This window comes from Acomys russatus, chromosome 5 (genome assembly GCF_903995435.1).
Source record: "Acomys russatus chromosome 5, mAcoRus1.1, whole genome shotgun sequence".
NCBI lineage: Eukaryota > Metazoa > Chordata > Mammalia > Rodentia > Muridae > Acomys > Acomys russatus.
In genome coordinates, this window is record NC_067141.1 from 6,892,279 (window position 1) to 6,962,490 (window position 70,212).

General features: G+C 48.6%; 3 protein-coding genes across 3 annotated transcripts; all 3 read right to left on the minus strand.

Moving 5' to 3' along the window:
- Positions 1-31,996: 31,996 nt before the first annotated feature.
- On the minus strand, positions 31,997-37,312 carry Lat (linker for activation of T cells). The gene is made up of 11 exons (XM_051145209.1): positions 37,062-37,312; positions 36,853-36,880; positions 36,711-36,745; positions 36,395-36,482; positions 36,200-36,264; positions 36,087-36,116; positions 35,941-36,004; positions 35,768-35,862; positions 32,466-32,528; positions 32,306-32,368; positions 31,997-32,219 (listed from the first exon to the last, which is right to left on the minus strand). The coding sequence occupies exons 1-11, from the start codon at positions 37,162-37,164 to the stop codon at positions 32,134-32,136; spliced, it is 720 nt and encodes a 239-aa protein (XP_051001166.1). The 5' UTR covers positions 37,165-37,312; the 3' UTR covers positions 31,997-32,133.
- A 623-nt stretch (positions 37,313-37,935) lies between these two features.
- Spns1 (SPNS lysolipid transporter 1, lysophospholipid) lies at positions 37,936-45,967 on the minus strand. Its single transcript, XM_051145210.1, has 12 exons — positions 45,366-45,967; positions 45,178-45,243; positions 43,342-43,478; positions 42,176-42,327; positions 42,028-42,094; positions 40,751-40,896; positions 40,368-40,523; positions 39,873-40,062; positions 39,467-39,532; positions 39,085-39,183; positions 38,639-38,810; positions 37,936-38,304 (listed from the first exon to the last, which is right to left on the minus strand). The coding sequence occupies exons 1-12, from the start codon at positions 45,604-45,606 to the stop codon at positions 38,210-38,212; spliced, it is 1,587 nt and encodes a 528-aa protein (XP_051001167.1). The 5' UTR covers positions 45,607-45,967; the 3' UTR covers positions 37,936-38,209.
- Positions 45,968-53,875: 7,908 nt separating this feature from the next.
- Positions 53,876-65,510, minus strand: Nfatc2ip (nuclear factor of activated T cells 2 interacting protein). The gene is made up of 8 exons (XM_051145211.1): positions 65,097-65,510; positions 64,414-64,486; positions 61,108-61,228; positions 60,526-60,606; positions 60,244-60,430; positions 58,119-58,263; positions 57,869-57,978; positions 53,876-54,291 (listed from the first exon to the last, which is right to left on the minus strand). Exons 1-8 carry the CDS (start codon positions 65,469-65,471, stop codon positions 54,133-54,135), a joined length of 1,251 nt encoding a protein of 416 aa, XP_051001168.1. The 5' UTR covers positions 65,472-65,510; the 3' UTR covers positions 53,876-54,132.
- Positions 65,511-70,212: the final 4,702 nt, after the last annotated feature.

The window sequence follows — 70,212 nt, forward strand, 5'->3', positions numbered from 1 at the left end:
CCCTCAACCATCTTTCCAGTTCCTAAGAGCTTTATTTTGATTTATGTTTTATTATTGAGGTTTTAAAAGCATGGCCAGAAAGTACAGTGGCACTTCCGGACCCGCCAGCAGTACAAATAACAACACAGAGGCTTTTTCATATTTTCAAGCTTAGGCGTTTTAGCTCGCAGGTTCCCAGCCAGCTTTCCATCTTACCCAGACTGAACCTGACAGTTTGTCCCACCACATGGCCAGCTCTCCCTCTCTTCTCCTCTTGAGGTCTGTCCATTCACCTCTGGTCCCACTAGTGAATCTCCTGCCTTTGCTTTGTCTTCCTAGAGTCTTGGTTTTTTGGTTTTTTTCAACACAGGCTTTCTCTGTGTAGCCTTGGCTGTCCTGGACTAGCTTTGTAGACCAGGCTGCCTCGAACTCACAGAGTGCTGGGATTAAAGATGTGCATCATCCTTAATTTTATCTCTCCCAGAAGTTCCATCCTCCACATTCTGCCCAGATATTGGTTGTCAGATCTTTAGAGATCCAATAGGCAAGCGAGGAAGAATGAATACTTACAAAATAGCAACATGGTGATGGGCCATAGAAATAACAACGCCAAGATCTGGCACGTAGGCCAGAACTTAGCCCTGTGCTGGTCGGCAATCAGCAATCCAATGCACAGAGACACAACTTCACACACTGTACCCCAGCACGAGAGTGTTATTGTCAAAGTGTGCAATCTTTTTTCTGATATTTTGTTTCTTTGTGTGCATGTATAGTTTTTCTGTTTTTGTTTATTTTTAAAGAATTGAATCCCTTAAGGTTTTAATATCATTATTAGATTGCCAAAAGATATTCACTGGGAGCTGGGCAGTGCTGGCGCATGCCTTTAATCCCAGCACTTGGGAGGCAGAGGCAGGCGGTTCCCTGTGAGTTCAAAGCTAGCCTGATCTACAAAGAAAGTCAAGGATAGCCAAGGTTACACAGAGAAAGCCTGTCTTGAAAAACCAGAAAAAAAAAAAAACAAAAAACGATCTTTATTGCTCCAAATAGCGATGCACAAGTTGTAGAAATGGCATCGCTAACCAATTTGTGTACCTTGTCATGTAAAAGCCTTTCCCATAGCCATGGTGTCCTTTTCCACAGCACTGTGGGTACGGGCTGTAACAGTATCCAACTTCAGAAATGCCTAGGTTAAGAGAGTCTACCCTGGGGCTGGAAAGATGGCTCAGTGGTTAAGAGCACGGGCTGCTCTTCCAGAGGTTCTGAGTTCAATTCCCAGTAACCACGTGGTGGCTCACAACCATCTATACTGGGATCTGATGCCCTCTTCTGGCATGCAGGTATACATGCAGATAGTGCCCTCATATATATAAAGTAAATAAATAAATCTTTTTTGTTGGTTTGTTTGTTTTTGGTTTTTCGAGACAGAGTTTCTCTGTAGCTTTGGCTGTCCTGGACTAGCTCTGTTGACCAGGCCTGCCTCTGCCTCCCATGTGCTGGGATTAAAGGCGTGTGCCACCATGCGGCCAAATAAATGAATCTTTAAAAAAAAAAAAAAAGAGCATCTATTTCTTAAATTAATGTAGGGGCCATGATGAGCGTATGTTTAAGTCTGGTTCTTTGGTGGTGATGTGATTTTGCCACACTGGGCCTTCAGGGGAAGACATTTGTATACATAAGGAAGGTCAGTGAATAGTATGGTGCTCAGAATGTGCAGACTCTTTACTCTTCTTACACTGAAGAACAAATCATGCCCCTGCCTTCGTCTATGAAATGACATATTTTCAGAGCAGCTCCATCATGTGGAGGTGCCTTTGCTTCTGTATAATGTGGTTCCAGTACCACCCAGTTCAGATCTGCTCCACCACGTGAGAGTCAGATGGCAGTGTGCACAGAATGTGTCGCTGGGTGAGACTGTATCCAGGCTGAAAGCATCCAAAACTCCATGGTCACCAATTGTCAGGAGCCATAGGACCTTGCCTGACCTGCCCCAGTGGCTGAGAGGCCCTGCTGGCTGAAAGCCACAGCTGTCTGCATACTTGAGATAATTATTCTGCCTGGCAACCACAAAGATCCAGCCTGACCTTGAGAAAGAGAACATTCGGTGTATCGAGATTTCTGTATAATCGCCCCACTCCACACCTGCTGTCCTTGGGCCTGGCCCAGAAGATTTTGTAACTTTCCACTGCATTCCTTCGCACCCCCCGCCCTCTCAGAAGCTTACTATAAATTTGGATACCCCCTTACAATAAACGGCCCTCGATAAGCAAAGTTTTCCTGGGCTCGTGCCTTTCTTTCGTCCATTCTTTATTCACAGGTCGTGACCCTCCTCGCCACTCCACGAATAACTGAACCCGTGGGTCAGGGACAACCAATTCCAGTTGAGTGCAGATAACTAGGGCCATAAGTGGAAACACCGAACCTTGAATTATGATCAAACAGCCAAAATCTTTTGCTAATAAAATAAAGGTATTTGTTAAATTTGTCACATAATCATGAGGTGGAAGAAAAAATCTCAAAGAAGGAAAATGGGAAACAAATAGGGACAATGTGGCAGGTACATGGAACCCATTGAAGATGACAGAATAACGGTTTCAGCATGTTTAGGGAACAGAGGGAAGTGACAGTACTATCCAAAGAGGCCACCAAGTCTGTAGCCTGGTCCTCTCTTGCCATATTCCATTACTTCGCCTCCTGGACCAATCAACAAAATTAAGCGATATCTCTCCCTCTGACCTCTTCGCTAACTGCTCCCTCCTAACGTCTCACAGCTGTGGCGCAGGGACGGGGCAAGCCTTGAATCCTTCCCCACAATTTGCTTATTTTATTTTACGTGTCCGAGCAACTTACTTACATCTCTGTGTGTGTACCATGTGTGTGCATGACGCCACAGAAGACAGAAGAGGCCATGGTTCCTTGGAAGTAGAGTTACAGACAGTTGTGAGGTACCAAATGGCTGCTGACCAACAAATTCAGTTCTTCCAGAAAAGTCGTGCGTGCTCTTAGCTGCTGGGTCTTCTCCCCAGCCCCTTTGAACTTTAACTCACTAATTCATTAAACACCAGCTGGAATCTCTCATTATTTCTGAAGCATTCTTAAATTTTCTCTTTTTATGGGACAGGTGTTTTTTTCCCATCTCCACTTACAGATACACTAATTATCTCCTGTATACTAGGTCCTTTGAGGAGGATGCAGATATGAAGAGCAGATTCCCTCTGAGTGTATGGTACACGCAGAAAACCGATCTTTCCTTTGCTTTCTCTCTCTGGATTCACTCTTTCTTCACAATAAGGTAAAAAGCTGACTGCGTCCATTCATTCAACAAACACACGTTCAGCGTCTTCCATTTTTCAGGCATCAAGACGTAAAATATTAAGGTGATCCACACGAGAATTTCTGGTTTGCCACCTAAGGACTGACTTCAGGGACCTAATGACTAAAAATGCTGCATAGAAATCACTCGGTGTTTACTAGACCGTGGCAACTGCCCAGTTAGAGCACGTGTAGGGTGCTTTAAGAACATTTGGAAGGAAAAGAGTAGCTCCAATTGAGAGGTGTCAGGTGTTCGGAAAGAGTGTCCAGACTAAGACCAGAATAAAAGCAGCGATTGCTTAGCAGAAAGAATAGCAAGTGCAAACATCTGGATGCAGGTATGGATGAGGACAGCGTGACTCATGGACACAGTAGGGAAATGGTGGAAAGGACTGAGCGCAGCTTCAGCAGTGTTCTCTCTCCTCACCATCAGGGTTGCAGTGATCCAACGTAGGCCATCAGGCTTTGCAGCAAGTGCCTTTGCCTAATGAGGCATCTTCGGTGTCCTACAGAAATGTGGGTGATTCCAAGCCACTACATCACCAAAACCCTGGATGGATGCTCATAAAAGCTACATTTCTGGAATTTTCCGTGAGACTTTTAAGCAGCTGTGCTCTACCCAACTGCTGTTCAGTTGGTCAATAGTCTTATCTTCCCAATAATTGTTTGCTGAACTCATAATCTTGGGAAGGGGCTTTGTAAATCTTGTTAGTTTCAGGAACTTCCTGAGACTTGTCTTATTTGCTTTCTGAGTCTCCTGGAGGGAATGTTTTAAGTCATAGAAAATTGCTACACAACAATTTACTCACAAATTTCACTCCCTTAGAAATTTCTTGAGGAGTGCTTTCAGTATTTCCAATTAGAAGAAGACATAAACCTGTAGACTATTAAGAAAAACAATTCTGAATCCTCCTAGGATAAGTTGCTAAGACATGCGCCCTTGCTTTATCTAGGAGTTGCTCAGGAAAGCCCTCTGAGTGAGACTCCAACAGCATAGAAACCTGATGGTTCAAGAGACCCATGTACTGTGTCTTTGATGGACTCTGCTTACATTGCTGTGTCCAGGGCTGTGTTCTCATAGTTATGACACCGTTTGCTAACTGCCCTTCTACTTTTCTCATCTTGATTTCTTCTTAGCCTTGCCAATTTACTGCAGAGAACTTTACAAATAAGGTCATTTGAAATCTTTAAAGTAAAAATCTTTAAAGTAAAAATCTTAGTTCTTCTCCTATGGCAGCATAAGAAATTAGCTAGCTCACAGCAACAATCACAAGTCTGCTTCTCAATAGGTCCGGGCTGGGTTGGCTCTCCTACCTGTGTCTCCTAAGACACACATGAAATGCTGCCCTTCTGTGACAGGAATCAGAGTCATGTCCACAGACAAAGCTGTGACAACGGGAGCCTTTCTACCTGTTGCTAGTGCAAGTGTTAGAGTTTGAGGGGAAAGGTTTTCCCAGTGCAAGTGTTAACAGTGCTGAGGGAAAAGGTATCCAGGCAGTAGAGAGCCCAGGTCTACCCCAAAGTCACACTGCATAACACAACTCACATGAGAGATATATTGGGGAAAACACAGGAGGTGACTATCTCTGCTTGGGATAGGAGCAGCAAAGAACTGAGCGAGAGGCAAGTTTTATATAGGGTTTCTTTCGGACAGAGTTTCATAGGGTGGCAATTTCTAGAGTAGGGATTGGTGAGATTTCAAGTCCTGAGCTTGGGACAAGCCCATAGACTGGAGGAACAGCAAAACAGCTCTAGAACTCACGGAATGCGGCCCACCGGTTAGCACACCCATGACGGACATGTCTCTGCGAGGCATAGACCCGAGAACTCTGTGTCCTGAGGACTTCGTGCTGTTATGGAGCACAGCTCTGCGTGTCACCCTTGTGGTTCTCATAATCCCCCTCCTATGTGAGGTCCTACTATGTGTGTGAGCACTATAAAGGGGGCTCCTGGCCCCTCACTGGGCAACATCATTGGCATACGCAGTAACTATGCTTGATCGCTTTCAGGCATTGCTGCTGGAGCAGATTAATGACTCAACCACCACCCTTGAAAAGCACCTAGGGATACAGATTGCTAGCAGCAACCATCGCCCTTAGAAAGAATTTGAAAAAATAGATTGTTCGACAAGGTTAGGTAGAGATGTTTTTGTTAGGGGCTCTGATGCAGAAAATCTTAGGGAATACTTTGCAGTTAAGGAAAAGTACACTCTTAACAGTAAAGCTAGGGACTTTTTGAGGTTGATGAGCAAAGACAATTCCCCAATTAGCACTAACTGATGTGACTCTCTCATTGAAGCTGGACTTCAAAGTGACCAATTTCTTACACTTATTTTTGCCCTCAGCTTTGTGATATGATTTAATAAAAATTACTGAGCCTGGTATCGTGGTGCACGCCTTTAATCGCAGCACTCAAGAGGCAGAGGCAGGTAGATCACCGTTGAGTTCAAGTCCAGCCTGGTCTACAAAGTGAGTCTAGGACAGCCAAGGCTACACAGAGAAACCCTGTCTCAAAAAAAAAAAAAAAAAAAAAAAAAGCAAAAGGAGAGAGAGAGAGAGAAAGAGACACAGAGAGAAAGTATTAATGAGCAGATGTTTGTTTTCGTTTTTTGAGACAAGGTTTCTCTGCATAGCCTTGGATGTCCTGGACACACTTTGTAGACCAGGCTGGCCTCGAACTCACAGTGATCCACCAGCCTCTGCCTCCCAAGTGCTGGGATGAAAGGCATGCGCCACTACCACACAGCTGGGATTTAAAGTAGAAATGGCTGATTGTTTTTTATGTAGAAGTTTACATTTGTGCTTCTTTTAAGATTTTTATAAGATTACTTTTAAAGATAATTGTTTCTTTGTAACCACAAATTGCAGCCTGCCAGTAAAGAAAAGCTGGCTGAGAAATTCCCTTGCTTGATTATTTTCTGTTAGTTACAAATGTATCTCAGTTCTTGAAAATAACTTGTTTTTCATATTTGTTTTTCACCCATAATATGTAAACCATTTGATTGTATGAGGGCATTGAGGAACATGTTTTTCTTATGTATACTCATTGTAAAGAAAAATAGAATTGGGAGGCTGAGGCAGGCCATCACTGTGAGTTCGAAGCCAGCCTGGTCTACAAAGTGAGGCCAAGCCAGCCAGGGATACACGAGAAACCTTGTCTCAGAAAGAAAGAAAGAAAGAAAGAAAGAAAGAAAGAAAGAAAGAAAGAAAGAAAGAGAAAAAAAGTAGAATGTAACCACATTGAAAGATTTGTGCTGCTTGAAAGACTTTGCTTGGATATATATATACTGTGGAAGAAATAAAAGTTGTTGGAATTCATTCTTTGTAGTTTGTTCCAAGATGTGTATATGTGTATGTATGTGTTATGCCAGCTCTTAGAGGCAGCCTACAAGTCTCCTCCAAAGAAGATGAGTCCACCAGGATTGTAGTAATCCTAACCAATGGGAGAAACTACCCCGTGCCTCACCCGCCTCCAGGACTCCACCAAGACGGTGGACAAGCAGGACGCTAGAAAACAGACCATTTCTCTTTACCTCTCAAAGTAGGCTAGTCTCTCAAGTTCCTCCCCTGTGGCAAAGTCTCTCAGCTCTTCTGGGTCTGGGAACTGAAGGCTGATGCTGCCCTGTGTGGCCGTCAAAGAGTTAATGCTGTCTTGTCTACAGAGTGGCTCTGCAGCAAGTCTGTTTCAGCTATGGAAAAACATCCCACACCCCACAGAAACTTCCACATCCTCTGGCTCTAGTAAAACACTGGCTACTACTGTTCCAGTCACCAGAGCAAAGTTTGAATTTCCCTTGGGTTGTTTTCTTATTTGTTGTTTTTGTTTTTTAAGACAGGGTCTCTTTGTGTTAGCCTTGGCTGTCCTGGAGTCACTTTGTATACCAGGCTGGCCTCGAACTCACAGCCATCCACCTGCCTCTGCCTCCCGAGCGCCACGATTAAAGGCATGTACCACCACACTCGGCCTTATTTTCATATTTTTAATTATTAAACTGTGTGTGCTTGAGCTACTGAGCAAGCCAGAAAAGCTGCCGCTCTGCCCACTGGTGGTCAGAAGTGCTTATACCAAGATGCCACCAGTAATTCCACTGGATGGTCAAGGCTTCTTCTGCCCGGTGACTGACTGATGCAGGTGAGGGTGAGGCCTGCAGGATGCACAAAGCAACTCCCTCCAGTCCCTGAGGCCTTAGGACCGGAGGCTTGGCACAGTTTGCCCTCTGTTCACCTTTCAATTATTTTGTTAATATAGTCACAAGTTTGACATCTAGAGCTGATAACAAATACTGGAAATAAGTGAATTAATAAAGTGGCCCAATGTAAAATGTCACCTTAGAATGATCATGCAAGCCCCATGCATTGGTGCCTGGACCCTAAAGCGCAGCGCCCCGCCGTGCCCAGTGCACCAGCCACGGGTTTTGGGTTTCGAGTGAGCAGCCCCACCTTTGTGCAGATGTAGATTTTCAAGTCAACAATGTTGAGCCTTCCAGGGAACTTGGCGGCAACGCTGGGTTTCAGTTTGTTAGGGTAAGCCACCAGATCCCCAGGGTTTGTTTTAACAGAGTGCTCTGCTGTCTGTGCAGGAGGCCTCCAGACAGCTTCCCCTAGTGTTGCCCAACACCCTCCCCCCCGTGGGGGCGGGGTCTAGATATGAAGTGCATTCTTCAGGCATGCTGCCAGCAAGGAAGATGGAGCCAGGTAGGTCCAGTAGTGCTTTTCATCAAAGGTGTTGACGACCTGAATTCCTTTTCTCTTTGTCTTTTTTTTTTTTTTTTTTTTCGAGATAGGGTTTCTCTGTGTAGCCTTGACTATCCTGGACTCGCTTTGTAGACCAGGCTGGCCTTGAACTCACAGAGATCCACCTGCCTCTGCCTCCCGAGTGCTGGGATTAAAGGTGTGCGCCCCCACCGCCCAGCGACAACCTGAATTTCTTTAGCTGACCACTTCAAATAATCCCTGGAGAAAAGGGGAAACCAATCCCATTAGAATGATCAGCTACCTCCAGGCATGGTGGCACATGCTGCTAATCCCAGCACTCAGAAGGGCAGAGGCAGGCGGATCTCTGTGAGTTTGAGCCCAGCCTGCTCTACAAAGTGAGTCCAGGACAACCAAGGCTACACAGAGAAACCTTGTCTCGAAAAACAAAAAAGAAAGATCAGACATATGTGGAACACAACACAGGTGTGTGCTTTGCCTCCCCCACTGCCCCTTAAGCTTCGTGAGCCTCTCTGGTATTTTCTCCTGAGATTCTTATCTAGAGTTTAAAGCCAAAACCTTGTTTCCCCTCCCTCGGCATCTTGCCCCATATCTTAACAACTAGGTGTAGGGCTGGAGAGATGGCTCAGACGTTAAGAACACTGGCTGTTCTTCCAAAGGTCCTGAGTTTGATTCCCAGCAACCACATGGTGGCTCACAACCATCTATGGTGAGATCTGGTACCCTCTTCTGGCCTGCAGGCACACATATGGGCAGAACACTATATAAATAACAATAAATAAATAAATCTTTTTAAAAAAAAAAAACCCAGCGAGGTGTAGAATTGAACCACGCTGACCCTTCCCTGTGTGCTGCTCCTTCCCAGGCTATAGAAAAGGTCACAGTGAAAAGGGTGGTTGCCATGATGCAAACCAGACCACACACCTTCAAACACCAAGCTTAGAACAATCACTAAGACTTGCAGGTTCAAGATGACTCAGTCACCTCCAGACAGCTATCAAAGTCTCACCGCCCATGCACCTGAATTGCTTGTTTTTCAAGACTGATAAACTACTCTGGTGTTCAGCTGTCTGGGGCTAAGATCACAAAAGATGCCAGGGCTAGCTGAAGAGCCGACAGCTCAGCCACTCAGATCATACATTGTTCTTGCAGGGAACCCAAGTTTGATTCCCAGATGCCCTGGAGAAAACAGGAATAAAAGAAATTGTCCTGAATGTAATAAGTGCTATATATAATAAGCCTATGCTCACCATCAACTTAAATGGGAGAAAATAGCATCCTCTGAGACCAGGACCGAGACAACCACGTCCATTCCCTATGCTCTTGTTCAACACAATCCAATGTCTGGGAGGAGGAGTGGTGGTGGTGAGACAAAAACGGAAAGGGGAAAGGTTAAATTATCCCTATTTCTAGATGGTAGGGTCTTATATCTAAAAGACTCTAAGTTTTCTGTCCAAATGCTCTTAGACTGATGTTAAACAATTTTAGCAAAGTAACAGGACACATAATTGGAAACGAAATCAGTGCTTTGGGCTGGCGATGTGGCTCGGTTGGCAGCGTGCTCACCTAGCACCAAGCAGTTTGATCCCTGGGTCTGCACAAGCCGTATGGTGGTCATGCCAGTCAGTAGTCTCCATATCCAGAAGGTGGAGGGAGGAGGATCAGAAACTCAAAGCCATCCTCAACTACATTGGGAGACTGAAACCTGTCTCAAGAATAATTAAATTGGTAGCTTTTCTAAAAGAAAGAAACCAAAAAGAAGCTTTGCCAAGATGGAAAGCTGGGACAAATCTTGCTCATGATAAGCTTAAAAGAAACCCCTTGAGGTTGGAGCGATGGCTCAGTGGTTAGGGCTGGAGCGATGGCTCAGCGGTTAGGGCTGGAGCCATGGCTCAGCGGTTGGTTAGGGCTGGAGTGATGGCTCAGCAGTTAAGAGGCATGCTGTTCTTGCAGAGGACCCAGGTTCTGCTCCCAGCACCCACATCAGACAGCTCACAACTGCCTGGAACTCCAGTTCCAGGGGATCAGATCCCTCTTTTGGCCTCCCAGGGTACTGCTCACAGGATGTACCTAAACTTATGGGGGTGCACATGCATGTGCACACACACACACACACACACACACACACACACACCAATCACACACATGAATAAAATTAATACTTTTTTTTAATGTCTTTTGGTTTTTCAAGACAGGGTTTTCTCTGTGTAGCCCTGGCTGTCCTGGAACTTGCTCTGGAGTCCACATGGTGGAAGAAGAAAATCAACTCCTCCAAGTTGTCTTTTGACCTCCGCATACATGCCGTGGCCTGGGTACACATGAGTGCACACGTGTGAGAGCATGGAGAAAGCCCTGGCTGAGAAAAGTCCTGGCTGACGTGTGTGTCAACATGAGCAGACCATGTCAAAGACCTCAGAGCCTCAGACTCATGAGAGATGGCGAAGCCTCTTAGGTAATAGGCAAAGCCTTCCATGGGGGACCAAGTTTGAGTGCTGACAGTGTATGCGGCAAATGTTCACCACAGCTTACCTCCCGGCCCGGGCCTGAATATTAACAGCCTGAAGCCGGCTCCCCTGCAGAGAGTGTTCCTACTAAGATTACCTAAACTTGCTTCCTTGTTTCAGTTGTATTCCTCCTTTCTCCATTCAGCTGTATGCAGTAACCCTGCCACTGTTCAGCTCTCTACAATAGATGCACTGAGCTTCTGGGGTGCTGCGGTGTCTCCAGTGCAGAGTCCAGACATCCAGACCCAGCTTTCTGTCTGTGTATCTGTCTGTGTTTGTCTTTTCCTTACTACCTTGCTATCACAGTCAGGCCCATCCCTGGAACCATGCTGGACGGGGCACACACACACAAAATAACAAATGTAAAAGATGATGGATCGTGCTTTTGAGGACTCACAAGGCACAAATAACTATGAATTCAAGGCTAACCCTGTCTACATAGTGATTTCCTGGACAGCCAGGAATACATGGTGAGACCTTGTCCTATAAATAAAATAGAAGAAAACAACCAGAAGATGGAACAATCTCATAAGCTACTTCCTCTGAATTGAGATACTCTCTCCCATGAGATTCATCGCGAGACTCAGGAAGCTCATGAAACTTACAGGGCTCAGAAAGAAGAGCGTTGCATGGCTCATACAGTGTCCTGGTTAGGGTTCTATTGCTATGGTGAAACACCATGACCGAAATGCAGCTTACAGAGGAAAGAGTTTATTTGGTTTACTCTTACACATCACAGCCCATCATCAAAGGAAGCTCAAGGCAGGAATCTAGAGCCAGGAACGGAAGCAGAGGCCTTGGAGGACCCTGCTTACTAGCCCATTCCTTGTGGCTTGCTCAGCCTTCTTCCTGGTGCCAGACAGGACCACCAGCTCAGGAAGTGGCACCACTCACAGTGTCCTGAGTCTTCTCATATCAGTCACTAGTCAAGAAAATGCTCCACAGGCTTGCCTACCGGCCAGTCCAGTAAAAACATTTTTCTTAATGGAGGTTCCTCCTTCCCAAATGACCCTAACTTTTGTCAAGTTAGCAACAACAACAATTAGCCAGCACACAGGTTCCCAAAGCATAAACGCATGCACACATGCACGCACACACGTACTAGAAGAGGAAACTCTCCATCCTGTCAAGTGACCTGAAACACATGCCTGAAACTCTGGCGATGGGATGGTCATGAGCCAACACCCACGTTAGGTGGGCTTTTCAGTCCTGCAGCTGTCGTTAAATAACCCAAGAACCTGAAAGCAGCCCCTAGCTATGATCCTCTACTGGTTCTGTTAAATTTCGGAGGCAGCATAAAGAGACAGAAGTCAGAAAGATGGGGCTGGGGAGATGGCTTAGCGGTTAAGAGCACTGGCTGTTCTTCGAAAGGACCCGGGTTCAGTTCTCAGCACCCACATGGCAGCTAACAACTGTCTGTAACTCCACTTCCAGGGACTCTGACACTGTCATACAGACATGCATACATGCAAGCAGAACACCAATGTAATAAAATAAAGATAAATAATTTTTTTGTTTTGTTTTGTTTTTCGAGACAGGGTTTCTCTGTGTAGCCTTGGCTGTCCTGGACTCACTTTGTAGACCAGGCTGGCCTTGAACTCACAAGGATCCACCTGCCTCTGCCTCCGGGGTGCTGGGATTAAAGGCATGTGCCACCACGCCCGGCTCAATTGAATATTTTTTAAAAAGAAGTCAGAAAGAAACCCAAGTTGGACATTCAGCAGATGGGACCGTGATTATTATCACACACAGGAAAGGGCACATGCTCTCCTGCAGAAAATTGTAGGGTCAGCCAGGGCGAAAACCTGTCTGCAATCCTTTATATGCTCAAGGTGAGGGCCTTCAGAGCGAGGAAACTGTTGCTGCAGCTATAGGAGATTACCTGTCTCCCCTTCCAGAAATTGTTTGCCCAACGTGAGACAGACTATTCTGGGAGACAGGCTGTTCCAACAGAGATTCCTTTCTGGGATGACTGATGCTAATAACCGAGCAAGGTCATCTGTAATCTCACAAAGCCCTGTTTGACAACCGAGGCACTCTATCAGGGTCACTTAAGTAGACTTGAGTCTGCCATCGGTACCCTCCTCAGGTGAACAGACACTGGTTCATGTTTCAGAAAAGCCACACAACAATCTCTAGGTTCATGGATTGATAGAATCAACACTGAAAAAAAAAAAAAAAGACTATTACTGAAAGTGATTCATAAAGTCACAGTTATATCCTTCACAAAGATTTTGTTTAAAAAGCCCTAGAATGAATAAGGAAGGGGCTAGAAATATGGCACAGAGGGTGAGAGAGCTTGCTGTCCATGAATGAGAGTTCAAATCACCAGAGCCCAGGCAAAAAGCTGGGTGCACTCTTGCTCACACCTATAATCTCAGCATTGTGAAAGGAAAATTCAGAAAGATCACTGAGGCCTGCTGGCCTGGATCCAGAACAGCGAACAGCTTGTCTCAAGGGAATAAGGCAGAAAATGACAGAGGCTACCTGACACCCTCCTCTACAAATTAATGCGTGCAAGCACACGCGCGCGCGCGCACACACACACACACACACACACAACACACAGAAACACATTACAAACACCGTATACATACACAAGATAAAATTCATATGAAAGCATAAAAGACCTTAACTTGCCAAAGCAGTCCTAGGTGGAAAGAGCATGCTGGGGGCATCACTTGATGTCAGCCAGATCCGTGATAACAAAAGCGAGGAACAGTGGAATAGAACCGAGGACCCAGAAACAAATCCTCACAGCTAGAGCCGCCACCTAATTTTTGACAAAGGTGTCAAAAATATACTGGAAAAGAGAGACGCTCTTAACAAACAGGGCTGGGAAAACTGAATCTATCACAATAGGAAGGTATGAAACGAGATCTGTATGTCTCACCTTACACACACACACACACACACACACACACACACACAATCATCTCAAAGAAAACAAAGAGTAATGTAAAAACTGAACTGTGAAAAATCGATAGAGGAGAAAACGTAAAACATCTTAAGATCGGGCAAAGGCACGGCCTTTCCAAAGAGTATGCCATCAGCACAGGAAATGTCCCAAGCGGTTACCTAGGCTTTAAATTTTCTCTGGGGCAGCAGAGAAGGCTCAGCAGGTGGCGGCACTTGCCACCAAGCGGAGGACCTGAGTGCAACCACCGAGATGCACATGGTGTCGGGAAGCCACTGCCGAAGGTTGCTCTTTGATCTGCATGCCTGTGCTCCGGCTTCAACATGGTGTCTGTCTGTCTGTCTGTCTGTCTGTCTGTCTGTCTGTCTGTCTGTCTCTCTCTCTCTCTCTCTCACACACACACACACACACACACACACACACAATGAATCAATCAGTAAATAAGAATAATTTTTTAAATACATAAATAAATGAAAGCTTCTCACGCAAAAGGCACTGGGGGTGGAGAAGGGAGAAGCTGTTCAGGCAAGGAAGCAATCCGCAGCGTAAGGAGATAGCCTGCAGAGGGGAGGGCTAGCATCACGAATGCATGAAGAGCTACACATCCTAAACACCAAAATAATCATCTTGTCAACAAACGGGCAAGTGAACTGATAGCTTTCAAAAGAAGTACAAATGCCCAATGGGAAGATTTAGGGGGTGGGAGTTGCCCTCCTTTAACCCCAGTACTGAGAAGGCAGTGGCAAGTGAGTTCAAGGACAGCCAGGGCTAAAGAGAGATCTTGTCTCAAAAAAATAAAATAAAATAAAAATCTATGAGGCAGAAAACAATTTGAAAAAAATGGCTGAAAACTTCCTTCATTTGGTGGGAGCATTATGTGCACTCAAGCATCCTAGTGAACTGTTACAAAATTTAACAAAATGTAGCTGCCTTTCCTTTCCTGGGAATATTGATTTTCCCCATTGGTAATATTCTCTTAATATTATTATTACTAAAAATCTATTTTTTCAGCCTGGCGTGGTGGTGCACGCCTTTAATCCCAGCACTGGGGAGGCAGAGGCAGGTGGATCGCTGTGAGTTCGAGGCCAGCCTGGTCTACAAAGTGATTCCAGGACAGCCAAGGCTACACAGAGAAACCCTGTCTTGAAAAACCAAAAAAAAAAAAAGAGCTATCTGGGAAGCTTTTGATTATAATATGACAACTAAAAAACAACCTGGAGAGTGTATCAGTGCAGCGGTCAGTCCTGAGGTATTTTTAGTTAATGCTTTATTCTTTTAGAATAGTAATGTACTTACTTTTAATTCAACTTTAAACCCTCTGCCAGTTCCTTAACTCACTTCTTGCCAGTTCAGCTAGATAAGGTGGTTTGCAAATTTCATCTCCAGAAACTTCTCTGCTGAATCTGCCCTCCCGGAGGTGAGCCACCAGCCCCCACACCTGTGGCTTCTCGGCATCTTTCTCCGAATCTTCCTCCCTCGGCAGCCTCTTCTCTTTCCTGTTTTGGAGCTCCAGCCCCTAGGAGGAACTGCCTGCCTCTTACTTTTGTCTTGCATTTGTAGATTGCATTTTTCCTGTATTTTCCCAGTATATAAGTTATCTTACAGTTTCCAAAAAAAACTTCCATCAGCTACTGCCACATCCATTTCCAAAATGTCTGCTGTGACTTTAGCTTCTTGTCTGTCTGCCCTTACATCTGTACTCTTTTTCTTTCTCTCTTTTTTTGAGACAGGGTTTCTCTCTGTAGCCTTGGCTGGCCTGGACTGGCTTTGTAGACTGGATTGGCTCAAGTCCACAGAGATCACCTGTCCCTGCCTGCTCCCGGGTGCTGGGATGACAGGCGTGTGCCACCACACCCGGCTACATCTGTGCTCTTATCACATTTTTTTTCAAATGGAGGTGGCTGTTGTTTGTATGTTTTGCTGTATTTTTTTTTTTTTTTTTTTTGAAACAGACAAAAGAGTCAGAGACGCACCTGTTCCCACTGTTAGGGATCCCACAAAAACGTCAAGCTAACGACCAAAATGTATATACAAAGGGCTTGGTGCAGACCCCTGCAGGCTCCATGTTTGCCTTAAGCCAAAAAAAATCGATATATATCTCAGCCTAGCCTTAACCCTCAGTCCTTCTGCCCCCACCTCCCTATTGCTAATATTACATGCATGTGCTGCCAGGCCCAGGCTATATGCAAACGTTTCCCAGCATTCCCGCCAGCCTCTCCATGTGGCCCTTCGCCCATTGGCGTCCTACCTGACAGGGACTATACATTGTACACATCCCACTGGTGCTTTGTTCTGCATCTTCCTGGCCACTAGTGATGCTGCAAATCTGCCGTGTGTTTATTTGCTGTTTGGATTGACGTCTTTGTAAACTGCTCTCTCATGTTCTTTTCCTTCTCCTCAACTGTTTTTTTGGTTCTCGCTTGCCTGTTCTAGCCGCAAATATAGCTTGGCCTTCAACTTTGCTTAAGGTCACTTCTCATAATTTTCCCTCTAATAGTTTTATATTAAGCCAGGCATTATGGTGGCACATGTCCCAGTACTTGGGAGGCAGAGGCAGGTGGATCTCTGTGAGGTTGAGGCCAGCCCAGTCTACAAAAAAAAAAAAAAAAAAAAGTCAAAGGCTTTAAATTTCCCATAGATGTGTCCTGCTTGTTCCTACCCACCTCCAGCAGGGAGGAACTGCACATCGTTGAATGGGCCAGAGGTAGGAAGCACCCTAAAATCCTAAAATCCTAAAAAAAAAAAAAAAGTAGGTAAGTGCTCATTGGTAAACTAGCTGGGTTGCAGATGAGGTGCAATTAGCCTGATAGTGTAGATGGGGAAACTGAGGTATGAGAAGGACAAATTGCTCACCAAAGATCACACAGCTACAAAGTGTTGATCTTCCTGACCCGGGGTCTTTCTACCATGGGCCGTGTCCCTTATGAATCTAGGCAACTCAGCAGCCTACCCGCAGCCATCTATACTACTGGCGTCTGCATTCCCTGACACCTGTCACATTGCCCTGACATGACTCAGCACCTCCCTCAGGGAGGCCTCCTCACAAGGCCTGTCAGTTCTCATCTTCTTCCAGGAAGCTTTGCTTGGTTCCCAGCCTCGCACAGCTGGGCTGCGGGAGCAGCCTCTCACACCTGCTGTGGACTTAGGACTGAGTGCAGAGAGAGTGACTGCAGGCTCACCCAGGAGGCCAGAGGCCTGGCCCTAAAGTGGCAGCAAGCGAGCAGTGGGTACATTGTCCTGCAACATGCTAGCTCCCTTCATCCAGAGAGAGAGCACACAGCTCCTAAGTGCCTATCCACTGAGAACCAGCCTGGGCTTCATGGAGAGATCCTGATAATAATAATAATAATAATAATAATAATAATAATAATAATAATAATAATAATAATAATAATAACAACAGTGAATACCTGGTGGTGGTGGCACACGCCTTTAATCCCAGTACTCTGGAGGCAGAGACAGGTGGATCTCTGTGAGTTCAAAGCCAGCCAGGTATGCAGAGCTATTTCTAGGACAGCCAGTGCTACATACATACACACACACACACACACACACACACACACACACACACACACACACGAGAGAGAGAGAGAGAGAGAGAGAGAGAGAGAGAGAGAGAGAGAGAGAGAGAGAGAGAGAGAGAGAGAGAAACTGTCTGGGGAGGAAAAACAAACAAGAAACCAAACAAACAAACAAACAAAAAAGTGAGCAAATTCTTAGTGATCTACAAGATTTGCCTCATCTGCAGGCCACATCACAAGACTGCCAACGGCGACTTGAAACCTCATATCCTCCCAAGTCCTACAGAACCGAAGTGCACCACAGTCTGTGTGGAAACTGATCCAGCTAGTAAGTGATTCAAAGAAACCTTTGTTGTCCTTGGTCGGACAAAGAGACCGTGCATGTAGAGGAATGTTAATTCAGAGCATGGCTGTTTCTGTCAAAAGATCACATCCAAAGATCTTCTAGGTCTGACTGGAATACAAACACACCTTTAATCCAGGAGACAGCAGCAAACAGATCTGAGTTCCAAAAGAAAAAGCATAATTCCAGGCCTGGTAGTACATGCCTTTAATCTCAAACGAAGGTAAAGTTAGTCTGTAAAAGGAAGCACCCGTGTTTGAAAGTGATGTCTAACTGAGTGGCAGAAGAGGTGATGAATCAGAGATTCGACAGACTAGGATACACCACACTCTTGCAAGAAGAGAAAGAAAAGGGAGCCTACTTAAGGGGCAATACAGAGAGGCAGGGGGCGGGGGGGGGGGAGAAGAGGCAGTTTTACTGGGACAGTAATAGAGAGATGGGTTGCAGAGAGAAAACACAGCTAAGACAGAACAAGAGAGAGAGAGAGAGAGAGAGAGAGAAGCCAGAAGCCAGAAGATTAGAGCAGATTGCTGAGTTAGTTTGAGGTGAAGCAGAGCAATTCCAGGCCAAGGGAAATGCCAGATTAAATAAATCAGCCGGGAGAGGAGTTTGAGCCAGAACAGCTGAGTGGAACCAGCCAGCCCAGAGCTCAGAAAGAACAAAAAAGGGTGAGCTTAAAAAAAAAAAAAAAAAAAAAAGGATGAGCTTATTAAGCACTAAATCCCAGAGGCTGGAAACATTCGAGGCCTAGGTTAGATTGTACAGAGGCTAGAAGCTTCCAGCACAAGGCCTAGGTTAGCAGAAGGAGGCAGTTAGCCTCTGAGACAGCAACTGAGACAGGAGGATAACAGTTCCTTTTACACGTGCATGTTGTAGTGCAGGGCAGAATCATCACACTATTCAGAATGGCATCAATTTAAAACTTATGAATTGTTTGTTTCTGGAATTTACCCAGCTTACCACAGGTGACTTGAAACGGCAGACTAGATAAGGCAGTGAGTATAAAGTGAAAATGTCAGATAAAAACGGTGCAGAACTATACTATTGTGTAAAAGAGATGAGGAATAAGTGTACATGTGTTTTTGCTTCTATAGTAATGGAAAATAATCTTTTTATTTTGTCTTTTAGTCTTGTTGTATAAAACAGAACTTAAATATTCCAGGCTGGCCTCGAACTAGTAATTCTCCTGCCTCAGCATGCTGAATATTGAGATTACAGGCAGGAGGCAATGTGCCTGGCTTATTGTAAATCATTTTTAAATGTGAATTATTGTAAGTAATGTTATTTATTTATGTACTTATTTATTGAAAGGAAGTGTGTGTTTACACATGTCACAGCAAGGATGTGGGTATCAAAGGTCAGTTTGCGTGAGCTGAGTCTCTCCTTCCATATGGGACTTGGAGCATCCAACTTGGGTCATCAAACATGGCAGCAAGCACGTTTGCCCTTGGAGCCACATCACGAACACTTATTTTATGGTTAATAACATTGCCTGTGCCCTGGGACAGGGACTTGGTTGTTGGGATGGAATGGGAGGGAAATTCTTTTCCATGGACATCTGTCCTTCAGAATTAGACCTGGGAGGCTGATCCCAGGACCCCGGAAGATACCAAAGTCCTTGGGCCAAAGTGGCCTGGTGTTTGCATGTAGCCTATGATGTCCTGCTATGTGCCTTAAATCAACCCCGGAATATCCACAGCACCTCCTTGCTATGGTGAATCTCCGCAGCCAGCCTGGTGGGACATAGAGTCTCTATGGAAACAGGCACACTCCAGCTCTGTCTGAGGTGTAGGTTTAAGAGTGCAGGGAAGGGAAGACAGGTCCTGAGTGTGGTGGCAGCATCCTTTGAGCTGGGGTCTCACACAGAGTAAAAGGGGAAGGTGAGCACACAGCCTTCATCCCGCTTGGCTTTCCGGCTGTGGGCACCGCCTGAGCAGCCGCCTCACCCTCCCACCACGACTTCCCGAGTATGAAAGACTTGCCCTCACCCTGTATGCGAAGTAAGCCCTTCCTTCCTTCCTGACGCTGCTTTCGCCAGGTATTTTTGTCACCCCCAAGGAGAGAAAGTAACAAACGCGTTCCTACAGTGAAAATGCGGTGAAGTCGATGCCCCACCGTATTGTTTCAATAGTGGTGAGAAAGACTGCACATGCTCAGTACAGAAACAGCTGCTTCCGCAGATAGCTTCTTCTCTTTATGTGTGTGTCCCTAGCTGGACTGGACTTCGTGTAGACCAGGGTGGCCTTGAACTCACAGGCATGTGCCTGCTGCCTCTGCCTCCAAAGCGGCGGGATTAAAGGTGCACCTCATCAGACATTTTTCATCGGAGGCTGGCTGCACCCACGGATGCACCGCTCATGTATGGTTGAGCACCCTCTGACCCCTTTGGAACTCTGCGTCCCAGCAACTCACTGCCCAGTTTATAAAAATATTAAAATTTAATTAAGAGTTGAAAATAAAATAAAGAAGAGCGCACATACACACAAGGGCGCAGGCCATTGTGGGGGAAGAGGGTCCGCATCTGTGTGAGGCAGAAGCTACCTGCACTCCAAATGGCAGCCCCAGCAGGCAGCCTGTGGTTGCCTCTCTTTGGCCTGAGTGCTTCCTCCTTAGTTACAGAATTCTGTTTGTATTCGGGGTTGCTATGGGACGAGAGTCAAAAATACAATTCCAAGTATCTCTGCAAGATAGCGGTGCTGGCCTGAGCCATGGCCTTCCTGAGTGGAGCCTCTTCCTGTCTCTCCAAGACGCATCAAGCTGATGGGAAGGCTGCCTGCTTGGCTCCCTCAGCCTTTTCCTTCTCACAAGGACACAGACTCAGACATTGGCCGTCACCATGTCTGAGGAGGGGCTAAGGACTAGGGTGACGAAGCAGAAAAGCAAAAAGATTCTGGGCCCTAGACTGTCCTCCCAGAAGCGGGGAGGTCTATGCCAAAAGTCCATCACCCACACAGGGGACACTGCAGATTTACAGGTGGATCGTGATAACTTTCTGGAATACAGTAAGGAAGCATTCCACTTAACAAAAATCAGTGTAATAGTTCCAACACAGAGAACAGAAAACAAAATAAGTTTGCTTTTTTGTTTTGTTTTGTTTTTTTTCAAAGACCCAGTGTGTTTTAATTTGGCCAAGAAATGTAATCTGTTATTTTGTTTATGTTACTGCAGTAACATTGCCTACATTAAAATTTAAATTTTAAGGTTGGCCTGTGGCCTAGTGGAAGAGCAAACGCGTCACAAACAAAGGGCCTGGCTTCTATACAAGCACAAGACAATGTGCTGTAGCCAGGCACAGTGCTGACAACACTTTCACAACCCCAGCACCTCGGAGGCTGAGGCAGGAGGATCACAAGTTTGAGGCTAGCCTAGACTACATAGAGACTCTGTCTCAGAAAACAACAAAAACAACGTGAGCTATTTTTATGCTCATTTATGCATGCCATAAATACATGCTTATGATTTGAAAAATCATACTAATTTTCAAATCTTTAAATCATACAGACATTGCTTTTATAAATTAAAAAGAAACTGGAGCAATGGCTCAGCAGTTGAGAGCACCTGCCGCCCTCACAGAGAACAGGAGGGGAGTTCCGAGCAGCCACACCAGGTGTCTCACAACCGCCTAGAACCCCAGCTCCAGCACCTTCCGGCTTCTGTAGGCATGCACACATGTGCACACACACACACACACACACACACACACACATATACCACAAGCATTTTAAAAATCCATCATAAAATATAATAATCCGGGTCCTCTGCAGAGCAGGAGTAAAGAGTTGTGAAATCCTATACTTGATATGTAATTAATGTCTACAAAATGTATATAGCTCTTGTAACTCAACAATAACCAAAAAAGTGACCCAGTTTTGAAAGTAGGTAAAAGATTTATAGATAGACCTAAAAAATAAAAATAAAAAACAAAATAAGTAAAAGATGCTTTAATGTTGCTATCTCTCAGGAAATGAAAATCCAAACCAAAGATTCCACCTCAAATCTATTGGGACAGTCGCCATGACAACAACAGCAAAAGGCCAGAAAGATGGCTCAGCAGGCGAAAGCACTTCTTCCCAAGTCTGACAACCAGAGTTTGACTCCAGCAAAGTCAAGAGGCTGAGGCAGAAGATCAAGAGGTCTAGGCCAGTTTGAACCAGTTCTAAACCAGGGTTACACAATGTAAAAATGAAAGAGAGGAAGGGGGCGGGAAAATGGGGTGGGGGTGGGGGAAACAAGCACCAGCAAGATGCTGAGAAACTGGGAGCTCTGCACGTTGCTGCTGAGAACGCAGGGCAGTGAGGGCACTGTGGAAAACCGTGTGGCCGCGCCTGAAAAAAATGCAACACATGACTTGCGTATGATCCATCACTTCTGTTTCTGGGACTATGTGCAAAAGAATTAAAAGCAAGGCTTCAAAAAGATGAGTACACTGTCATGGTGACAGCACTGTCACTCACACAGGAGCACCGCCACCTCTGACACTCTGCAGAAACAAAACGCCGGCTATCCATGAAGTACGCTGTTATTCAGCCTCGGGAAAGAAAAGTTGACCAAGGTGGCTCAGGGCTCAGGAGGCAGAGGAAGAGCTTGAGCCCTCAGTTCAAGACCAGCATGGGCTATGTACATCTCAAAAAAAAAAACAAAAACAAAAACAAAAACCTTCATCCTAAGTGAATGAATCCAGTCACAAAACAGACCGGAAGTGGAAATCGAAAGCTGGTTGCTGGCAGGAGTGGAGTGGGGAATGGGAAGGTTGTTTAAAGGGTACAGAGTTTTCTTTTTGCAAGATGAAAGTATCCTGGAAATCCTGAACATGCCCAATGCTGCTGAATTTACATAAGGCTGAGGTGGTAATTTTATGTTTTATGGGAGTTTTGTTGTTGTTTGTTTTGTTTTGTTTTGTTTTCCAAGACAGGGTTTCTCTGTGTCGCTTTGGCTGTCCTGGACTCACTTTGTAGACCAGGCTGGCCTTGAACTTGCAAAGATCCGCCTGCCTCTGCCTCCTGAGTACTGGGGTTAAAAACATGCACCACTATGCCCGGCACTCTGCCAGTTTTTAAAGCACTTTGTTTGCTTATTTGCTTTGGCAGTGTTGGAGTTTGAACACAGAGTTCTGGTATGCCAAGAAGTGCCACTCACGCTACATTTGAAGAAAAGCAGCCTAAGCTCCTTTGAGCCCATTTATCCAACACTAGAGGCTGAGCACCTACTCTGGGCCAAGCTCAATGTGGACCCCTGGAGAGGAGCTGGAGAGCAAGCAGTGCACAATCCAGAGCAAGACAGACTGGAGGCACCAGCTACCTCACAGCGTTAGGGCTGAGGAGTGGAGCTCAGGCACAAAGGCTCCTCCTCCCCCCGTCTGTGTAAGGCCCCTGAGCACATCACTGACAACCGGGGCAAGTAAATTGATTAATATTACGAAGCCAATCTCGTGGTGTAACAGGATACAGGGGGCACACGAGAGGGAAAGGATTGCATAAGGGAGAATCTTCAGGCCAGATCCAAGCGAGGGAAGATGGCCAAATGTCAGACTGGAAGGAGCAGCAAGTGCAAAGGCCCAGAAGGAGAAAGGTGTGTCTGAGCTGGCAGAAAGTAGGAGGAGCAAGAGTGATTTGGGGAACCAGTGGGGTGGGGACAGATGGTGGAAGCACTGTCAGCAGCCCCATGCACAGGAGTCAGATAAAAAGCCATCCATTAGCTACCACGAAGAAGTCAAGGCAGGAGTAGGAGCTCCACGCCCACATGCCGAGATTCTGGATTTGGGGGACAGGGTCACAGCAGGTTGGGAGGGCTAAGATAGGATGAAGTCCAAATATACTACTATGACAAGAAAATTAATTATAGCAACCAACTCTTTTGTCCTGGAGAGATGCTGGGCCAGTCACTGAAAGCCTCACGAAGTTCCACATTTGTCTTAACCATCACTGCATGCATGAGTTAAAAGATGCTTGCTGGCCCACTCTGCCTTCACCCTGTCTGTGCAGTGGGTGCAATAAAGCCCAGAGATGGGGGTGGAGAGCAACGCTGGGACAAAACAAAGTCTAAAGGGTGGGGTGGGGACCTGGGGAAATGGCACCCCAGAGCTGATGGTCTTTGCTTATGTGGGAGAAGCCTGGGCCCCACTCACCTTATGGGACACTCAGAGTTAGTCTCCCTGACTGGGAGGGCATCTAGTCTGACTCACAGGAATAGCGCAGGCGGTCAGAGGGAGACAGGAGTCCCACCATGCCAAACAAGGCCTCTCAAGTCCCCGCTGACTCAAGGTCACCTAAACCCTAGTCTTTCTGAGCTAGTACGGTGGCTCAGAGGGTAAAGGCCCTTGCCCCCAAAACTGGCAAACTGATTTCAATCCCCACAACCCACATAATCGAAAAACTCCTTCCCACAGGTTGCCCTCTGCCCTCCACACACATCCCGTGTGCGTGGGAACACAGTCTTTTAACATTTCAATGCTGTCCGGATTGGTAGAGCATGCATAAGCCTGCATGGGTCTTGCATCCCATTCGAAGGCTTAAATCAGCCCGTCAAACCCAGCACTCCTGCATCTAGTCACAAACTACCACCCCTGCCTGTACTTAATGCTCATGTAATTTGTTGTTAAAGCAATATCCTTTGGGGGCTGGAGAGACGGCTCACAGTCAACAGCATGGCTGCTCTTGCAGAGGGCCAGGTTTGATTCCTAGCATCAATATGACAGCTCACAGATGTCTGTAATTCCATTCTAGGGATTCAATGCCCTCTTCTGGCTGAGTTGGAACTCTCTATGTAGACCAAGCTAGCCTTGAACTCACAGAGATCTCCTTGCCTCTGTCTCCCAAGAGCTGGGATTAAAGGCCTGTGCCATCACGCTCAGCAATAAAAATCTTTTTTTTTTTTTTAACTTTTTTATTAAAAAAGAAAGCAAAAGTTGTCTTTGTGTCATGGCCATGACTTTGTGGTTTTTTGTTTTTGTTTTTGTTTTTTCTGAGACAGGGTTTCTCTGTGTAGCCTTAGTTGTCATGGACTTGCTTTGTAGACCAGGCTGGCCTTGAACTCACAAAGATCCACCTGCCTCTACCTCCCGAGTGCTGGGATTAAAGGCATGTGCCACCACGCCCGGCAGTGCCCACACCTTTAATCCCAGCACTCCAGAGGCAGAGGCAAGGAGATCTCTGTGAGCTCAAGGCCAGCCTGGTCTACAAAATGAGTCCAGGATAGGCAAGGCTACACAGAGTAACCCTGTCTTGAAAAAAACAAAATCAAAACCAAAAAACCCCCAAAACTTATAGCTTTTTCCTGTCTACATAAATACACAAACGAAACAGAATGGACAGGCTTATAGCCAGCCCAGACTTTGGCAAAGACTAGTTCAATCGGTCCAGAGTCCTGTCAGGAGGCACCCTGGTTGTGTGACCTTAAGAGGTCACTCAAATTCTCTTTGCCTCAATTTCCACACTTTCAAAATAGAGCTAATAAGAGTACCTACCTCACAGAGTTGTAAGATGAAAACAGTGGGACATGTCACAAAGTGCCACCAAATAAGGTCACCAGAGTGAGAGTGGGAAGACTGGGGTTGGGGGTAAGGGGCCGGATGGGCTCCTCACCTCTCTCCAGCTCCGGGAGCCCCTCCTCTGAGCCCTGAGAGTCCCAGCTGATCCCCCCAACACACACAAACTCACCCCCACCCCGCAGTGTCTGATCACCCACCACAGCTGTCTTCCACTACCCTCAACTGTTCCAGTTTGGCCCCTGACTTAATTCTCACGTTGAGGGAGGTGGTTCAGTGGGCCCCATCCACAGAGGAAAGAGCAAAGAGCAAAGATCTGCAGAGGAGGCTGGTGGCAAGACCCTTCTGTCTGCCTTTGCATGGAGGCTAAAAGATGCTGGGCCCCCGCCCCTCCCCCCAAGCACCCTCAAGCCTTTATCTCCAGGAGGCAGCAGCTGAGCCTCCCAGTATCTCTCTGATCCCCCAGATTTCCGGTTCCCCAAAGACAACTCAGGATGTGGGGAAGGAGGGGCAGGGAGAGGAGAAGACAGACAGAGACATGGGGCTGGGGGGGCTGGGGGGAGGAGACAGAAAGAGAGACACTGGGGGGGGAGGGAGAGACAGAGACAAAGACAAAGAGACAGAGAGAGAGACATGGGGGTTGGGAGAGAGACAGAGAGAGACATGGAGGAGGGAGAGACAGAGACAGAGAGACAGAGAGAGACACGGGGGGAGCAGAGGGAGACAGAGAGAGACACGGGGGGAGCAGAGGGAGACAGAGAGAGACACGGAGGGGGGAGAGACAGAGAGACATGGGGGTGGGGAGGGAGAGAGAGAGAGAAAAGGAAGATGAAATGACCACTACCAAGGGGGCAGTGACAGACACACAAGAGAGAAAATGCTCCCAAGACAGAAGCAGACAGACAGAAAGAAACAGAGGCAAGCATACAAGAAAGAAGAGATGGTGCACGCCTTTAATCCCAGCACTCGGGAGGCAGAGGCAGGTGGATCGCTGTGAGTTCGAGGCCAGCCTGGTCTACAAAATGGGTCCAGGACAGTCAAGGCTACACAGAGAAACCCTGTCTCGAAAAACAAAAAAAAAAAAAAAAAAGAGAAAGAAAGAAAGAAGAGACAACAGGTGTGGTAAATACACCCCCCCCCCCCCCCGCAATTCCAGTACTGGGATGGGGAAAGCAGGAGGACCAAAAGTTCAAGGTTGCCAGTTATGGTGGTTGACTTTACCCACAGCCCTAGGGACAGGAACAGGCAGAGCTCTATGAGTTCAAGTCCAGCCTGGTCTCCAGAGATAGTTTCAAGCCAGTCAAGGCTACCTAGTGAAACCCTGTCTCAATAAGACGAAGTAAAGGACTAGCCTGGGCTACATTAGACAGAGAGAGAGAAAGAGGGGGAAAGAGAAAGAGAGAGAGAGAGAGAGAGAGAGAGAGAGAGAGAGAGAGAGAGAGAGGTGTGACACACATACAAAGGGAGACAGAGGCAGAGGCGGGGATATTGCGAGCGAGACAAAACCGAAAGCAGTCTGTGGGAGAGGGAGAAACGAGGGTTTGGGGTGCGGGGTGTTGCAGGGACCCAGAAACAGAGAGAAAATTAGTAAGCTTGTGAGCCTGGTGGGAGAGAGTGAGAAATGCTTAGCACCTAGCAGGCATGCAAGGAGGAGGGGTGGCCCAGAGGCTCAGCTTGAGGGCAGAGGGACAACTATGCCACCTTATTTCTCAAGGCACCAGGGGCCCACGAGCCCCCCAGGGTAACTGATGCTGTAGGGGACCCACCCCAGTGAGCTCACACAGCTGTGTGCTAAAGAACCCTGTAACACTAGTGAGAAGTCCTGTGGGGGAAGGTCCTTGGACAAAACAGAGGAAGAGGACCCCAGAGGCCACTCCAAAGGTGGGCAAGAAAGAAGAGAGTCAAAGCAAGACTGGCCCCGAACTATCCCTGGAGGGAGAGCCCCAATCCTGCCTAAGCCGGCCTGAGCCTGACCACCTGTCCTCTCTGAGCCTCAGTTTCCCTCACTTGCCAAACAGTCGCATAGAGCAGCCATGCAAGGATGACCTCCTGAAAGGGCATATGTAACGTGTGGGGCCCTGCACATGGCACATGGCAGGTGCCTGAAGCCGGGCCCCTCGCTGCAGCTGATGCTCCCACAGCATCCTGTCTTTGTGAGTCAGGATTCTTTCATTTACAAAAACAGCAGACACACACTGAAGCCCACCCAGACCAAAGGATGCTGGAAAGCCACGTCCTGTAGCGGGCCGTTCTTGGGTGGACCTGACCTCTTCCCAGGGTGGCTCCAGGCCTGGGTGGAGTTCACAGAAACCTGCCTCCCTCACCTCCTCCATACTGCCTGATCCCTGCTGCCTATCCCTTTTGGGTGATCCCGAGATGTTCCAGGCCTGTGTACTGTTGAGAGTCTTGGAGAGAAAGAGTATCTTCCAATGCGGAGGGAGCTGACTAGTTCCTTTGCCGTGTTTTCTCTTTTGCCAACATCTAACAATGTACACAGCTCCCCTTCCTCTACCTCACAGTAAGCTGTGGAACTAACTGTGTGACCTTAAGAAAATCATTTAACCTCCTGAGCCTGTTTCTTTGTGTGCAGAATGGGCTTCCTGTATGTGCATCGGGAGTGGCTCACACACAACTCAGCAGCAGAGCGCCTGGTTTCCCTTGGAAACCTTCTCATTTCCAGTCCCTTAGAGGCCAGCGTAGAATACATAACATGGGCAAGCCTAGAGTGGTCAGCACATGGGTTCTATCGGCCAGTGATTGGCTTGGGGAGTCACGTGTCCCAAGATAGCCCAACCAGAATAATTTTAGTGCTTTTGATGAAGAGGCAGGTCCTTAGAGCAGCCCATCACATGACCAAGCACACAGGGAAAAGCTGTGTAAAGATAGATCAATAAAAAAGAGAGCTGAAGAGCCTGATGTTGTGGCTCCCAGCACTTGGGAGGCAGAGGCAGGTGGATCTCTGTGAGTTCGAGGCCAGCCTGGTCTACAAAGCAAGTCCAGGACAGCCAGGGCTACACAGAGAATCCCTGTCTCAAAAAGAAGGAGGAGGAGGAGAAGAAGAAAAAGAAAAAGAAGAAAAGAGAGCTGAAAGTCAAGGAGATGGTTAAGTAGGTAAACTGTTTGCTGTAAACATGAGAGCCTGAGTTCAGATCCCAGCACATATGTAAACAACCAAGTGTGGAGACAAACTGGTGACTTTTGTAAGGGAAGTTATACACACCCTCCCCAGGGTGTGCTCTACACACCCTCCCAAGGCCCTCACTCTTCTGTCCCATCTGCCGAGCTCAAGACTGGAGGCCCAACTCCTACTGGAGCCAAGAAACATGAAATGAAAAACACTTGGTGACTCAAGAACATCCCTCAACTCCCTCAACCACCAAGGCAACGATCCCCAGGCACTCCTTGTGCCTCTCAGCCACAGCCAACCAGTCACCGTGGTACCTGGAGTGTGTGGCCATTGCTCTGCTGGCCCACAGCCTCTGCTCTCCCACCTCTAAGGCATCTGCCCCTGCCAGCCAACCTCCACAACAACTAATGCAGGGATACTTGCTAGAGTGCAAACTTGGCCATGTCATCCTGGGCTCCATAGCATCCAGGGACAGCCCATGGTCTCAGAGTGAAGAGCTTAACCCATCTGTCCACCCTTGGGTCTATGCCTTCTCCAGTATCATATCATTTCCTCAGTTCTCCAAGCTCAACTCAGGACTTTAGTATCCAATGCCCCTAAAGCCTGGAGCATCTCAGGCTAGTCATCCAATTGTCACACACCAACCAGTGACACTCCCATGGCTGCTTATGCTATATCCTCCACGCCCACCCATTCCTACCTGGGCCTTGATCTTATTTTTGTTTTGTGTTTGATTTTTTGGTTTGCTTGTTTTTCACACAAGGTCTTATCATATAGCTTGGGACTGGCTACATAGACTAGGCTGGCCTTGAACTCACAGAGCTCTGCCTGCCTCTGTCTCTCGAGTGCTGGGGTTAAAGACAGGCACCACCATGCTCCGGCCATTGATCTGTATTATTATGAAATCACTCGATCTAAAAACACTTTAAGTATATTCATTAAACACTTGTGGGATTTCCCCCGCTCCATTACAATGTTTTGGGGGAGGCAGTGCTGGGGTCTGAACTCAGGACTCCCACATGCACAAGTGCTCCACCGCTGACTACCCCAGGCCAAAACTGCACCATCCACTGAAGCCTTTGTTGCACTCCAATCTCGATTCTCTCCCTCCACCCAAGGTAACACTGTCCTGAACTTAGTGTTCTTCTCTTCACTGCTCTACCTGCCTTGCTAGCCGACATATGTGTGTCCCTGAGCAACGCATACAGACAGCATCTCTAATCCAAACACCCGAAACCAAACACTCCAGATACTCCAAAATACAAGTGGAAAATCCACTTCTGGCTTCATGAAGTGGGTTTCAATCAAATGCAGGTGCATTCAAAATAATGTATAAAGCTACCACTGGGCCAGGCATGGACTTTAATCCCAGCACTTGGGTGGCAGAGGCAGGTGGATCTCTGTGAGTTCAAGACTAGCCTGGTCTACAAAGTGAGTCCAGGACAGCCAAGGCTACACAGAGAAACCTTGTCTCAAAAAACAAAAACAAACAAACAAAAAAAGCTGCCACTGGGCTTTGTGTCTAAGGTGCATATGAAACACAAGAATTCTGTATTTACATTTGGATCTCATTCTCAAAATAGCCAAACATTTCAAATTAAAAAAAAAAAAAAAAAAAATCCAAGCAGAGGCAGGAGAGCTCTATGAGTTCAAGACCAGCCTGATCTGCATATTGAGTTCCAAGGCAGCCACAGCTAAACAGTGAGACCTTGTCTAAACAAACAAATCCAAGTGAGTGTGGAACTTCTGGCAAGGAACCCACAAACCCACTCCACATCTTTAACTGCCTACAAATGGCTCGCACTGCTGCCTTGATGCATGCATGTGCTGTCAGCGATGCCTCTCCTGCGGATGGGCCTGACCATCCTGAGGCTGACTGGTGGTCCCTCTGTTGTTTCCTGCTGTGCCCACTGAGATACTGCCTTGCACAGCAGCCTGTGCCTGTCCACCCCACAGGGTAGGCCAAGGTCCTACTTAGCAAACCCAGTAAGCAAAGGGCCTGCCTGACTTTCAATCTTGTTGCTAGATTGTACGACAGGCTGTTCTGCCATTTTGCCTTCACTAGTGCAGTGCTGTTGCTTCCTCTGCCTACTCCTCCTGCCCCAACAACCCAAATAAAAAGATTTAAGCCCATCACCTTATGCCAGACTTCCCAGATGCTCCCTCTTCAATTTGGTTGCAGCTGAGTTTGTGGAGGACCCCGCCCCCTCCCCCCTCCCATTGTTGACATTTTGCAAAACAAACAGAACAAAGAGGCTGCCCAGAAGCATGGTGGTGTCTTTGGAGGACAGGATCTGATCACAGACTGACCTTTCTGGCTGTGCATCATTGAGCAAGTTATCTCACTTCTCTGAGCCTGTTCCCATACCTACAAAACTAGCCATAACTGTCAGCAGGGAAGCCACGGTGATTAAATGACAGCCTGGGAGACAGTGGGTACTCTCTTGTGCATCCACCAGGGCAGCACTGGTCACACAACAGACACTCCAAGGCAAGTGAGTCGCTGACATGCTGTGACTTACTGGCCCCCATGACCCAGAAATTGTGAAGGTCGTCTCACTCATAAGTGATTAGATTCTGGAAAATATTCATGTCTAAGCCACCTTTCTCTTTACCTATGGCTTCATTTACAGGCGGGCCCTGCAGATAGGGTCTCTAGAACTCCACCCTCCAGCCCAGTCAGAGCTGGGATGAAAAGTAGTCTCCTGCAAAAACCCCAGGCTGACCCCACTGCCCAATGGGTCACAGTGAAATGTAGCTACAAAATCTGCAACCTGAACCATCGTGCGATGCAGGAAAGACCAGCTCACATCCCAGGACAGAGGGCTGGGCCTCTAAACCCACACAGAACTGGGACAAAGGTGGGCCCTGAAGGAGACCAAGAGAAAACTCCCAGAACCCAAGGCAAAGGAGCCAGGCCAGAGAAACAACCACACACCATGCCATAACCCACAAACAAACCTAGTAAGCTGACACGCAGAGAGGCCTGCAGATGTGTCACTCCCGAGCCGCTGAAGCTTTGCTGGCTGCACCTGAGCTGAGGTTGCCTTAGCTGCTTTGGTGAGGGGTAAGATAGATTCTCACTGTGTGTGCTGGGATGGCTTTGAACTCCTGAACTCCAGGAATCCTCCCACCTCAACTCCTGGAACAGCATAGACCACCTTGTCTGACTTGTTCAGCCCACTTCAGTTATTTCACTGAGAACCATAAAAGAGGCAAGAGACAAGAGACTTGCTGAGGTCATCAAGGCCAGCCCTTTGTTTGGCAAATCTAGGGAAAGAGAGTCAGTCATCTGGGTGGAGTCTCGCTGCTGACACACGCTCCCCACCCAGAGGTGTCCTGTACCCTGCTCTGCTACTGTCGCGATGAGCAGATGCACACTCACGAACTACCTTTGGGGAGATACATTCTGAGGCCCAGAACAGCCAGGCTGGGTGGGTCACAGGCCTCAGAACGTGGCTGTGTCCAGGTCACTGGCTATTGTAACAGTATTTAACCAAGACCCCTTAGAGGAGGGAGACCCACAAACACACAGAGAGGCAGAGCTGTGCAGACCTGCATGTACACGTACACACACATGTGCGCATGTGTGTCATGCATGCAAACATCCCACAAAGAAAAAGCTAGCCCTCAACCCAACACTGTCTTCACCCAGCCTTCCAGGACCCCCAAACCAGCAGGGCTGCTGGAAACTATGCATTAGGGCGCACACCTGTAATCCCAGCATGCAGGAGTGAGAGGCAGAATGATCGCCCACAGGTTCAAGGCCAGCCTGATGCCTGATCAGCATAGCAAGAGCCTGTCCCAATTAAACAACAACAACAACAAAAAGAAAGACTTTGGGCCATATGATCTTTATTCCATGACAGCGTCACACTGGAACTAGATTCATTTTCAGACTTCATCAGAAGATGCAGAATACTGGGGACACAGACCGGACCCCAAAGTGACAATAAGTTATGGGAGATTCTCAGGCGGTTGGCAAGGCGGAAGTCAAACAGGACTCCCTTAGAGACACCCTTCCCAGCAAGTCCAGTTCCAGGATTCCAGGACAGACCAGCGGCAGCTAAAACACAGCAGGGCGGAGGAGACAGGGAGGACAGAGTCATGAACTCATGAAACCAGTGGGGCATCCAGAGCCACAAAGTATGTGCCTAACCGTTTGGGGGTGACCAGGAAGAGGGTCCTGGGGAGAGGGTCCAAGGCAGGGGTGGGGACAGAGGCCACTCACCAGGCTCTCAGTTAACTTCCTGCAGATTCTCATAATCTGGAGCCTCCTCTCCATCCACTCCTCCATCTTCCACCTCCTGGGAGTTCACAGTGGCTAGAGGGAAAGGCGGAAAGACACTGGTGTTTAGCCCGCTCCAGGCAGCTGGCCAGCTTCTGCCCCCCTCACAGCTCAGTACACACCCGGCTCAGCCCTGGTCACTGGTGGCAGCTCCTGGGACACATTTACATACTCCCGGCTCCCATCTGTGGGGACAGATCAGGAGGAACAGTCAGTCATGTGCAGGGCAGGCCATGGGGAGAGGCTGTGGAGCGAGCGTCCAGGGAACACAGAGTCACGTACCCAGAGACGCTTCGGCACTCTCCTCACTCTCAGGGACGTTCACGTAATCTTCACCCGACTCTACTGTAGGACAGGCATTGCACTGCAGTTACTAGAAGACCCTCGGCCAGGCACTGGTTCCCAGAAGCCACCCCACCCCACCCCCCCCCCCCGCTAACTCAGGCAACCAGGACTCCAAACACAACCTTCCCCCCACAATATAGAGAGAATGTTCAGGAAAAGCAAGGGGAGCAGCCTGGGTAAGGGCCATGGAGGTGGATGGAGATCCACTGGACAGTGCCACTGGGGAGATAGGGCAGCGGCAGCACAGGACGCTGGGATCATGGGAGCTCAGAATGCAGAGAGCTCAGAGACATGAGGAGGAGGTGGCACACTTGGTCCAGATGCATCCCCTGTCATCAGACCTGTCTGGCTTCTGTCATCAGACCTGTCTGGCTTCTCAATATCACCAGCCATTGTCCACACCACACCTTCCCAGGCCCACGAACACCACTCACAGTATTACATGGCTTTTGGCTTTCTGGTTTCTGTATTAACATGTGGATGTGCTGGGCTTTGTAGCCAAATATCCAGGTTCAAATCCCAGCTCTAGCACTAAGCAGCTATATGTAACCTCAGATATGTTACCTAAACACTCTGTGCCTCAGTTTCTTGCCTGTACAATGAAGTTCATAACAGGACCTGCCTTGTAGGCCTATAGTGAGGATTAAAAGAGTAAATAAAAAAATAGAGCCTGCTAGATACTATGTGCTACCAAATATCTATTTATAAACCTTGAGCCAGGGTGTGGTCCCCAAAGCCTGAGGCAGGAGGTAACTTAAGTTCAGGGGTTACAGGCTAGACCGGGCATCACAACAGCAAGACTATGAGTCAATCAATCAATCAATACAAATGAATAAATAAACCCTAGCATGGTACAGAGACAGAAGTGGGGGGCAGGCAGGGAAAGGGTATACTCAGCAGAGCACCCAGGAACTGTAGGCTTTAATAAGTTGCATATATACCACAAGAGCATAAGGTAGGTCCTTAGTCAACAGTGGTTCCCTTAGTATCTTTATGTGTATGTTATATAGATGCACACAACTATAAACATGTGGCTTATCCACTCCACCTTAGACCCTTGAGACAGGGTCTCTCCCTGAATTTAAAATTAGTCTTTTATCACCCGGGCATGGTGGCGCATGCCTGTAATCCCAGCACTTGGGAGGCAGAGGATCTCTGTGAGTTCAAGGCGCCAGCCTGGTCTACAAAGTCAAGGGCTGTTACATACAGAGAAACCCTGTCTCAAAAAAACAAAAAAATAAAAAGATAAAAATTTTTAAAATTAGTCTTTTATCATTACAAGTTTGCTGAATTGGCTCACTAAATCCCTGAACAACCCAGCAGGCATACCCAGGAAATGATGAGGGAGACAGTAGGTGGGTAGATGGATGGATGGATGAACAGAATCACTTAAAGAGTCTGGGGTTCGGGGCTGGAGAGATGGCTCAGAGGTTAAGAGCACTGGCTGCTCTTCCAAAGGTCCTGAGTTCAATTCCCAGCAACTACATGGTGGCTCACAACCATTTATTGTGACCTGGTGTCCTCTTCTGGCACGCAGGCACACATGTGGGTAGAATATGTATAAGGAATTAAATCTTTTTTTAAAATCTGGGGTTCAAGAGAGAAATGACAAATTAGAAATCTGGATTACAATGGTACAAGAGAGCTGGGCAGCGGTGGTGCACGTCTTTAATTCCAGCACTCAGGAGGCAGAGGCAAGCAGATCTCTTGAGTTTGAGGCCAGTCTGGTCTACAAAGTGAGTTCCAGGACACCAAGGCTACACAGTGAGACCCTGTCTTGAAACAAAACAAACAAACAAAAAACACAAATAGAACAAGAGGGAACACGCCTGGAATCCCAGCACTCAGAAGGCAGAGGCAACTGGAACTCTATGAATTAAAGACCAGACTAGTCTACTAAGCAAGTTCCAGGGCAGCCAGGGCTACACAAAGAGATTCCGTCTCAAACAAAACAAAATTTAAAAACCTACAAAACAAAACAAACAGAGCCAGAGCACAGACATAATAGTCTAGGGAAAATACAGAAGATTGGGCGTTTCTGAATTAAAACTCAAAAATTCAGAATATTCCAAAATCCAAAACCTTTTAAGTACTGGTGTGATGCCACAAATAGAAAATTTCATACCATGAAATTTTGGTTTTATGCCAAACATTAATTAATTCACTATATATTTATAAATATTCCCAAGTCTGTATCTAAGTGTTTCAGGTAAGGGTTACTCAGAGAGTAACAGGGTTACAGAGAGAAGGGGGTAGAAAGCTGAAGATCACCAGACCCTGAGGAAAGTTCAAGGAAGGACACTAGGAAGAGACCAAAGCAGAGAAAAGCAGCCCAAGAGAAACAAAGACCACATGGTAAGCAGAAAAAAAAAAAAAAAGCAGTATGTATATGAGAGAGAGAGAGAGGGAGGGAGAGAGAGAGAACTTCTAATCAAAATTCTTACAGATACATTAATCCCAGCACTCAGGAGGCAGAGGCAGGTGGATCTCTGTGAGTTTGAGGCCATCCTGGTCTACAAAGCAAGTCTAGGACAACCAAGGCTACACAGTGATATTCCATCTCGAAAAACAAAACAAAACAAAACAAGAACAGGGTCCTATATAAAAAGAACACTGAGAAGTCAAAAAAGGAAAAAGAAAAAAGAAAACAAAGCAAGAGAGCTTTCAGATAAAAGATTTTTTTCTTTTTATTGTTTTGGTTTTTGAAACAGGATCTCTTTTTTTCTTTTCCTTTCTTTTTTTTTTCTTTTCTACTTTTTATTTATTTATTTATTTTGAGACAGAGTTTCTCTGTGTAGCCTTGGCTGATCTGGACTCACTTTGTAGACCAGGCTGGCCTCGAACTCACAGCGATCTGCCTGCCTCTGCCTCCTGAGTGCTGGGATTAAAGGCGTGCACCTCCACACCCAGCAAGACAGGATCTCAATAGGTAGCCCAGGCTAGCATTAAACCCAACCCTCCTGTCACAGCCTCCTAATGCTAGGATTATAGGTGCGTACTCTCATATCCAGCTGAGAAATGAAATTTAAATGGAAGGGTTAAAGAAGAGTCAGGAAATTTCTTAGACAAAAGATAAAATAATAAGAAAGGAAAAATCAGACAATCGGAAGTGAGGAGCAGGAAGTCCAACATCTGAAGGAGGAAATGGAAGGGCGGCAAAATCATTGCAGAAAGGAGAGGGAAGAGAGGAGTAGCTAGCAGCACATGGCGGAAAGAGGTTGACAGAAACCCTGACTCACTGGAGAAGGCGCTGTCTCGGAAGCCAGGGTTGCTGGGCACAGGAGCAGAGGACACAACAGGAATGGCGGCAGGGCTGCTGTCAGGAAGCACCTCTCTGGAGGGAAGGAATGAGGCGTTGAGAAAGGGTACCCAAGTCCCACTCCCACCTCAGACCTCCCACCTCCCCACTCACAGGTAGCCTTCATTGGGATAGTCATCCTCATCCTCATCTTCATCCGCAGTCTCACAGACTGGCTCTATGAGACACGGGGACGTCAACATGACCTGGGGCAGGTCTAGCCTCCCCACCCCACCCAGGACCCCAGACCCCAGACCCACCCTGGTTCTCGTAGCTCGCCACACTGTTGGCTTCAAAGAGAGAGCAAGAGGAAGACCGGGTCAGCTCACATCGCACATCCTCCCCTCTGCCCTCCAGCTTTCTACACCCTTACCATCCTCTGAATCCTGCCGGGAAGACGGCATCCGATGGGAGTCCCCGAGGGGCTGTGGGGATCTCCTGGAAGTCAAAGGTCAGGGATTGTGTCTGAGCCGGACTCCAGGGAAAAGGGGGATTACAACAGGGAAAAGGCATGCTAAAAAGAGGGAAGGCACAGTGGGTCAGAGGGAGGGAGTTGAGGGGTACTCACGGAATGGGGAGCAGGTCTGGCTGCCTCAGGGGTGGAAAGGAAGTCACAAGAGGGTAGGAAGAGGCAAATGTATGGGGGACGGTTGTTTCTGAGGACACAGAACAAAGCTATAGGGAATAACTCCAAACATCCCCCCACCCTCGTCACGGCCTCAAACGTACCCCTAAAAACCATGCCCTAGACAGGTACGGGGGCTCCCACTTCTGAACGAGGGAGACCCACACACTTCCTCCCCCCCCCCCCAGCCCAGCCCAGGTAATCAGCCTGCAGACAGCTCAGGGTAAACAGGACAAAGGGCCAAAGACACTGAACTCACGAGGTGGTTTGAAGAGGATGCTGCTTGGGTTCCCACTGGCAGGAAAGAGACAGCTTGGGTACAGGACCAGGAGGGCCCCAGCCCCAAGCCCTTTCCTCGGAACATAGGGAAGACACAGGGGGACACGGGACTGCACACTCACCTCGCTGTGGAAGTACTGTCATAGGAGGCTGGAGGAGAGAGAGCCAATGAGGCAGGATCAGGGTGCACCGGGGACAGAGGCACTCAAGACACCCGCCCCCCCGCCACCCCCAAGCAGGGCTGAGGTAGAGATAGAAGGTGTAGGCACTGGGGAGGACATGAGGACCCAATGGAGTGCCCAGCATCTAGGACCACACACTCCCTACTTACCTGGCAGCTCACGGCAGCGCACACACAGGGCAGCCAGGAGCGTGACCAGGAAAGGCAGCAGCAGGAGGCCCAGCCCCACAGGGCTCAGAGTGTCCACTTCCATCTGCAGAGCACCTGCCCGGCACCCTGCTGCACTGTAGCCTCTCTAGGCAGAGTGGCAGCAGGGGTGTGGAGCTGAGTGGGCCCCAGCCTGAGATCTGGCAGGAGGCAGCTGCGTTCTCTTTTGGGGGCGCAATGGCCACACTCCGTTACTGGACTGGTTGAGATCAGTATTGGCTCTGGAAGATGCTAGTTCCAGGGCCTGAGCTGGGGCCTGTGCCCCAGCTACCAGCTGCAGGATCCCCGTGCCCAGCTGTACCTGCCGGTCTCTTGCTCCCCGCCTGCCTCTCCTTCTCACCACCCGCGTGCGACAGGAAGCTGTGGTGAGGGCAGGAAATCATCAGGCTCCTCAGCCGCCTGCGCCTGCCCCCTGCCCACTCACCCCCACCCAGTTGTGGGAAGGGGGAGGAGGCAGAGGGACTGTGTGAGGGAACGGGTCTGAGGCTGCAGGATGAGGTAACCCCTCCACTAGGAAGGGAGAGGCGTGCCAACCAAGCCAGTTGTGGCCTCCCCATCCCTGGACGGGAGAACTATGAGGCTGCCCGAACCTGTATAAGCGAGAGCAGCACTGCCCCCACCCCCAGGCTTGCCTTCTGGGAGACCAACTTCCAGGGGACCACAGTGAGTCACAGTCACACCGAGCCAGCTCACTCAGAAAAGAGCAGTCCTCCTAGATCACACAGCCCAGAAGACAGGGACTTTACCCACAGGGTGACCTAACAGTCCCTGGTAAGTCCTGAGGGTACAGACCTTCCCTTACCCAGTGGCACCCATAGAGACAGGCAGTCAGTTGGAGTCTGCTTACAAATTTTATTCCATTACAAATAGCACCAAACCCCTTGGGCTGCCCTAGTAGAGAGGACACCCTGCCCCCCATTTCTGGACCTCCCATCTCTTCCCTGGGCTGCTCATGTAGTGTCTGGGAGCTGGGACATATCCCAGGGTCTCCTCCTTGGACCTGGGTCTGGTGAGGGCTTATGCCTGAGCACTGGCTGTGGTGGGCTCAGGACCATCTGTGACGCATCTGTGGCTGGGCGAGCAACAGCTTCTCAGATGAGCACGCTGGACACAGGGACCCGGGTAGAACGGCCTCGCTGAGGCACCACAATCCGGTCATCTGAGGGCCCCGTCTCATGCAACAGACCTGCAAGGAAGGGATCGGAGCCAAGGCCAGTCAGATAAGAGCCAGCAAGGGAACAGAGGACAAACAGGCAAAGGGGCAAAGACGAAGCTGCAGCAAAGAGCCCACAGAACTGTGTACTGACAGGAAGCCTGACCCGCTTTTAGACAGACTCAAAGCTGAGTGAGATGGGCCTGGGAAGCTGGGACTCTCTAACCTGGCATAGTCGCATGAGTGGAATGGTCTGAGTGGAGGACAACTGTAGACTAAGAGGTGTGGGGTGCATACGTGTGGGCCAACAGATGGATAGCCAGATGGACAGTTCTGTGAAGATGGACCAACAGTGGCCCTCACTGACCCTGCGCATGGAGTTGGGCCCTCCGTCGGTCATTCTCAATGAACATGGCGGTACCCAGGAAGGCCGCACCACCCAGTGCCCCAACAAAAGCACAGAGCATGAGCGAGAACTGCAGGGCCCGGAACTCGGACAAGAAGGAAGGCGGCCAGCTCCGCCGGAGGCGGTCAGAGATCTGCAGAGAGAGAAGAGTCAGAGACCCAGGGATGCAGAGCCTATCCCACCCACCCAGGTTCATGCCACCAGCCACCAGCCACCAGCCAAGGTAAGGAGTACTAGGTTCCCAGTACCATCCTATCCCAGCCAGGGTAAGGAGTACCAGGTCACCAGTACCATCCCATCCCAGCTAGGGTAGGGAGTACCAGGTCCCCAGTACTAACCCATCCCAAGCAGGGTAGGGAGTACCAGGTCCCCAGTACCAATCCATCCCAGCCAAGAATAGCACTTACTAGACCAATGAGGTAAGGGCTCCCTGCATCACCTAGCAAATGGGACAGCACAATCTGGAAGGCTTCAGCAGTGGACCGTCGAGTTGGGATCACCACATACTGGGGGAAGGGGGGGCAGGGAGGGGGGGTGGACTCAGGAGGGTTCTCAGTAAGAAGGCCCAACAGAAACCAAAGCCAAAGCCCAAGACAGATTTGTCACTGAGGTTAAGGGCAGGCAGACATGAGATGGGCTGGGCCCAGTGGGCCCCTCTGCAGTACCCGTGGGGCTGGAGTTTGGAATTTGAAGGGGAAAGGCCAGAATTCGGACCAAATGTCACCTCCCTAGCTCCCGTCCCTGCTCCCATCAGCCTCTGGACCAACCTGTATCTGCCCAGCTACTTACCAATAGGATGTCAGCCACAATGGCCCAGTTCATGGACAACAGGGTCTCCCCAATAAAGATAAAAATCTGGGTGGCAGAAGTTGGGGGGAGGATCGCGTGACCAGGCCTATCGTTAACTCAGTCTCCATCATACCCCATGCTAGCCTCAGGACTACTTTACACCCGAGGGAACAGCAAGGTCGTGCTGCCCGGCCAGCATGGCTCAGCTGGGAAGGCCTAGAGCTGAGATTTGAAAGCAGGCGTTCCAGCTTCAGTCGGCTCTGAACCACTCTACTGGCTGACCCTGCATATGCAACTGGCTGCTGGTGGTGATCCTCAATGGATGGGCAAGGAGGTGCCCAGGAAGACCACACCGCCCCCCCACCCCCATGCAAAGATACCCACTAGACCCTGGTATCCTACTCACATAGGTGGCCACGATGCTACCACGGGCACAGGCCAGGGACAGGAAGAGGAAAGGTGCGGAGCCCAGGAGGCCAGCTGCACAGACCAGTGGGTCTGCCCGAGGGTTGACGCGGCGGAGGCGGCGGCTGATCTCCACACCCAGACCCACACCCAGGACTCCAGTCAAGCAAGTGATAAGTCCAAAGATGAGACTAGGGGTGGGGTAGGGGCATGGAAGCTAGTCCTTCTCCTGTGAGGTCCTCTGACCTAGAGAGGACAGCCCACCCCAACTGCGCTCATACCCAAATCCATCCAGCATAGACCCTCAGGGCCCCGGGTGTTACCTCATCACAATGTCCTTACAACCAGAAACAGACTCCAAGAGTGGAGGTAGCTGGCAGAGTCACAGTCCAAACACTCCTGGCCCGAGTCTAAATTCCCTTCATGCCTCCCTGCCCCCCCACCCCTCACCCCCACCCCCGCCATGCAGTCACCCCATCCAGTCCCTCACAAGTACCTGTCAGAGGAGGAACATGAGTCTCCGGGGAGACAGGGCAGAGTCTCTCCCAGGACGACGCGTGAACGCAGGAGGAATGCTGGGGCCCAGAGAGCCAGGGAGCCCGTGACAAAGGCCACGGCCGTGAAACCAAGGGAAGACAGGACGAAACTAGGACTGCAGACATTGGGAAGAAGTCGGACCCCACAGACGTGTCCTCTTCTCCCCTCACCCACCCCCCAGCCCCGGCTTATTCTACTTCCAGGACTTGGAATGTAGTCTGCGCTTGCATTTCAGGTAAATGGCAAAAGCAGACCCGCATCTCTGGCTTTAAATATGGCCTCCTGGCAGGACAGAAAACTTAGCCTGCTTAAGACTCTAGCCCCAGTCGAGGCCTCACTCACTTTCGCGCCAGCGCCTTCAGATCTGCCCACCATGAGGTGGGGCTCAGGGGTGGGGAACCCGAGTGCCGCTCCACAGCTCCTCTTGGGGGCTCTTGTACCACCAGGAACAGCAGCAGCACAGCCAGCACTCCTAGGCCTGGTGTGACCTGGGGAACAAACGAGCTCTGGGACACAGGGTATAGCTGGACCCCTGGGGCTACAGAGTATGTGCAACTTAGCTCCCAGGGTCTTAAGCACCCCCCAGGACTGGTTCAGAGGGTTGGGAAAGTCTGCTACTGGGGATACCCTGTTTCTACATTGCTGCCTCTTTAGTAACACCCTGATTTTGTTTCAGGGACTACCCCCCCACATCCCCTGCCCCCCCACAAATTTCTCTCACTTTACATGGTTCTAAGACCTAACCAGGAGGACTGTTAATCTCCTGCCTTCAGTAACTGATTATAAAAGGCATGTGACCCAGGGTCATCCAGTCAGAGACAGTCTCATGACTATTGTTCAAGGATCTGAGGTGCCAGAGTTGAATCGGGGGGGGGGGTGGGGGGGGGTGGGGGTGGGGGGGGCGGGCGGGGGAGAAAGCTGAAACAGAATTGAGCAGATCCAGTGATGGAATGGGAGCCCTGGTCAGCTTCAGTCTCCACTAGGAAAAGTAATACTGCCCCTTTCTGGAGCTTACAGTTTTACAGTGCGTTCCTATCACCTGTAAGCAAGACTTCTGGCTCTCTATTGAGGACCAGGCCGGCAGCAGGCTTAGCCGAGTGAGCACTGCCACAGACAGGGAGTATGCAGGGCCAAGAGAGAGCTGGCTCAGTGAGTAAAAGGTCTTGCTGCCAAGCCTGCCAACCTGAGCTCCATCTCCAGGACCCCCGGGTGAGGAGGAAATCAGCTTCCCAAAGCTGACCTCTGACTCCCAGAGTTAGCCGGTCAGACACGTGTGTATACATGCATGCAGGCAAGCAGGCATATAAGCACACATTTTCCCCCCTAGTTCTCTTTTTTCCTCAAGATATATATAGATATAGATATAGAGATAGAGATAGAGATATAAATATGCCAGAGGAGGGCATCAGATCACATTATGGATGGTTGTGAGCCACCATGTAGGTGCTGGAAATTGAACTCAGGTCCTCTAGAGGAGCAGCTGGTGCTCTTAACCACTGAATCATCTCTCCAATCCATACTTTTTTTTTTTTTTAAGAGTTAAGGAAGAGGGTATCTGACGGTCAGAAAGGGAGATCAGTAAGAGGGTGGCTGACTCCCCAGACTATAACCAGACTTACCCGCAACGCCCAGTGCCAGTCTCCGGCCACATCTTTCACTTTGGAGCCAGCAATGTAACCTAGACCGCTGGAGGGACAGAAGGCCTGGGGGTCAGAGTGCCCATGTTGGTCAGTCGTATGCCCCACCTCAGGCCCACAGTCCACTCACCTCCCCACGGGAATGGCAAAGTAAAAGACACTGAGCATCTGACTCCGCTGGTCTGCCACGAAGAGGTCGGCGATCAGGGTGGGCGCAATGGTGGAGTAACTGGCCTCCCCGACCCCCACCAGGCCCCGGGTCAGGAGGAGCAGCCAGAAACGCTGGGAAAGGAGACATGGGGGAGGTGGCACCCCACCCTGGAGCCAGCCTCCCAGGAGAGCCTCGCCAGCTAGCGCTGGAGAGACAGTGCGGACGGTGAGGGAGGCCTGGGGACACAAACCTGGCTGGAATCCTGGCTCCACTTACTAGCTGTGACTTTGAGAAAATAACTTAAACCTTTCTGAGCCTCACTTTCCCTACCTGCAAAACGGGGAAGGCCGACAATCTGGTCACAACGACACCATAAGGACTCTGCACTCAGTGTGTGTAAAATAAACCTACTTTGCCGTCCCACCTAAGACCCCACATCTTAGCTGGGGGTCATCTGCTCACCGAAGACATCTGGAGCTAAGGCTAGGGTGCATGATCACCTGAGGGCACTAGGGCCTGGGGCCGAGGGCAACACAGAAGGGAAGGTCTCAAAGACACAAAAAGGCATCAGCCAGGGAAGAGGGAGGGAAACGGCAGCATGGGGGCGGGCCATCATGTGTTTTCAGAGTGGAAGGGAGAAGTGGGTCACTGTGTCAGAGGCTCCCCAGAGATCCAGCAAGAACGGGGGGGGGGGGAGCCACGTGAAGCAACCAGGAGAACACTGTTGTCAACAGAGCCAACAGAGTGGCAGGGGCAGCGCTTGATGGCGGGTGAATTGAGGGAGTGCAGGCCAAGTGACAGCTGACCCCCCCCCCCGGCTGCTCTCTCACCCACCCACACCAGCACCAGGCTTAGGAGGAAGGCCAGCACCAGGAAGGGGGGGGGGGGACAATGACGGCCACCTGCACGGTGACCAGTGTGTCTAGATGCACAGTGGGAGTTAGGGGATGAGCGACGTGGGGAGTGGAAGAAGGCTCGAGAAGGAAACCGAACAGGATGGAGTGAGCAGGTTAGCTTAGGCGATGGAAGAGTGCAACACGGCACAGAGCGAGGAAACGATGGAGGTCCCCCACACTCAATCCAAAATGACTCCAAGAGCAACAGCAAACATTGATGGGGAGCGGGGAGAAAGTTCAGGACCTCACCTCCTTGGGGATGAAGGATGACCCCAGTGTCACCAGGGACCAGAAGGCGATGCCCCCGCACATGAGGTACTTTCGATTGTACCTGTCACCCAGGTAGCCAAACACTGGTGCCAACACCATGTAACTCGAGATGAACACTGGGGGGAAGTAGAGAGTCACAGCCTAGTCCAGGTCCCTCGCAGCCCGCATCAGCCCTCCCCCCTCCCCATCCCCATCCCCACCCACTCCAGATAGGGATCAGGAAATAGAAATGCCTAAGTGGAGATTCCCCACCCTCCTCTTCACTGATATCACGCCATCCCCATACCTACACTGTAGCCTATCAGGGCCAGATCGATGAGCCAGCGCCATCCATGTTCATAACTTTCCAAAACATCTTTAACAAAATCCTACAGCTGAGGTCCTTCCCTTCCACCCAGCCCGAAACAAAATCCACATTCCACACCCAGCCCTTCCTCTTCCTGTCTCCTTTCTTCTCTGAACTTTCACGGCAAATAGCAAGATCGATACCACATTAGGGTTCACCACCCAATGTCCCGTCTGTCTGGAACTCCAACTCAGACACTTAACCAGACTACCCAGCAGCCTGCCCTCGTTTTCTTTTCTTTCCTGGGGAGAGGAAGGAGAGCAGGTCTCACTATGAACACAGGCTGCCCTAAGCTCACAGTGGTCCTCCAGCTTTTACCTCCCAAGTGCTGAGATAAAGAAGTGTGCCACCACACCTGGCTCTATGCTCTCTTTTTTGTAGCATTTATCCATCTGAAAATTATCCCAGTTTAATTAACCCCCTCAGGCACAGGAGGATGCCAGCTCCTGTGTGGGCCGTGACTGTGTGTCTCTCAATTAATCCACAACCTAGTACAAAACAGGTGTTCGAGTCACACAGGCTGAATGAGCGAGCTAAACGAGAAACTATCTAGAAAGATTTACTTCCCTAAGGCAAAACCAGCTTGACCTATGATCTCGTTCTGTTTCTCCACACTTAAATGCCTCCAGTTCCTCATTGGCATGGAATAGGAAAAAAACAAAAAACACTTCAAGAACTGGTGTCTGGCCGGGCGTGATGGCGCACACCTTTTTAATCCCAGCACTTGGGAGGCAGAGGCAGCCGGATCACTGAGTTCAAGGCCAGCCTGGTCTACAAAGCGAGTCCAGGACAGCCAAGGCTATAAAGAGAGACCCTGTCTCGAAAACCCCCTTAAAAAAAAAAAAAAAAAAAAAAAACCTGGTTTCTGATTCCTATTGACCTATCTGCTTATGTGGCCCTGGATAAAGCTTAAGTCTTCTCAAAGTCTGAGTTTGCACTTGGGAGGCAGAGACAGGAGGATCTCTGTGAGTTCGAGGCCTGCCTGGTCTACAAAGTGAGTCTAACAGCCAAGGCTACACAGAGAACCCCTGTCTCGAAAAACCAAAAGGTCTGAGTTTGCTTATAAAAACACAGGTAGCTCAGTCTACTCTGCACACAAAGGAGAGATGGCAAGACTTCTCCTCAGCTGACGGAAGGATGTGGAGTCAAGAATGCCTGGCCAACGTCCTCTTCGGGCTCCTACCACTTCTAGGGTGCACTACTAGGACACAGTAGGTTCTCAGAAAAAAAATGAAGGACATGAAGGCTTCCTGCCACAGAAGCCCCAAGTGCCCCTGCCATTATGTGCCTGCCTACTATGGGCCACACTCGACCTTCATTTCTTTGTCCTCACACCAGTCCAAAGAAGTAGCCCGCTTTATCACTCTCTTCACTCAACAGACCAGAAAGACGAGGCTCAGAGAGGGTGAGCGTGTTGCCCACCGTCACAGAGTAAGCGGCTGACTCCCTCTGTAAGGAGCCTCACTCACCAGTCTGGATGAGACCGGAACTACCATCTCCGATGTTGAAGAACTGCTCGATGTCTGGAAGAACGCCTGGAAGGAAAGAAAGAAAGAAAGGGGGGGGGGAAACACCTCAGAATGAGCGCGGAGAGGAGGCCCCATCCTGGGGACCTGCTCCCTTGCCTATGTGCCTTCTTCGGGACGGCGGTGCCTACCAGCCACGGTGAAGCGGTCCATGTAGTTCAGGAGGTTGACGTAGCATAGCACCGCCACTATCAGAGTCGAATGGCCCTGAGATAACCCAGTGATGCGCTGCAGCCCCTCACGATCCGGAACCTCGGGCTCCCCGGACTTGGGATTCCCCACGGGCCCTGGCAACCCCGAATGTCCAGACGCCGGCCCGTCATCGGGGTCATCCGCTTGGCTGAGGAACGGCGCCGTGTCCGAGCCGGCCATGGTCCCAGGGGAAAAGCAACCGGCCACGCTCCGATCCCACCTCCGACGGAGAGAGGTTGGAGAAAGGACGCCGAGGAGAGCTGCCCACGGTCGGCTAAGAGCTTGCTCCGATGCACAGAGCGCGACTGGGGAAAGCCCCGGGCTTCGTCATTCCTTCTAGTTCCGACAGAGGAGAGGACACCGGAGGTGCAGGGAACTTTGGGGGAGAGGAGCGGGAAGACGAGGACCCAGCCCCCGCTTCTCACGCTAACGCACTCCTCACGCCGGCGAGGAGCGCGCCACACTCGCTGTCGCTCAGTCCCGGAGCAGCACCAAGGCTGACACCATGTTGCTCCAGAGCAGATCATGTGACACCGGAGCCCTATCGGAGAAAGTCACCCGGTGCAAGGATTGAACACGTGACCTGCCGCCGACTACGGAAGCCTCCAGGGCTTCTTGGGCTCTGTGGCACAACGCAAGGCTGGTCACTATGGCAACCCGACGCCCAGTCCTACTTCATTAGCGCCTCAAGGGGGCCTCGTTGGTGAAGTCGAGCGCCTTAGACCGAATGTCAATTTATCCGGTTTGATGTCGTCTCATGAGATAGTGGATCACAAAAGTCTGGAAATAACACATCTCTACAGATGCTAGTGAGCAATTTCCTCTTTCTTCTTCAGTGACTGGCTGATAGCTTCATTGCTCAGTAATTGATGGATGACTAACCGCGAGCAGCTGCCCTCTTTTATTTCCCAAGCCTGAGCGTTCACAGTGAACGCTTAAGATTCCTATAGAGTGGGATGTGGTACTGAACGCTGTTAGTCCCAGGCCTCAGGAGGCAGAGGCAAGCGGATCTTTGCAATTTCAAGGATAGCCTGCTTTGCCTAGCGAGTTCCAGGTCAGCTGGGGCTACATACAACGCGAGACTCGGATGCAAACAAAAGATTCCCTATAGATTAGGAGCCGCGCGCGCTTCAGCTGTGGCCGCAGTTTTCCTCCAGTCAACCAAGACTGGAGTGTTCGCGCCCTCTGGCGTCTCTCCTGTAGGACAGGCCGGGGCTCAGAACGGAACTTGAAGAACCCCGCCCCTACTTTGGGGCCAGGCGTGGTAGTGCACAGCCTTTAACTACAGCACTCCCTAAGCAGAGGCAGGCGGATCTCAGTGAGTTCAAGGCCAGCCTGGTCTACAAAGCGAGTCCAGGACAGTCTAGAAAAATAAAATAAAATACAAAGCCCTACATCAAAATCCAGGCAGTGGTGACATATGCTTCTAATCTCAGCACTGAGGGCAGAGGTAGGCAGATCGAGGCCAGCTCGTACAGAGAGAGTTCATTGACAGCCAGAGATACAGAGAGGAACCGCATCTCAAAAACCAACGAACAAACAAAAATAACAATTCAAAACAAAAATCAATCCCACTGGGTGTTATGGCGTAAGCCTTCTATCTCACCACTCAAGGTAGAGCGTTTCCTTCCCCCCCCCCCCCCGCCCATTTTTCTTTTTATTCCCTTCCAAGGTTTCTCTGTGTAACCGCTCTGGCTGTCCTGAAACACACTTTTTAAACCAGGGTAGCCACGAACTCAGAGAGATCTGCCTGCCTCTACCTGGGATCACAGGTCTGTGCCACCCACCCCAGGTTGCTTGGTTTTCTTGATATACATACATTCTGAATAGACAGTACTATAATTCTATGAAAATACTCCTTTGTAACCCCACTTGCAGAACTGGAGATGTAGTTATCTGATAGCATATTTACCTAGCATGCCTAAAACCCTGCAATCCCCCTGGACCCCGTTCGCCAGGCCAGTGGCAGAAGGCAGAGGGAGGAGGACCGAAAGTTCAAAGCGGTCCTTGATACATGGCAAAAGTTAAGTTCAAGGTAAGCTTTGGGTACATAAGACCCAGTCTCAAACAATTTGTTTTGTTTTGTTTTGTTTTTGAGACAGGGTTTTTCTGTGTAGCCTTGACTGTCCTGGACTCGCTTTGTAGACCAGGTTGGCCTCGAACTCACAGCGATCCACCTGCCTCTGCCTCCCAAGTGCTGGGATTAAAGGCGTGTGCCACAACGCCCAGCTTTTTAAAAAAAAATTTTTTTTTTTTAACGATTCAAAATAAAGATCCCTCTCAGCACAGAGGAGGAAGAGGTAGACAAAGTTTTGAGGATTTGAGACTGAAGTCTACTGAGAGTCATAAGCCAGCCTGGACTAGATGGTGATGAAAGAAAGAGATAAAGCTCAAAGCTACCTAAGGGCCAGCAAGAGGACTCAGGATAAAATACTTCCTGCCAATATTGACAACCTGAGCTCCATCCCTAAGACTTAAATGGTAGAAGAGAACTGGCCACCATAAGCCGTCCTCTACCTCACACATGTGCCATGACACGCACACAAAGAAACAACACTGTTAAATGAAGGAAACTGGACATAACAGACTGCGTGCTGCATTGCTCGATTCATATGAAAATCTAGTGGCTGGATGCCTTTGGTGGGTCACCTGAACCCAGGAATTTGAAGCAATCTGGGTTATCTAATGATTAGCATCTCAAAAAAAATCAATATTAAATCATGTTGGAATTTGAGAAAAGCTGACAGCTGGTGGCAGAGATAATTAGGAGTGGTGGCCAATGCCACCAGACTACAGATAGGGCATGGGACTGAGAAGGACAGAAAGGCACTGGTCTGAGAACAAACTGAAGGTAGAAGCTAGTTAGAGGCTATCTGAGCTACATATCAAAACCCTGTGAAGAGGCCTGGTGGCGCACGCCTTTAATCCCAGCACTCAGGAGGCAGAGGCAGGCGGATCGCTGTGAGTTCATGCCCAGCTGTACTTCCATATCCATATATAGTATATATATGATTTATTATTTATGCAGTACTTGGCCTGCACGACTGAAGAGGGCACCAGATCTCATTATAGATGGTTATAAGCCACCACGTGGTTGCTGAGATTTGAACTCAGGACCTTTGGAAGAACAGACAGTGCTCTTAACCTCTGAGCCATCTCTCTTAAGACCCCAGGTTCCATCCCTAGCATCACAAAACAAAGTAGGAAGCCTGGTTGGATTGTAGTTCAGTGGTAGAACCCCTGCGCAGCCTGATTGAGGGCCCGGTTTCCATCCTTAGCAAAAAAGGGGAGAGGGGGTGACATTGTTTCTGGCTCATTCACTGAGGTGGGTGGCAGTGGGGTTCTCTGAGACATGAAACTTACTCCTTCAGTAAGCTTTTGATTTGGCAACAGGTGTGTGAGATCATGAACTGGGGCTAGACATGGCTGAAAAGAACAAGACAGTATTTGCTGAGCCGGGCGGTGGTGGCGCATGCCTTTAATCCCAGTACTCGGGAGGCAGAGGCAGGATGATCGCTGTGAGTTCGAGGCCAGCCTGGTCTACAAAGTGAGACCAGGACAGCCAAGGCTACACAGAGAGACCCTGTCTCGAAAAACAAAACAAAACAAAAAAAGACAGTGTTTGCTAGCACTCGCAGACTGATGGGGAAGCAAGAAACAGACAACCAAATAGAAGTAGAGGCGGCTAGACTCTTGTTCCGTGCTAAGGTGGGACATCAAAATGGTGTGGCCAGCTCTACAAAAGCCTTTAGGAGGAGCCAACTTCTGAATCAGAAGGTATCAGGGGTTGAGACTGGGAATTGTAAAGCTACATAAGAAAAAGCGAAATAGCTGGTGTGGGGCCACACAGCTTCAATCCTGGCACCTGTGAGGCCGAGGCAGAAAGATCTTGAGTTAGAGGATAGCCTGGGCTACATAGAAAAACCACTGCTCATCAAAGATAAGCACCCCTGGCTCCTCCTCAGAACGTCTGAAGGAACAGAGCCTCACCTTTGCAAGCGTATGTTCCAGTGCATACACACATACACACGTATGTTTTTATGAGTGTGTATGTTTTGCCTGCGTGTATGTACATGCCTGGTGCCCTCAGAGGTCTGAAGAGGATACCGAATCCATCCGTTGGAACTGGAGTTAACAGGTGGTTGTAAGGAACCATGTGGATGCTGGGAACTGACCTGGGTCCTCTGCAAGAGCAGGGGTGCTCTTAACCACTGAGCTGTATCTCTAGCGCCCCTACCCATTTTTTGTAAAAGAAGCTTTTATTTTGCTGTTTCAGTTATTGCGTAGGAGACATACTGCCTCTGCCTGCTAACCTAGGCTTAGTCTTGGGAGCTTCTAGCCTCCGTACAACCTAACCCTAGGCCTAGAATGTTTCCAGCCTCTGAGACTTTCTGCTTAATAAGCCAACCCTTTCTTGTTCTCACTGAGCTCTGGGCTGGCTGCCTCAATTCAGCTGTTCTAGTTCAAAGTCTTCTCCCTGCTGACTTGTGCTCTGGCTCCTTCTCATCCTCCAGCTTGTTCTGCCTTCAACCTCTCTCGGTAAACTGCCTCCTCTTCCTCTCTGCATTGTCCCTTAAGTAGCTACCCTTTCCTTTCTCTTCTCGTGAGAGTTGGGCATATCCTGTTCTGTCAAATCTTCTCTGATTTGTCACATTTTCTGCCATTCAATTAAACATCACTTTCGAATGTTGGGCGCTTCTACAAACTATCTTAACCTTCATTGTTTGGGATTAAAGCTGTGTACCACCAGGCCTGGGCCTAAGCTTTTCTTTACCTGAAATTTGCCCTATACCAGGCTGGCCTTGAACTCAGATCTGCTTGTCTCTGTCTCCTCGATTAAAGGTGTTTGTATTCCAGCTGGATCACATAGACCTAGAAGGTCTTTGGATGTGATCTCTTGCCAAACAGCCATGTTCTGAATTACTATTCCTCTACTTTATTTATTTATTGAGATGGGATCTCACTATGTCACCCTGCCAGGCCTGAAACTTGATATGTAACAAGCTGGGTTTGAACTCAGTGATTCCCCCTGCCTCTGCCTCCTGAGTACCAGGATTAAGGGTGTGTACCACCATATCTGGCCTTTTATTTAAAAAAAAAAATCATTTATGTGTGCCTGTGTACTCACCTGTGTACATATGTATATGTCGCACGTGTACAAGTGCCTGGAGAAGCCAGCAGAGGGCACTGGATCCCCTGGGCTGAGTGTCAGGCAGTTGTGAGCTGCCTGATGTGGGGATTCCAAGAACTGAACTCTGGTCCTCTGCAAGAGCAGCAAGTGCTCTTCACCGCTCGTCTCGCCAGCATCTTAGCTGGATCCCAGGACCCTGTGCGCACACTCAAGTGCAATCTCAAGAACCCCCAGTCTCAGGCAGGCCCACTTGTATCTAATGCTGGCTCTGCAGTGGGTGACTGTGAGGACTTAGCAGTTAATCGCATTAGCTTTGGTTTCTCTATAAAACTCCAGTTTCTTAAGGTTGCTCTGAGGAATGAGGTTATGGGTAGTGCCACACTTGACCTGGGACATTGAGTAAATGGTCATTAATGTTTCAAAGGACAGTTTTGGGGGAAACTAGAGAAACTGCACCTTCTAGCACTTGCTGAGCCAGAGGTCCAACCACGTGGATGAGCAGCACTATAGAACTTAAGGACCTGGGGCTGGACCCTGAAGCCAGGCAAGCACACTACACTGAACTATATGACTCAGTATTTTGTTTTGTTTTTGAGACAGAGTTTCAGTGTACTGGCCAGGTTGGCCTTGAGACAGAGTTTCAGTGTACTGGCCAGGTTGGCCTTGAACTCACTCTAGCCAAAGCAGGCCTTGAGCCTTCTAGCACCCTGCCCCAGCCTACTGAGTAACTGAGATTATAGGCCTGTCCCACCCAGAACCAGGTAGGTGCATATTCCACGCCCATCCTGTTCCTGCAACTAGACATCTGGGGAAACCAGTCCATGGCCCAAAGAGAACCCCTGCACTATTGTTTGTAGCAGCTGCATCTTGTGCTGCTGTAAGTGACAGTAATCCTTAAGTGACTTCAACAAGGCAGTTATTTCAGTGTTATGGTTCTCCTAAGGTATGGCATGGAGACCATGACACAGGCTCCCTGTCTCACTTGGGTCCCACTGAGTTCCAGTTCTGAAAGTCTCTGTGGCCATAGAGCACTCGACCTCCGGTGGTGAGGACAGATGCAGGGAGAGGTGTACATGCCTCTGCAGACGTCCTGGGAGGGCAGCCCTTCCCCTTCCACCCCAGGAGGCTGAATTTCACCTAGCTAGAGTCCTCTTAACAGCTAACACAGTATGAGTGCTGTTAAGTTACACCAAATCTTATAGGAGTAGTGAGGAGGAGGGGTCTATAAGAGTTCTGGCACATATCTTCCCAGCACTCAGGAGGCAGAAGCAGGCAGAGCTCTGCGGGTTTGAGGCCAGCGTGGTCTACAATGCAAGTCCAGGATAGCCAAGGCTACACAGAGAAACCCAATCTTAAAACCTCCCCTCTCCAAAAAAAAAAAGCCATGGTTTCTGTTAGGCAAGGACAAGAAAGAATGGGTGTCTGGGAATAACTAAGGGTCACTGTCACAAGAACTTCATTTTGGATCACATGAGAGCCACAAAGACAGAACTCATCAAGTGTTCCTAAATTAAAGGCATCTCCCTTTATTGAGCTGAAACTGAATACATATTAGCGTCTTCAGATTCAATAATGGGCATACAAGAGCTGAAAAACCTGGAAGATATACCATATCATGGATTATTTAAACATTATAAAATCCAAAGTGACAATCTCACAAAAAAAAAAAAAAAAATCAAGAAGTTGACATACTTTTGTGAAAAACAGACTACATATTAGTAGATTAAAGGGTTGTTTTTTTTTTTTTTAGTAGACAACACTTAGAAAACTGGCTCATTATAATTAAAATAACACTTGCTCTCCCACACAAAGGTGCATCTCAGATGGTTTATAAATGACATACAATAGTCAGAAAGCAGCACAGCCCAGCAGCAACCAGCGAGGAGCAGGTTGAAGGTTCAGAACAGTCCACCCACACCAAGGCAGACCAGTCAGAACTCTAGTCTCACTTAGTGATCTCAATGTGACAGAGGAAAAACGCCAAAGAACAAAAGCTATAGAGCTAAGAGAAGAAAAGGGAAGTTTCTTAAACTAGCTTAAATGTCCAAAGGTCTCAACCCCAAGGATTCCCCACTGGAGCCCTCCCACTCTAGAAGGTCTTTTTCATTTTCTCTTAAAAATAAATAAATAAAAACAAAGCAACAAGCATTCTAACAACAGCCAACTGTCTACATTAAAATTAAGAATGTCTGCTTGGTGAAAATTCCCCTGGACACAAAGTGCTGTTCTGCGGGGTATTTGCCATTACCCAGAGCACAGGCAACTCAAGTAAAAGAAACACACATAAGGAAGCCTCACAAGGAGACATAAGCTGACAGGTATAGAGATGGTGGCTGGATAAAGGAGGACATTAATGTGTGGTGCTTTTTACACCTGGACTGCTACAATCAGAAAGTTTAACAGCACCAAATGCTGGTAAAGATAGGAAAGAGAAGCCCCAAGAAAGGCCAGTCCACATCCCGAAAAAAAAAACTCTGGAAAAAACAGAAAAATAAACCTGTATAACCAACAGCCCCACCGTGGACAAGTACACCAGAGAACTACCTATCTATGGAATATGCTGTGGCCTAGAATATGGTTCCACGGAGCTGGAGACTCAGGTATCTCCCACTTAAGGCAATGTGTGAGTAAAATCATCTAATGCCACTATGTAGCACCACAGCAGAGCGAGCAACAGCGGATCCAGAAGGTGCTAACATGGCCAGAGCATCACCCAAACTGAGTGGTGGCAGAAGGTCTATTGCACAACACTGTAATACAGTAAAATTACACGCATTCAGAAATATCCAAAGATACAAATATACTAAGTGGGTGCTAACAGGAGAGAGCATGAGCGAGGGAGGACCAAGCACCAGAGCAGACCCAGCCTCGACAGCTGCATGTGCTCAGATGTAGATGCCATGAAGTGCGCACCAGACACTGGCCCTGGAAGAGTGGATGCCCTGGCTAAAGACACAACTGTCGTTAGCCTTTTAAAGGAACCCACTTTTCTACCACTCCTCTGCTTCAGCATATGCCATCACTTGTTTATTTTCCTACAACCAAGTATCCCATCAGGGAAGGTACCTCAAACTGCATCTTCTGCCCCAAATGAGAATTAAAGTCATTGTTGGTTCCCAATTGTGGCATAAATCCCAGGCCTGGGCACCCAAGTGCAATGGCCATTTAGTTCAACGCACTCAATATATGCAGTTTCACAGAACAGATATTTGATGAAGTAAGGGCACTAGTGAACATGAAACGGGAGGGAAACCAATATCCCTTCTCTGTGCCCCAGGGGCTGCCAAATACACAGCCACAGGCCACCCAGGGCAGCCACAGCCACACAACTACCAAACAGTCAACTGCTTGAGACTATGGTCAACAAGACAGGCCAAAGGTCATGCCTTGGTTTTGGCTCAACTTCATACACCCTTAGCATGTGCACAGTCTAGGATTCAATCCCCAACACCAAAAATAAATAAATAAACAAGTTCTAATTCATTGTTAGCCCTATGGGGCAAAAAATAATGAAAGTAAAAGTGGGAGCTATTGTCCTCAAGTCTTGGCTCTGCATCCGAACAGGGAAGGAAGCTTTAGCCCCAGACTTCGATGAGATCTCCAGACTCCATGCCCAGGTCAGCTGGCAGCTCCTTGCCCGAAAGTTTTGTCCCATCAAAGAAGAAGGAGAGCTTGCGCCCGGAGAGTCCCATGGCCTCCTCATAGTGTGACATGAGGACCTTAAGAGGAGAGTCCTGTATGGAGACACAAACAACAGATATAAAATTGTGAAAGGTAGGCTGGGAGAACCTACAGGACAGGCAGAGAATGTAGGACAGTGACCGTGAGCGCAGTGCAGTGGTCACACACACACGCTTTCAAGTCCAATGTGCTAAGTTCATTCCCCAGCACCAAAACAAAAAAGTTAACTTTTAGCCAAATATGACGCACCTGCCTGAAATGACATTACTTGTGGGGTGGAAGCAGAAAGAGCCCAAGTTTGAGACAAGTTTGGGCTACATAGTGAGATTCAAGCTAACTTGGGCAACAGAGTGAACTTCAGGCTAGCCTGGGCTACAAAGTGACTCCCAGACCACCCTAGGGTACATAAGGAGACCCTGTTTGAAAATAAACTAATCAAACAAACAAAGCAAGAAAAGAACATAAGACAAGGAAGGCACGGGCATATCAGAAGACAGAGACTCCTGGAGGGGAAGGCAGGCTCCTCTCTAGGGACTAGCCACTGGTGCCTCAGGAACTGTGGAGTGGGGCCATGGAGGACAAGACTCCAGGGTGCAGGCTAATAAAAGTGGGAGCCTCAGTAACGGCCCCTCTGAAGCAGAAGCAAGGAAAAAGTGAACACAGATTCTTTTTTTTTTTTTTTTTTTTAAAGATTTATTTATTATGTAAACAATGCTCTGTCTGCATGTACTCCTGCAGACCAGAAGAGGGCACTAGATTTCATTATGGATGGTTTTATATATATATATATATATATATATATATATATATATATATATATATATTTGCTGGGAACTGAACTCAGGACCTCTGGAGGAGCAGCCAGTGCTCTTAACCTCTGAGCCACCTCTCCAGCCCGTGAACACAGATTCTAAAGTAAGTTGTTCTGTGTGACTTAGAAAGGTGGTATGGGTTGAACTGTCTGCACCAAAAACACCCTGTCCTGTGCATGTGAATGTGGCCTTATTGGACTTAGGGCATAGAATCAAGGTGAGATGTGCTCACACCTCATTCACATGGCTAATCTATTATGACTTAAGTCTTCACAAGAGGAAACAGAGACACCAGGAGTACAGCAAGGAACTCTGGCTGCCACCAAAGCTACAAAGAGAGAAAGAAGATTCAACGTGGAGCTTCATTTCTGTTGCTCTAAGCCTACCAGTTGTGGTAGAGTCACTCCTTGGTCTTCAGCAGCGACATATTCAAGACACTTAGCTGGTGCCTCGAGTCAAGCACCAAACCCCACATGCGCTATGCGCAGTGCATGCCTGTGACAGTGTAAGTTATAACCAAGAACAAGGGGGCAGCGATACAGCTCCGAAGCTGAAGGCACTACCTGGAGCATGAGGACCTGAGCTCCAATTCACATGGTAGAAACAGAAAATTGATGCCTTCCACTTGTCCTCTGACCTCCATACACATCCCATGGCCTATGCACACATAGACACACATGCACTATATATAAATATAAATATTTTATATATATATCTTGGCTGGCCTCAGACTCAGAGACCTGCCTCCTGAGTGCTAGGATTAAAGGAATGTAATCACATCGGGTAAATCAGAAGAATTTTAACAATATGATATGTATGTAGTAAGAATTATGATTATACAAAAACGAAACAAGAAAACAAATTGTAAAGTGAAGGTGTTTGCTGCCAAGCCTAACGGCCTAGTTCAACCTCCAGAACCCAAACAGTGGAAGGAGAGAGCCATCTTCCACAGCTGTCCTCGGACCTTCACACATGCACTGTGGTGCAAGCACCCACACAAATATACAAACACAAAGAAAACCCTAAAACTAAAACAAAAGTAAGAAGTATAACTCTGGGCTATGGTACTAGCTCAGTGACCGCGTAACTGCTTAGCATGCACAAGGCGTGAATTAAATCTCCAGCATCACCAAATAAATAAATGTCATTATCACTGTCACTATACAAGGGTCCTTTCCAGTTGATGGTGGTTTGAATGAAAATGGTCCCCATAGTCTCATGGCGGGCAATTCCACTAGCCTGTTGTCAGGGACCTAGCAGCTCCTTACATCATGACCTCCAGCCTCACCTCAGCTGTTGCCACTGCCACCACCAGGTGCTTGTCTGCATGTCTGCCTTTCCCCTTCCCCAGGTCCTCCCTCTCGTTCACTCCCCAGCTCTGTTGCATGCCTAATTTCTCAGGGGCATGCCTTGGTTCAGCCCACCAAAGGAACCTGCCCCACACTGCACTGTATTTCATAACTGTGGCACTATCTGAAAGGGTTAGGGCATGTGGCTTTGTTAGAGTACGTACGGCCTTGTTGGAGGATGTGAGTCACTGAGGTAGCCCAAGCCAGACCCAGAGTCAGACTCCTCCTATGCCTACTGACTGATGTAGATCTCTCAGCTACCTCCCTAGCGCCACAGCTGCCTGCATGCTGCATGGCGACAGCCTGAAGCCTTCTGAGCTGTAAGCCAGCCCCATGAGATGTCTGCCTTTATAGGAGTGAAGCGGTCATTGTGTCTTTTCACAGCATGGCGCCCTAACTAGACAGGGACACAGGGTGCTAGCAGAAATGGGAAGGAGGCCGTGGTGGTGTGAGTGAGAGTGCCCCATAGCTGCTGGCATTTGAATACTTGACCCCCAGTTGGTAGCACTGTTTGGGGAAGCTAAGGAGGGGTGGCCTTGTTGGGCAAAACAGGGTTTTGGGAGTTTAAAAACTTCCTGTCCTAAAAAAAATGTTTTAATTAAAAAAAAAAAAAACCACTTCCTATCCTGCCAGGCGTGGTGGCACACGCCTTTAATCCCAGCACTCGGGAGGCAGAAGCAGGTGGATCGCTGTGAGTTCGAGGCCAGCCTGGTCTACAAAGTGAGGCCAGGACAGCCAAGGCTACACAGAGAAACCCTGTCTCAAAAAACCAAAAAACAAAACAAAACAAAAAAAACCTTCCTGTCCTTTAGGTGTTCCCTGCTCTCGTTAGCAAGGGGAGCTCTCAGTAGCTGTCCCAGCAGCCTCACAGGCTGCATCCATTCAGCCACCATCGACTCTAACCTCTGGAACCATAGCAAAAAACAAACAAACAAACAAAAAACCCCAAAACAAAAAACAAAAACCAACACTCTTCTGTAAGTTGCCTTTATTGGATTCGGCTTCAGTCTGCCTACCTGTGATGTCATCGCTTACCTGCCACGGGGGTGTGGCCCTGCCCAGGGCCATAGAAAGAACAGACCCTCCTGGTGGTCTCTCTCTACTCCCTCTTACTCTCCTCTCTCTCTTCTTACTCTTCCTGTCTTTGTCTCTCTGGGGTACCCTGCCCCCTTTCCTTCTCTCCCCATGCTCTTTTAATAAACCTCATACAACACAGTATCTGGTGCCTTGTATCCATCATTATCCTATTCTCATATATAAAAGCCGTGGTCATGGTATTGTATCAGAGCAACAACAGAGTAACGAATATAGAACTTGAACAATGTTCTTTCCCACCATGACGTAGGCTGCACCCAGACACGGGATAATTTGCAGCATCAGAGTTGGGAGGAGTCTATGCCCTGCCAACTGACCAACTGACAGGAGACTGGGAAGGAAAGGGGCAGGGCATGGACAGCACTTCTACTCACAGGAGAGAGTGAGATCTCCAACATCTGGTGTCTGTCCTTCCCCTGCACCCGGAGCTGGAGCTGCTGGGGTGTCTCTGTGGCCTCTGAAGAACTTGCTAGCACCACACAATCTGTGAGAAGAGGATTGAGAGACCAGGCTGAAATGAGAGTACTGGAAACAGAACCTGCCTCTAGAACTCTCCCCATAGCCCCACTACCACCACCCATGGCAAAGCTTCCTCAAGGCTCCTCTTCCTTGCCTTCCACTCACCAATGATGTCAGCCACTCCAAGCTTTAGGGTCCTAGGGGTGGCAGTAGGAGACAGTTCTGTCTCTCCATAGAGCAGAAGAATCCTGCTTGGGGATACCCCAAGATGATTGGCCATGTGGTCCACCACATTCTGAAGGGGCTCCGACTAGAAGACAAAGGGATCTCCCAGTCTTGAAAGTCCTCACTCTACCCCTGAGTCCCCAGCCTTGAAAGTCCTCACCCTACCCCTGAGTCCCCAGCCTTGAAAGTCCTCACCCTACCCCTGAGTCCTCAGCCTTGAAAGTCCTCACCCTACCCTGAGTCCCCAGCCTTGAAAGTCCTCACCCTACCCTGAGTCCCCAGCCTTGAAAGTCCTCACCCTACCCTGAGTCACCACCCCAAACAAAAGCTCCTGGCCTGAGCTACTGGCTGAACACTTCAGCTGTGAAAATTCCCCACATTTACCTGGCAAGTAGCACAGATAAATTAAACTGCTGGGGCTAAGGAGATGGTTCACTCAGCAAAGTGCCTGGCATGCAAGCAAAAGGACCTGATTTTGGATCTCCAGCGCTCCATGAAAAGCTAGGAGTGACAGGTAGCCCCTGCAATGGCCACACTAAGGAGGTGAAGATAAGAGCTGCAGCAGTGAGCTCCAGGGTTAGGAAGAGGCAAGTGAGGAAGACCCCAGACGTTATACTTTGGCCTCCACAAGCATATGCATGCACATACTCACACTTGCACTCAGACACACACCCACAGGATCATATCCGTAAGGACAACACACACACACACACACACACACACACACACACACACACACACACACAAATAATCAAATAGATAAATGCAGACATGATTTGTGGACTAGGAGGTGAAAAAGGGAAAAGAGAGTAAGGCCCCAAATATACCCCAGACACTGCTACCATTTTTTTTTTCCCCCTTCCTTAAAATCAGAAATCTGGGCCTTTGAGGAAATCTCCCATTACAAAGTTTGGTAAACTCATTCTTTTCTTCAGTGCCAGAGATGGAACTCACATACACCATGACAAGTTCTCTGTCACTGGGGCACAACTCCAACCACTCACTATGTTAGAAGCACCCTACAGAGCAAAAGAGCAACACTGATAAGGCCACAAGCCACCAGTTTGCCATCTTGGGCTTAGCTGCTTGCCCATGCCAGGTCCGTGTTCATGAGGGCTCATTTCTGCTAGCCCTCTTGAACTGACCATCCTACATAGATACCAGCCTTTGCCAGGAAGCTGGGGAGCTCAGGAGCATTGTGTGCTATCTGCTATGTCCGAGGAAGTAAGAGCATAAGAGGGAAGCACAGGGCCCTGAAGGAGAGAGGCAGAAGACTCAGCCTAGAGAAGAATTCCTTTAAAAGGCTTCAGGTACTGGAGAGACGGCTCAGCGGCTGAGAGCACTTGCTGCTTGCTCTCCCAGAGGTCCTGGTTTTGGCTAGCAGCACCATATCAGGCAGCTCACACCCGACTATAGCTCTAGCACCTGGGAACTCAATGCCTCCATCCACAGGTACCTGCACTCATGTGCACATATCCAAACGTAGACACAGACCTAGATATAATTTGTGGGGAAAGGTTGTTCTTCAAGACAAGGTTTCTTTGTGTAGCCCTGGCTGTCCTGGAACTAGCTCTGTAGACCAGGCTGGCCTCAAACTCACAGAAATCCACCTGCCTTTGTGCTGGGATTAAAAGTGTATACAACCCCTAGATATAATTAAAAAAAAAATCTTTCTTTAAAAATGCCTCATAAAAATACCATGTATTTCTGTGTGTTTGTTTTTCAAACAGGGTATAGCTATGTAGTCAACGCTGGTTTCAGATTCTAGATTTTCATGCCACCCCTCCCAAGTGCTGAGACTACAGGTGTGTGCCAACATCACACCTGGCCTGAAGATGGTAGACTAAGTAGCCTTGGGTAAAGTTGGCCAAAAGAGATAAAAACGAGGAAAGCTATACACAAAGAGAACAACAGGTCTAAGGGACGGAAAGATGAAAAAGTAGGGGTAGCCCCAGAGAGCAGGATGGAAAAGAAGATGGGTCCCTCCTGTTAGCACACTACATTTCGGTGCCTGTGTCTCCAAGGGAAGACACTGATCCAGCCCGTGCTGGTCCCAAGCACTCACCGTGCTGACAGGCAGTCTGACTAGGTCAGCCCGGCACCGGATCTTGAGTGTAAAGAGTCGATGACTCTGTGGCAAGACAGGCCCCTCCACCACGACCACCTCGTCATCTACATTCTGAAGGGCTGGAGTACGGTGCTGCTTGGGGCTCAGGCAGGAGCGGAGGGCCTGGAGGCGCTTGTTCACTTCCCTGGGAGGCGACAGGACGTTGGCACAGTTGAGGCTAAAGCTCTCTCCAATGCCCTGCTGCAGCGCAGCCGAAGCCGAAGCCCCCGGCCCCCACACCTTAGCTTCTGAAGCGCCTCGGTGTGCTTTCTGTTTTTGTTCCTCGATGAAGGTCGGGACGAAGGAGAAGTGCCCTGGTCCCTACAGAAAGCAGAGAAGGGCAGGATGGCAGCAAAGGAGAGATTCCAGCCCACGCTTCCCTTCGTGGGCTGGGGACCTCCAGGAACCTGAGTGGAGGACCAAGAGGAAATCTTCCGGCAACGGAAACACCTCACTTTAGGATTGTCACTTTCCAGGGAAATGTCAATTATCCAGCAGACACCAAGCACTGGCTATTCAGCTACTCACTGATTGCCACGCTGCGTGATCAGCCTTGTTTTACAGATGAGAAAGCAGAAGCAGTGTGGACAGGGACAGCAGGCGGAACCTGAGCCACACCCCACATTATCACCACCATGCCTAAGGACGGTCTAGAAGGTCCTATGTCACCCTCCAGGATGAGCCATCCCCCTCTACACTTGAGCCTCACCTTCCATCTCTTCTCCTTAGCCTTTTGGGAGCCACCCAAAAGTCCTGCTTCCTCGGCTTACCCTTCCAATGCCCTTCCTGCTCCCAGGGCCTGACTGCCCCAGCCTCACTCACGCAAACGTCTCCATTTTCTTCTCTTCTTTCTCATGCTTATTCCTCAGCTTCTTCTTCCAGGGAGAACCTAGAAGCAGGGCGTCCTCAGGGGGAGGACTGCCAGAATCCGTCATGTCTTCCTCTAGGGGCAGAGGAGAGAGAGGAAAGAGTTAGCTTATGAGATGGCTGAGGAGGCCTGGTGTGGTGGCACGTGCAAAACTCAGTACTGGGGAGCTGAGCCAGACGTCAGGAATTGGGGGCCCCATGGACCATAGAGACCGTGGGGTTTTTGTTCTGAAAATAGGTAGGCAAGAGGTAGGGTGTAGTTCAGTGACAGAGCACATGTCTAGCATCCAAAGGCCCTTGAGTTCAATCTCCACAGACTAAAGAGGAGGGCAGGGCAGCATGCTAAAAAAAAAAGATAGGAGGCCCACATAGCAGTGTGAACGTATGTGTGCACATGTATAAGTGCATGTCTGAGTGTGTATGTGCACATGTGTAGACCAGAGGTCAACCTCAAGTGTCATTCCTCAGGCACCATGCGTCTTGGTCTTTGAGATAGTCTTTCACTGGCCCCAGCTGGCCAGCAGGCCCCAGGGATCTGCCTGTCTCCAGCTCCCCAGTGCTGGGGCCTTCAGCAGGTGCCACCATGTTCAGCTTTTTTCTAACTGGGTTTTGGGGCTCAAATGCAGATCTTTCAGCTTGCTTAGTAAGCACTTTACTGAGTCAACACCTCCAATTCCTATATTGCACTTTTCAATATTAGAAGCGTATTTGAGCAGGGTGTGGTGGCACACGCCTTTAATCCAAGCACTTGGTAGACAGAGGCAGGCGGATCCCTGTGAGCTCGAGGCCAGCCTGGTTTACAAAGCAAGTCCAGGACAGCCAATGCTACAGAGAGACTTTGTTTTGAAAAACCAAAAGAACAAAACAAAACAAAACAAAACAAAAAACCACAGAGAAGAAGGGGCTTAGAGATTGCTACCGACATCTAACCATTAGCAGTTAGGATCCTAAAACTTCTATGTGGGAAAGACTGTAAGCTTTGTCACAGGTGAAAGCAGTCTTGGTGGGCTTTACCCTTGAACACACCATGGATACCTTGAGATATCCTGGGCCTGGAATTCAGGAAGCGGACCTGGGGACAACACCTGGACTATTGTTTTTCTAATCGACCCTCAATGGGAGAAGGAGACCCCCCCCTTCACACGTGACACAGGCAGGCAGAGAGGAGAGAGTAACAGCAAGTTGAGACCAGGCTTGAGCACACATGGATCAGCGAACAGGCTAGACCAGCACGCAGGCAAGAGACACCTAGGGACCCGTCCCATTGAACGGATACCAAAAGGTTCACTCTTGGTTCCCTTTAACCTTTTTTCCCTCTTGTGTAAGCTAGTTGGGTTGTATAATAAAGTTTAATTGTTAAGAAACAAAGCCTACAAGTGTCGCCCAACGTGGGGCATGAACCCTCTCTATATGCAATGTCCCCCTACAACAGAGAATCTTCCAGTCTAACTCGTCAGTGACACTGAGGTTAAGAAACATTGTCCTGCAGCTGGAGAGATGGCTCAGAGGTTAAGAGCACTGACTGTTCCTCCAGAGGTCCTGAGTTCAATTCCCAGCAACCATATGGTGGCTCACAGCTATCTATAATGTTATATGATGCCCTCTTCTGGCCTGCAGGTGCACACGCAGGCAGAGTACTGTATACATAATAATAACTAAATAAATCTTTTTTTTTTTTAATTGTCAAGCCGGGCGTGGTGGCGCATGCCTTTAATCCCAGCACTCGGGAGGCAGAGGCAGGCGGATCGCTGAGTTCAAGGCCAGCCTGGTCTACAAAGTGAGTCCAGGATGGCCAAGGCTACACAGAGAAACCCTGTCTCGAAAAACCAAAAAAAAAATAATAATAATAAAATAAAATAAAAAATAAATTGTCCTAACTAAGATCCTGCTTTTTTTCCCCCCTTTAAGATTCATTTACTGGAAGGAGGGCATAGTTTATGCCACCACACATTTGTTGGGGTCAGAGGACAACTTTCTCTCCTTCTACCCTGCTTCTGAGTCAGGATCTCACTGTTGTTGTTTTTTTTTGTTTGTTTTGTTTTGGTTTGGTTTTTTGCCACTGGGTACATGAGCTTCCAGCAGAGTCTCCTCCTGTACCCAACGTGAGTGGCAGATGTGCAGCATCCCATCTGGCTTTCTGTGGGTGTCAGGTCATCAGGCTTACATGGCAAGTGCTTTTACCCATTGGGTCATCTCCCCAACTCCAATTCTATACTTTTTTTTTTTTTTTTTTTTTTTTTTTTGGTTTTTTGAGACAGGGTTTCTCTGTGTAGCCTTGGCCATCCTAGACTTACTTTGTAGACCAGGCTGGCCTCGAACTCACAGCGATCCGCCTGCCTCTGCCTCCCGAGCGCTGGGATTAAAGGCGTGCGCCACCACGCCCAGCTTCAATTCTATACTCTTAAAAACCTCCCAGAGACACTCTGTACTACTGGACATGGGTATCTTTTATATTGCACTTTTATGTTACAGGTGCTGTCCTTAACCATGTACATGGAAAATAAAACATACATAACCCTTTAATCCTCACCAAAAGTCCTTTAATAGGTCCACTACTATTCATATGTTCCTGATGAGGAAAACTTGCCCATGATCAGTCATAAAGGATTCAAACACATGACTCCTGAGCTTGTTTGTGCTCAGCCTTTTACACTCCCTCACTTAACAGGAAGAAGTCTTGGTCCCAGGTCTATGCAGACTGATTACTCCCTTATTGGCCTTGACTTTTTAACCACCAGCCTTTACAAAGGGTTTGCAAAAAAGAATAAAGAGTGAGCAGCCCTGATAACGTTCAAAGAAGCGTCTTCTGACCCCCGTGTTCCCAGGGAACAGAACACTGTAGGAGTCAGGAGTTACTAGAACACAGGGTCTCAGCACTCCCTGCGCCTCCATTATGATAGCACAATCAGAATGGGTAGAGGAGGAACCTCAAGATCTGCGAGCCAACCTATCCCTGTGCCTGTTAGGGTATGAAGGGGGAAGAGGTGGGCATGGCTACTAAGTACATTCCTGTGCCTTCTGATTAATGAGCCAGCTCCTCTCTGGACCAGAACCTTTCCCTCGGTCAGATGCAGGAGTCCCTTTCCCCAATCCCAGTTAGCATCAGGGACATGTGTCAATGGGACAGCACCTGAGCACCACTCTCCAGACCCTAGATTCCACTGAAGCACAGAGAGAGAAAACAACACTGACTGCAGGGATGTAAACTCTAGGAAGCCTGGGAAAGCCCGGGCTGGGCACTCCCTGCAAGCCCTCCCTTACCATCTTCAGGCTCTGAGGGGCAAAGTTTCAAGAGGGATGAGTTATCTGGGATGAGGTTGAGGCTGCTCTGTACCTACAAAGACAAAACGGGGAGAGAAGGTGGGTCTCACACCCTGCCAACTCTACTCAAGACTGAAATGGCTTCTCTCATGTCTAGCTATTGTCTTCTCTAAGGACTCCAACCTCTGAAGGGCATTTGGCTTCCTCATGATCCACAAAGATGCAGTACCCTCCTCCCACACTGCTCACCTAAGGCTCTCTGAGGATGCAGGCTTAGTTACCCTTTCTTAACCACTTTGCTAGCCCGGCCACCTAGCTCACCAGAATACCTAAGGACCCTTGGTTCCTGGAAACCCCCAGTCCTTTCTGAATCCCCATAGATGCCTCCATCCCACCCCGTAATATCCAACATCCAGCTCGGATGCCCCAGATCCTCTCTGGTACCTAGTCCTTCAGCCTCCCTCTGCCTGAAGACTACAAACCTGGATAACTCTACTTCCAACATTCCCGAAGCCCCTCGTATCCCCAATCTCCATGTATCCATCACACACACACACACACACACACACACACACACACACACACACACACACACACACACACACCTCCCGCCGCCCTGAGCCAAACCCACAACGCCAGGCTTAACACTCCCTCAACAACCCTCCTTGGGAACCTGGCTGCACCTTCCCGGAGTACACAGGAACCACCGGCGCCTCGCCGGGATCCAGCAGCCGCCGCCGCCGCCGCCGTCGGACCAAAGTACGCGGGGCTCCCGCAGGCCCCTCGCCCGCCCCTTCACTGTCACTGTCGTTGTCCTGCCCGGGGGCGGCCGGAGCAGGGGGGCGGGCGGGCGGCACCTCTACCGGGTCCGCGACGATTTCCAGGACCTCCTCGTCGCTGTCACTGACCAAGTCCACTAGCACTGTGTCTGGAATGAGCCGAGACGGAGCCTGCGGGGCACGAGGACGCCGGCCACGGGCGACGCGGGCTCCCCGAGAGCCTCGGCCGGCGCCGCCACCGCGGGACCTCGGACCCCGCTTCCTCCCAGGTTCCGCCATCTCTCACACAGCTTCCACACACACCGGCCTCGACAGCGTCGCCAGGCCCCTAAGGGACTCTACGCTTCATTGGACGAACAGCCTGCCAGTCAGAACCTCTTCCCGCCCACATCCCCTGGCTCCGCCCATCCACTTTTTCATTGGTCAATGTACCCGTCTATCAAGCACCCTCCACTAAAACAAAGGCGCCAAAGATTCCAATCCCTTTGGTGCAATCAGAAAAGGTTTCGATTCTATACAGTTCACCCATTGGCTAAACTTCCTTCTAATCCAACCTTCCTCAGGAACCGCCCATTGGAAGAATTAGTCTTCCGAGTTGGGGGAAGAATCAGTCTTCAGACTCAATCTTCCAGGTTGGTGAAAGACTGGGGCATTCTGGGAGTTGTAGTCCTCGTACTCGGAAGTATCGAGTAGGCCGAATATTAGAAGCTGAGGCCTATGTCACCCCTTATCCGCTGGTCAATACTATTGAGAGGGCTGGACACTGCTAAAGGGCCATGGCTAGAATCACGTAGCCTCCTCAGGCCCCAGTCACACAGCCACTGATAGGATTCCCCTAAAAGCCTTTAACAGAACCTGTGAGCTCCCCCCGTGGGGGTCATACGGATAGTAAACCCCTGCATACTATTTTTACATACTATTTGAGTCTGGGGTCTTCCTTCAGCGGTTTTCGGACCCTTACACTATAAGTGTTTAAATGATCTAAATTTATGGAGGCTTTTAGAGGCACACCCAAGCTGCATCTCCTCAGGACATACCTGAAGCAAACACAATATCCACATAAGCTTTTATGTTTTGCTAATGGGTTATCTCGGCCGAATAAATAAACCAATTCAAGACAAATTAAAGTACAAAAGGGCCCCTAGGGCATTTCCCCACAAGGGTTTAACTTGTTTGTCCCTTGTTGACCCGTATTCATTAGTCTAAGGCCGGCTTTTGCTACACCGGCTGCATATTCCAGAAGGTTTAGGCCTTCTTTTGGACTTAGCTTGGCTCTGCTTACAATTCCTTTCAGAATGACCGTGCTTGCCACAGTCAAAATATTTGACAGTTTGATTTTCTTCTTAAAACTTTTAGAGATTCCTTCTCCTATTAAAGTTGCGTCATACGTATGAGATCCAATAGCCACTGTCTTTCTAACCCAGTCATCTATTGGCGGTGAACTCCTTGCCTTTAGAGACCTAGTCACCTTTTTGCATGCAGAATTAACATTTTCTTCTTTTCTTTTTGTTTGTTTGTTTTTTAGACAGGGTTTTTCTGTGTAGTCTTCGCTGTCCTGAACTCTCTCTGTAGACCAGGCTGACCATAATTTGCATTTTCAAAAGCCAAAGATTCAATTACTACCCGCCTAGCTTCTGAATCTGATTGTGGAGGAATGCCTTGAGTGGATGTAGCAGTTGTCAATAAAGCGCTGTTTGACCAATCATCTGGGCAGAAGGACGTGGAAGGCGGAGCTTCCGAGAGGAGGTTGACCAAGCAGATTGCAGGACAGTTGACTGTTGGGAAAGAAGCCGCCCCAGGAGTCAGTCATCAGATTGGCAAATTATTGGTATATATGTAGGTTTTGAGGCCATAGGATTAGAGTAGTTTAGATTCTGCCCAGAGTAGTGGTTGCAGCTTTAAAATACACTATAATTTCATTGTGTGAGTTATTGGCACCCTAGGCCATACTGGTAAGTTAATTGCAATATCTGATATTCTTTTATTTATAGCTGAAGCCAATCTTTAAAAAAAAAAAAAAAATCAATGAATACTTCCTTTGGAATTTGTATGGTTTTAGTAAATGACTCAGACCTTTTTCTGTTTCTCCAACTTAAAGTTGCTATTTGACATAGTGCCAAGGTGACATAATCATATTCAATCTGCATTTTTACCTCAGCGTAGTGACTTTTATCTAGCAATTGATCTTGGGAAATATTGTTTTATTTCTCTGTTTTTATGTCCTTAGCTTTTTTCCATCATGATTGCCACTGTAACTGAGGACTAGCTTTTAATACTGCTTTTGTCATATCTTTCCAGTCTTGAGGGATTACTCTATTTTGAATAGTCCAAGAATTTACTATCTGCTTCACAAAAGGTCAGTGTATACCATATGAAACAATTGTTTGTAGGTGTAAGGTTATTGTGTAGTTTAAATTCTGATTTCTGTCTCAATGGTGGGTAAACACTGTTCTCCAGTTGTTCTCTGGTATGCCGATAAAGCAGTTTACAGCCAGTCGCTGAGCAGGGGAGAGAATAAGGCTGGACTTCCTGCCAGGTAGTGGAGGAGGAATTAGAGGAGGAAGTAAGGGATGGAGCCAGGGTATTCAGCCAAAGGGAGAGGTGTAGGAAAGATCAGGAGTAAGGAGCTGGAGCTGAGCAAAGTTACAAAGTGCAAGTACCCACTGGGAGGATGTTTGCTGGGTGTAAGACAAAATAACACAGAGGGTTAAGAATAGACATAAACTGCTCAAGATTGTGTTGTGAAGCTTAATTTTAAACAAATATAAAAGTCTCAATTATTTGTGTGATAGCTAGATTAAGAAATAAACTAAGAGAAAGCCGGGCGGTGGTGGCGCTCGCCTTTATCCCAGCACTCGGGAGGCAGAGGCAGGCGGATCGCTGTGAGTTCCGGGCCAGCCTGGTCTACAAAGCGAGTCCAGGACAGCAAAGGCTACACAAGAGAGAAACAAAAAACAAAAAAAACACACCCTCATTTATGTTATAGAAACAGGTTTTTATTTTAATCACAGGTGTGAGATATGGAGCTGCTTTTAGCTTGTCCACAGCTGATAATTGCCTCAAGAAGCTGAGAGAGGGCGTGGCCTTTGCCGGCTGCAGTTAGTGGAATTCTGAGGGCTCGGGAAGGATATAAATATCGGTGGTTCCCAGGGAGAGAAGGACGCTTTGAACAGACTGTTGGAGGAAGAAGGTTTCTTGTTGTTTGCTGTGTATTCTGACCACTGAGATTGGTATTGTTCCAAAGAACCCACCACCCTAACCAACCAGAAGTAGCCAAAGATGAGTCCGCCCCCTCTCCCCACTAACCTCTTTTCTCTCCTACCTACTGTTGGGGGTTGGAAGGAATTAGGAGGGTGGAGAAGAAAGAGAGGTAGAGGTCTAAGGAACCCTATTAAAATAGATAATAAAAAATAGCACCAACACCCAGGTATAGTCATCTGGGGGCAGCTTGGGAAGGTGGCTGCTCCATGGGAGGGAGTTGGGGCAGTTCTCAGAATGCCAGGAATGTAGAGGCTTTCCTCAGAGGAGGAAGAGTGAGAGAGAGAGAGAGAGAGAGAGAGAGAGAGAGAGAGAGAGAGAGAGAGAGAGAGAGAGAGAATGAAATGTACTGCATCATGTTGGGGAGGGAGGGCAACCAGAGATGTCAACCAAGCAATATTTATACTAATAAAGACACAGGAGGCATAAACTGAGGTAAAATCAGCCAGGTGTGGTGGCACACACCTTTAATCCCAGCACTGGGGAAGCAGAGGCAGGCAGATCGTTGTGAGTTCGAGGCCAGCCTGGTCTACAAAGAGAGTACAGGACAGCCAAGGCTACACAGAAAAACTAAACAAAAACAAACACAAACAAAACTAAGGTAAAATCCTGCTAGCTCAATGAAGTACCTTTATTTTGTGAACTATATACAAAATTGTCGTGGACCGGTCCTTGGGACCTAGAGTTCTCGAAGTGTTGGTGGGCAGAGATTGGCGAGTGACAAACTGAGACAAACCCAGAGGTACTATTTGAATCTGAGTGTATTTTGCAGACAAGCAAGCTAGGTTTTTATACATTTTTGAAATGGGAAGTGTTTTTCATGGTTACATTTTTTTCATATAATTCAAAATACAGAATGCAGAGTAATAATGTGGTCATCAATCCTGAACCATCATTCTTAAGTCATTAGAGTGGTGTCAGTACATGTGCCCTCTTTATCAAAGGTCAATGTTCTCTCATTATGCCAAACATCTGTGAGTCAAGACAGTTTTGGTTTTTTTGGTTTTTTCCCCTTGGCTCTTCTTTTTAGCTGAGCATCCCTATCTGGAGCTTTCTTAAACACTTTATTTGTAAGTCATAACATAAACTATGATTAATTCTTAGCCATGTTTTTATTAACAAGTGAGACTGAACTTGGTGGTCAAACCGCCTGAATGACCCTTGGCTGCAGTCTCAAGTTAAGGCGTCTCCTAGCAACACAGTTACGTTTGAAAAGTTCTCGACATGACAGTAGGTCAGAAGAACAAAACCAAAGACAGCATATTCCAAAACAAATGAGTGAGAAGAAAAACTCCAATCATTTACTCCTGGCAGGAACACCAGACCCATTTCAGGAGGCTCCCCCTTGGGTAAGGGTCATTGCCTTGGGCTCTGTAGTAACATTTGTCACACAGACTCCACTGGAGGGGCCGTGACACAAAATATCTATTAATAAGCCTGATTCTACAACTAAACTACTTTAGAAATCTCTATCTGTGTCATTCTACCTAGCTGGTGTACCTTTCTCTTGACTTCTCTAAACCCAGGAGGGCTCCTTAGCTCCCTCTCCTAGAATTCTGTCCCACCTGGGTCCTGCCAGCTGCTTCTCTGTTGTTCCTGCAAGGCCAATGAGAGGATCCCTATCTCTTACCAGGAGCTCCTTCCATAAAGGCTCTTTCAAGCCTAAGAGAGAGGGGGGCACTCTGAAAGGTCCAATTGCTTATAAAAGAAGTCTGTGGCTATCCCCCCCCACACACACAGGGTGGCAGGGTGACCCACGACA

What these genes read in the sequence shown, in the direction of transcription:
- Lat (XM_051145209.1), bottom strand. Translation starts at nt 37,164, where the DNA reads ATGGAAGTGGACACTCTGAGCCCTGTGGGGCTGGGCCTCCTGCTGCTG. An exon ending in TATCCCAATGAAGGCTACCT is followed by an intron (nt 35,863 to 35,940) that starts GTGAGTGGGGAG and finishes CCTTCCCTCCAG; the next exon opens with AGAGGTGCTTCCTGACAGCA. An exon ending in AGTGACCAGGGCTGAGCCGG is followed by an intron (nt 32,220 to 32,305) that starts GTGTGTACTGAG and finishes CTTTCCCTCTAG; the next exon opens with CCACTGTGAACTCCCAGGAG.
- Spns1 (XM_051145210.1), bottom strand. Translation starts at nt 45,606, where the DNA reads ATGGCCGGCTCGGACACGGCGCCGTTCCTCAGCCAAGCGGATGACCCC. An exon ending in CATCCTTCATCCCCAAGGAG is followed by an intron (nt 42,328 to 43,341) that starts GTGAGGTCCTGA and finishes CTCCTTTCCCAG; the next exon opens with CGTTTCTGGCTGCTCCTCCT. An exon ending in TTGTGGCTGACATCCTATTG is followed by an intron (nt 39,184 to 39,466) that starts GTAAGTAGCTGG and finishes CCCTTCCCCCAG; the next exon opens with TATGTGGTGATCCCAACTCG.
- Nfatc2ip (XM_051145211.1), bottom strand. Translation starts at nt 65,471, where the DNA reads ATGGCGGAACCTGGGAGGAAGCGGGGTCCGAGGTCCCGCGGTGGCGGC. An exon ending in GAGGCGCTTCAGAAGCTAAG is followed by an intron (nt 60,431 to 60,525) that starts GTGTGGGGGCCG and finishes GTCGCCTCCCAG; the next exon opens with GGAAGTGAACAAGCGCCTCC. An exon ending in TCAGACTGCCTGTCAGCACG is followed by an intron (nt 58,264 to 60,243) that starts GTGAGTGCTTGG and finishes TTTGTCTTCTAG; the next exon opens with TCGGAGCCCCTTCAGAATGT.